The following is a 72,089-nucleotide window of genomic DNA, read 5'->3' as shown; positions in this document are numbered from 1 at the left end:
TTGACGGTGAGACTTGCGTCCTTGTATGTTAACGTCAAATGTTGTCACAGAAAAAAAGAAATATCCGTGGACGGTAGAAATAATAGATTTTAGAAACATATCAATCATGCCAATTAGACCAATCAGTCAAACAGAAACATTGTATCTAAATAAAATCACTAATTCTAGCAATAATAGAAAGCTTATAACACGAAAAAAATATCATTGTATAGACAGCGGTAGCTTATCCCCGCTAACACCCCTGTCTATAACAACATATTTACAAACTCAATAATATTCTGGAAGTCTTTTTTGTATAATGTATTTAATAAATGACATACACGTGTTTACAGTCACGCAATGTATTTCTATGCCGACCCACATAATATGTTACGAAAATGTATATAATAGTGTCCCAATGTTATATTTTATACTGAGTTTGAATTTGATGTTATAATATGTTCATTAAAAATAAATTAATATGATTACATTTTTTATGATGCATAGAATGTTGTAGCACTTGAACAGAAAATTGTATTCCATTGTTTTGTTTGTGTCTATGTAATGCGTTTATTAATGTTAGGAAGATATTTAGAGATATTATAGCATGCACACTTTATAATTTTTTGATATAACAGTTTTAGTTTTTAAATTTCTCTTTTTACACCTAAATATATGATAGAGTTAGCAAAACGATTATGGTATAGCTACTTATAGTTTGTACGAGGCTTAGACATTACGAGTATACATAAACGAGAAAAATGGCCCGTTGAGGAAGGGTACAACGGGCGCTAGGCTGATAGTGCTGTCTCTTTTCTCTAAACTAAAACCAACCCACCCCCCCACACACCACCCCCACCCTACCCCCCACCCCCCCCACACCACCCCCACCCCCACCACACACCACACACCACCCCCACCCCTCACTCCCACACACCACCCCCTCCACACACCGCCCCCCACCCCCCCACCCCCCCAAAAAAAAAACATGGCTACCGTCCAATTCAACGAAATATAATTATATACTTTTTCCAGTGTCCGCCCCCTCCCAGAAAATTCTACCCCCGCCCCCGAAAATTTCAAGTACCCCCACCCCTCTCCGGGGAGGAAAAAGTCTGAAAGAAACACTGAAACCAACCCACCCCCCCACACACCACCCCCCCCCCCCCCCACACACCACCCCCACCCCCCCCCCACACCACCCCCACCCCACCCCACACCACCCCTCCCCACCCCTCCACCACCCCCACCACCCAAAAAAGCATGTCTACCGTCCCATTCAACGAAATATAATTATATACTTTTTCCAGTGTCCGCCCCCTCCCAGAAAATTCTACCCCCGCCCCCGAAAATTTCAAGTACCCCCACCCCTCTCCGGGGAGGAAAAAGTCTGAAAGAAACACTGAAACCAACCCACCCCCCCACACACCACCCCCCCCACCCCCACACACCCCCCCACCCCTCCACACCCCCCCCCCCCCCCCAAAAAAAAAACATGTCTACCGTCCCATTGCAAGAAAACCACTTTTTAGATTAGACACATTAATTAGGCGGTAATTTTATTATAGAGTATCGATGAGGAAATTTCTTTTGAGTTGGGGAGGGGGGGGGGGGGGGCTCAGACGTTCTTACGCGGGGGGTGGGGCTTCGCCCCTACCCGAAGAATTGTATGCAAGAAAATCTTCACGCAAACCATTTAGATTAGACAACATTTCCTTTTTTTCAATGTAGAACCAATGACGTCATTACATTACTGTGTGCACTCTCTGGTTTGAGATTATGTTCTATACTCTACGCTAAATGTGTCGACGTCATATTTCGTTTTTCGAATTACTGTGCATGTTTTTATTTTGCTTGTGTTTTCTCTAGAGCGTTCTTGTCAGACAGAGCGTTCTTGTCAGACAGAGCGTTCTTGACAGACAGCGAAACTATTATATAGAACGAGAAAAATGGCCCGTTGAGGAAGGGTACAACGGGCGCTAGGCTGATAGTGCTGTCTCTTTTCTCTAAACTAAAACCAACCCACCCCCCCACACACCACCCCCACCCTACCCCCACCCCCCCCCACACCACCCCCACCCCCACCACACACCACCCCCACCCCCACCCCCTCACCCCCACACACCACCCCCTCCACACACCGCCCCCACCCCCCACCCCCCCAAAAAAAAAACATGGCTACCGTCCAATTCAACGAAATATAATTATATACTTTTTCCAGTGTCCGCCCCCTCCCAGAAAATTCTACCCCCCGCCCCCGAAAATTTCAAGTACCCCCCACCCCTCTCCGGGGAGGAAAAAGTCTGAAAGAAACACTGAAACCAACCCACCCCCCCCACACACCACCCCCCCCCCCCCACACACCACCCCCACCCCCCCCCCACACCACCCCCACCCCACCCCACACCACCCCTCCCCACCCCTCCACCACCCCCACCCCCCCAAAAAAGCATGTCTACCGTCCCATTCAACGAAATATAATTATATACTTTTTCCAGTGTCCGCCCCCCTCCCAGAAAATTCTACCCCCGCCCCCGAAAATTTCAAGTACCCCCCACCCCTCTCCGGGGAGGAAAAAGTCTGAAAGAAACACTGAAACCAACCCACCCCCCCACACACCACCCCCCCCACCCCCCACACACCCCCCCCCCCCACCCCTCCACCCCCCCCCCCCCCCCCCCAAAAAAAAACATGTCTACCGTCCCATTGCAAGAAAACCACTTTTTAGATTAGACACATTAATTAGGCGGTAATTTTATTATAGAGTATCGATGAGGAAATTTCTTTTGAGTTGGGGAGGGGGGGGGGGGGGGGGCTCAGACGTTCTTACGCGGGGGGTGGGGCTTCGCCCCTACCCGAAGAATTGTATGCAAGAAAATCTTCACGCAAACCATTTAGATTAGACAACATTTCCTTTTTTTCAATGTAGAATCAATGACGTCATATGACTGTGTGCACTCTCTGGTTTGAGATTATGTTCTACTCTACGCTAAATGTGTCGACGTCATATTTCGTTTTTCGAATTACTGTGCATGTTTTTATTTTGCTTGTGTTTTCTCTAGAGCGTTCTTGTCAGACAGAGCGTTCTTGTCAGACAGAGCGTTCTTGACAGACAGCGAAACTATTAGTATTAATAATTGTATGACGTATTTACTTTCACTGATACTGTAAATCTCTAACGTTTGAGGAATAACTATCGATTTTACCACTACATTTTTGAATCATATTAATGTTCATATCAATGATCCGTCTAAATTTTCTCTCAGTAACATGTTGTAATGATTGATTTTTCCATCTTAAGCGAGGCAAAAAAAAAAAATACTTTCCACCAATTACAAAATGTAAGAAGAAACAAAAAATGTATATGGAATTAAGTAGGCCTACTCAACAAGTATTGAACTCAATATTTCACTAAACGTTGGAGCTATCTTAATTTATCATAATTCAGAAAGTCAATATTTTTTAAACAAAAATCGTATCTTTAGATATATATATATATAAAGAAGGGAATACGGTGTATTTTCGGTTGTCTGTTTGATGATTGTGTTAAAACTTTACTGGTACTTGCTAACTGACCGTATCATTTAGTACAGTTAAAAAATGTGTAAGTCCAGAAAATGTATTTCCCATCAAACTAAACGTTCCCCAGATACATGAATCTAAAAAAAAGACTATCTTTAAAGCGATGCGTGAAGACATATTATAATAACAATTCTACCGACCTGATCGGTTGTATTTGATAGATGTATAACGCTTAGCCACGGTTTCAGTAATTATTTTATTCACAATTTTTTAAAGAAAGATATAAGAAAAAGATAAATGATGTTTGCTAGTTTCAATATATTGTCTTGATAATTTAAATGTTGCAATTATTGGTCTTTTTTGTTATAAAAGAAGAAAATTGAATGATTTTAAAATAGCATGAGGTTAATTTTTAAGTTATCGCCCTTGTAATGTTTGGAATTGACTAGACATTTGGAAACATTTTTCTTTATTTTTTTAATATTAATTGTGTTTTTACTTAATATTGGAATATTTTCACTGAATGTAACACTGTATGATATTTATCACGTTAGCAATCCACGTCATTTCTTCTGTTATTTCATAATTGCATTGAAATCATACAAGTACCTTGCTAGAGTCGCGGAAGGTTATAGCAGCTTGCCAAAACATCTAAATATAAATAAAAATAAAAATTAAAAACCAACCTGAAACTGAAAATGAAAATGTGTTATTAAATGGTGATTCAAGGGATGTATTAATGTTAAAAGTAATTCACACACAATAGCCGAATGTCAGACTAACTTTGATTCAGTGGGTTGGATCCTTAGTCCTTAAAAACAGTATACATTCAAATCACAGTTTTCAAGTTTGTATAATCTTAAAGGTTTTACAAACTGTTGATTTTCTTGCTTAATTGTTAAATCTTTGCGAAAAAGTATACAATTTTAATATATTTGTTAATAGTAATGAGCTTTTTCTGTGATCAATATATTTTTAAATGTATTAAAATAGATCGTCTGTTAGATTATGTGTATGGTCTCCCTTTAAATTTTCTTCGAAATAAAAAAAAATGGCAATAGTATTAAATATGTATTTTAAGTTTTAAAAAAAGACATTTAGTTCTAGACATTATCTAAACTGTTTGGGAACTCACATCAATACAGAATAAAAACTTTAATTTCCAGATAAAACAGTATGTGATATGTATAACGTTAAAAGTGTTAATTTTTTGTTTGTTGTTGTTTTACTGTGAAACACACTGCAACACTTAACAGCGAGTTTGTCGTATTCGTGCACATGTCTTACGACACAACAAAAACAGGGTTAGATCAAGTCCATTGAGAAGAAAATTAGCTCAGGTTAAGCTGCAACTTTTTTTTTTTTTTTTGAACTCAAAAAGGGAACAACGATTATGACGGAAGTAAATTAAGAGACAATAAAACCAAAATTGTTGTGGAAAAGTGTATGGTTATATAACAAACGTCAAATATTCACAGTATCTGTTAATGGTATTACGCTATTAATATATTTACGCATAGCTGTATTGGCTAGACCTCGTTAAAACTATATGCTTTACATAATCGTATTGTTAACTTTAACATATACGTTTATGCAGACACATTTAAGAATTAAAACACTTTTATCAAAATAGTATACAAGTAGATATGGCTATCTATTTTTCATATTTCAGCAATAGATTTTATAATTAGATAAGTAGGTCAAGACCAGATGGCAATGCGATGTAACATAATCGGTGACACAATCAGATGTTGAGTTAATACAAAACAAATTAACAGCAAATTGATCGACCTGATGGTGACGATGTAACAGATGTAACAACAACATTTACTAAATGAACCTCTACTAAACGGTTTACCTTCCAGTATATCACACGATCCTGACAACGTCTATGTTAGACCCTTGCCAGACATATGCTAGGCAAGTTAGAGACACAAGTTCTAGTAATCCAGTGAAATAACCATTAAGATTAGAACACACTGGTTCATTATCTGATTTGTAAGGTAAACCATGATGTGACTGAGTAATTATGACTGTCGCAATAGTTTCAGGAACGTGTTATACATAAACCATGCACTAAATACAATTTTACTTTGAAACCATTCACTAATTATTTGCCAACAGTCCCGCAAAGGTTTCTATCATAGCCCTAACATGGTTTAAATATTGGGGTGCCGGCGCCCCACGTACATGTGTGGTTGAGCGCCCAAAGTTTTCTATCATAGCCCTAACATGGTTTAAATATTGGGGTGTCGGCGCCCCACGTGCATGTATGGTTGAGCGCCCAAAATTTTCTATCATAGCCCTAACATGGTTTAAATATTGGGGTGTCGGCGCCCCACGTACATGTGTGGTTGAGCGCCCAAAGTTTCCCAGTGCCTGTCTTAGCACACGGGGTCCGCCTATTGGATGACCTGCACAGCGGGATCAGTCGCGATACAATAGGGTTCTCCTCCGGCGCCCCGGGCTCCCATATGAGCACTATGGCCCCTACATTCGTTTAAAAGGTGTGTTCTTCTTCGCCATTGATGAGGTTGATCAGAGTGAATTAAAGGTTTGTTTACTGCACGTTTTGGTGCGTCTCGGTGGTAGTATGGACAATCTAGCGTTCAAGTAACTAATAATATCAAAGAAATAAAGTGCCGACACGATTAAATAAAGGAGATCTGAAAAACAAGGTCACACATTTAAAAACAAATACACGATTGGTAAAAGTTTGATGACAACATTTTAAAAAGCTGCCACAGTTTTCCTCACGTAGGACTAGATCTAGATCTAGACTTTAAAAGACCGTGTTTCTCACATGGACAACTGTATGTGGTCATCTCACGCGTAGGTAAAATGTAAGAATACTTTTTTTTATTTTAAAAACGGTGGATATTGTGTATTATTATTGTAAACATATATTTCACGGAAAACGAAGTAGGCTATAACTTAAGAGGAGTGTTTTATTTTTATAAAAAGCGACACAAGATCATTAAGCGAGCTAATTATGTGTTGTTAAAATATTATACGGTTACGAATTTTAAAACACTAACATGTGTGCATATATTTTATCTTAGAGATGTGACAAATAATAGTCGATGAATGTTACATTCAGCATTCTCCTAAAATATTATTTTTTTAGCAGAAAATATTTTCCAATACTAAATATATTCTAGCCCTGCCGTGCATGTGAATCACACGTTAATTTTGGAGCCGCTATTTTAAAACTTGGTTAAAAGTTTAACTTAAAACAATGCTTGCCTTTATAGAGGTGGGTGAGTCGATATAAGGCTTAGGTAATTATAAAACTCATTATGACATTAAACATGCATTTCTGGTTATTTTAAACTAAGCTAGTGTATAGAACATCTCCTAGTAGTAAACCAATGTTATATGTTAGACTCATGCGAATGTTTATAGAATTCCCCCATCAGTAAATACATACTATTATATTAGACTCATGCGCATGTTTATAAAATTAACACCTCAGGGTATCAATGTGGAGAATAGCTATTTTTGAGTTGTTTTTTTTTTTGGGGATAAATTTGGAAATTATTGTTCAATATTTAGCACAAACGAGACCATGACAGAGCAGTGGATAATTTAAATATATATATTTATATATATATATATATATATATATATATATATATATATATATATAAATGTTTCTAAAAATATTTAAAGCATTTCATCTTTCTGAATATAACTCAATTTTATATTTACGTTATAAACTATAATATAATTTTTGTGTAATTTACTAACATAATTAATAAATACATTTTCAAATTATAATCAATAGTGGATTATTTTATTATGTTAAATTTACAGTTCTACTAAGTTTATTCTTTGAAATTTATTTCCCCTTAAACAATTTTGTAAAACTTACATGGGAAGTAATAACACAATTAGTTAAAGAGATACACATTACATTTTTGTGAACACTATGATTCAACAATTTAATCAACGTAGTGATACAGTACTTGTGTTTTAAGTAGTTTCGCAGATGCAAATTAGCATGATAATGTGTCGAGTGTAGACAACATATGTGTCGAGTGTAGAAATTTTAATTAATTCATAAAAAAAATTTTAGTCAACCAATTAAGTCAAATTTAATCTCATGTTGCATTGTCTTCATATCTTGACCCACGTACCAACCACGAACTGTATCTCTCACTTAGAGAGATTTCGCTCGGGCGTTTCGATCTAGACTGACTGACGACAGAATGGCAGAGACAGGGAGTTAAATAAAAGCTTGTAAAAAAGTACACATTTAAAATGTATCCCAACTATTCAGTATAAGCAATGATACATTTCAATTTGGCCAGATCATGTTTTATTTTTTTCACAAATCTAGCTTAATCAAATGTAATCTTCAGTCCGACTCAACCATCACCTAACAATACACCTAACTAACTAATCTTCAGTCGACTCAACCATCTCCTAACAATACACCTAAGTAACTAATCTTCAGTCCGACTCAACCATCTCCTAACAAAACACCTAACAATATCTAACTACAACTGCTACCTAAACACGCCTATCCGCTAACACTGGACTGATCAACCCATCTCTAACACCATCTTTCTCCAACTGCCCACAAGCCAATGGTCAGCTGACCGTAGCACGTAACCGGTCAACTTCTGCTACAATTCTATTGGTTCTCCTTGACTGATCAAAGTCTAGCTTACCTCAGGGGTGGAACTACAGTGCCGCCAGACCCCGCAATGCGGGGGGGGGGACCCCCATTTAGGGGCCCATAGCTGACCATAATACATTTTTTATGGTTAAAAAAATAATTTTCTTGCATTTTTGAGTTGACGGTAAAAGCTTTTGTAAATAACAAACAGATCTACTACAGTAGTGATGTTATACAGTAGATAACACATGCTGTTGCGTAAAAAAGTATATATATGCATGAGCTGTTGTGTGAAAGATAGACACACGTTCAAAACACTTCCATTATTTATTTCCCTTTTTATATTGTTAAATAGGGGTGCACATAGGCTCATATGATTCAAGATCGGATTTTCTCATTCAATAAAACTACTACCTCACCTAAGATGAAACCAGTTGATCATCACGATCGAAATTAATAAATTCGACGGACATGTTCTCCAGTTATTAAATAATTCTAAGACCTACTTTATGTCACACTAAATATTTCTCCCTCTAAGCTGGCAATAAACTAAATGTCTTATCAGAGAAGTGAAGACAGCAATCTTTGGTACCCGGTGTTCAGGGTAAAGTTGTGAACGTGAAAAATGAATAAAAATAAAATAAAATGATGGAACAGTGTCTTGGTGGGGAGGCGGGGATTAAGTTATGCCTACTTGTGTATAAATATATTTAATTGTTATTATACAAAAGTTATTTGGTTATGGACAGTGTTATATATATATATATATATATATATATATATATATATATATATATATATATATATATATATATATATATATATATATATATATATATATATATATATATATATATATAACATATGTATACATATATATATATATATATAAATATATATATATATATATATATATATATATATATATATATATATATATATATATATATATATATATATATATATATATATATATATATATATATATATATATATATATATATAATATGTATATATATATATATATATATATATATATATATATATATATATATATGTATATATATATATATATATATATATATATATATATATATATATATGTATATATATATATATATATATATATATATATATATATATATATATATATATATATATATATATATATATATATATATATATATATATATATATATATATATATATATATAGATGTATATATTTATTTATTCATTTATTTATTTATTTATTTATTTATTTATTTATTTATTTATTTATATATATATATATATATATATATATATATATATATATATATAAATGAGAACCGGATGGGGTTAGATAGTGATTGTTATGTTAATGTATATGCCATAACCCTAACCCAGGATATCGCGACGTGCGATTCTAGAAGCTTTGCAAATTGACTTTTTAAATGTAGACTTTAGCCTGATGTAGTTCTTAGGAGACGAGGATTGTACATTTCATGCGAGTTTTGTTTGACTGACGGAATTCTTGCAACACTTTATTATTTCAGCGAATATAAATACTCATGAACAAATTTCTGTTTTAAATGCAACCTCTCCATTATGTGCATCCGTTCAATGTTCTATCAAAATTGTTATTTTATTCGTGTACTGCTTTATAATAGTTTGAAAGTACTTGCTTTATAATTATCAGCGTGTACTAACTTTATAATTATCAGGGTGTACTAACTTTATAATTATCAGAGTGTACTAACTTTATAATTATCAGCGTTTACTAAATTTATAATTGTCTAGGTGTACTAAATCTAAAATGGTCTACGTATACTAAATCTGAAATTGTATAGGTGTAGTAAATCTATAATAATTGTATACGTGTACTAAATTTATAATTGTTTACTTGTACCTGCTTTCTAAATGCATCCTGAGCACACCTGACCTAACAAGTGAAAGTCAAGGAATGGGAATGCAGTAGCGTAGCGAGGGGGGGGGGGGGACATATGTCCCCGGGCGCCGAGCTTAGGGGGCGCCAAAATGGGTTGGAAAAATAAATTGAAAGGCTGAGGGGGGTGCAAATTGAAAGTTTGAGGGGGGGGGGGAGAGGGTGCAAATCAAAATCTCGAGGGGGGGGGGGGTGCAAATCGAAAGTTTGAGGGGGGGTGCAAATCAAAATCTCGAGGGGGGTGCAAATCGAAAAGTCTGTCCCCGGGCGCCGGGAAGGGTCGCTACGCCTCTGTGTGAATGGAACGATTGTCGTAAAGTGGTATGCTGTGGTTTAGATATTCTAAACAAAATCTCATAACTGTGAAAAAAACAACGAGATTTGTAATACACGATATAAGACGGAGAACCCGAGCTGTGTGATCGTACAAGCTGTGAAAAACAGAATGTGACAGACATCTATTTTGTTTTCGCTGTATTAGTAATATAAGAATTAGAAATTTTAATTAAAAAATGTTGCATCTTTTTTTATTGTTATTCGTCCAAAAAAAGGTGGAAAATGTAATTTAAAAACTATAGCATCAGCTATCATAACTTAAAATTATAATTAAAAAACAAAAACATTCGACTATGTCATTTAAAACATACATTTTTCGCAGTTGCCAAAATGAAAATATTGCCGATCTAAATTAATTTGTTAACAATCTATATATATAATTCTCTTCTGGGAGACGCTAGAAAACAAGCTGTAAACGCGCTCCCTACCATCCCCACCCCTACATGGTCTTAGTGAGCTGTGGTTCACGCTATGTTTACCTTCGTGGAGTCGGGTTTAGTGACGGCTATTAGGGGCAGATAATTTAGTTTGAAACGATTTTAAACGTTGGGGAGGGGGGGGGGGGTTATGGTCCTTAACGATCTACTTATAGTGTTTTAAAGAAATATTTTCAGTGACAGCGTTGGTACTGTCGAATTCACAAATTATGAATTACTGAAAAGTAGAAAAAAACAACAACTAAATAACGGGGTATGTTATGCCGCGGGCCGGCTCGTAAGGTTTTAGTAGCTTAACGTAGACGAATCATATTGGCTGTTTTTTTTGTGTTTTGTATCTGGATAGTTCACCCACGATAATAAAGCAAACATAATGAGCACCAGGTTGTAATTAAAAATACGTTGATAAATCGATGGGGAATTTACAGCTCAACATATGGAGAATAAAAGAAAATTATAAACGTATTTTAAAAAGTGCAGGTGTTACCTACAAAGCGATGCACATATTGACGAAGTGAATTTTATTATATGATACATATTGGTTGCGAACAAGATATACACACTTAGTGTAGATGGTGCAGATAGGGTGTGAAGGTGACACTTTGACCATAGCGGGTCTTTGACCATAGGGGCTTTGACCATAGCGGGTCTTTGACCATAGGGGCTTTGACCATAGCGGGTCTTTGACCATAGGGTCTTTGACCATAGCGGGTCTTTGACCATAGGGGCTTTGACCATAGGGGCTTTGACCATAGCGGGTCTTTGACCATAGGGGCTTTGACCATAGGGTCTTTGACCATAGGGGCTTTGACCATAGCGGGTCTTTGACCATAGGGGCTTTGACCGTAGCGGGTCTTTGACCATAGGGGCTTTGACCATAGCGGGACTTTGACCATAGGGGCTTTGACCATAGGGGCTTTGACCATAGCGGGTCTTTGACCATAGGGGCTTTGACCATAGGGTCTTTGACCATAGGGGCTTTGACTATAGCGGGTCTTTGACCCTAGGGGGCTTTGACCATAGCGGGTCTTTGACCATAGGGGCTTTGACCATAGGGGCTTTGACCATAGCGGGTCTTTGACCATAGGGGCTTTGACCATAGGGGCTTTGACCATAGGGGCTTTGACCATAGGGGCTTTGACCATAGCGGGTCTTTGACCATAGGGGCTTTGACCATAGGGTCTTTGACCATAGGGGCTTTGACCGTAGCGGGTCTTTGACCATAGGGGCTTTGACCATAGGGGCTTTGACCATAGGGTCTTTGACCATAGGGGCTTTGACCATAGCGGATCTTTGACCATAGGGGCTTTGACCATAGGGTCTTTGACCATAGCGGGTCTTTGACCATAGGGGCTTTGACCATAGGGGCTTTGACCATAGCGGGTCTTTGACCATAGGGGCTTTGACCAAAGGGTCTTTGACCATAGCGGGTCTTTGACCATAGGGGCTTTGACCATAGGGGCTTTGACCATAGCGGGTCTTTGACCATAGGGGCTTTGACCATAGGGTCTTTGACCATAGGGGCTTTGACCATAGCGGGTCTTTGACCATAGGGGCTTTGACCGTAGCGGGTCTTTGACCATAGGGGCTTTGACCATAGCGGGTCTTTGACCATAGGGGCTTTGACCATAGGGGCTTTGACCATAGCGGGTCTTTGACCATAGGGGCTTTGACCATAGGGTCTTTGACCATAGGGGCTTTGACCATAGCGGGTCTTTGACCATAGGGGCTTTGACCATAGCGGGTCTTTGACCATAGGGGCTTTGACCATAGGGGCTTTGACCATAGGGGCTTTGACCATAGCGGGTCTTTGACCATAGGGGCTTTGACCATAGGGGCTTTGACCATAGGGGCTTTGACCATAGCGGGTCTTTGACCATAGGGGCTTTGACCATAGGGTCTTTGACCATAGGGGCTTTGACCGTAGCGGGTGTTTGACCATAGGGGCTTTGACCATAGGGGCTATGACCATAGGGTCTTTGACCATAGGGGCTTTGACCATAGCGGATCTTTGACCATAGGGGCTTTGACCATAGGGGTTTTGACCACAGAGGGGCTTTGACCATAGCGGTTTTGACCACAGCGGGGCTTTGACCATAGCGGTTTTGACCACAGCGGGGCTTTGACCATAACGGGGTTTAATATCATTACGAGTAGCACCAGTAATAGCTCTTTGGAACTTTTGAGTGCGACGTGACCTCCTCTTCAACTTGACCCTTCTTGTGTTTCCTACGGTACAGCACAGTCCAGTTGATACAGGGTTACGTTTCATTGCATGTGAGCGCTCACATTTGTGGCTCAAAAAGTGAAAAGTCATGCCATCTGCCATGGCCTGGGTAGATTTTGAGGCCACTGTATGAAAAGTTCGATCTTCATTGTAGACGACAGGAAACCAGATTTTTTTTTAATATGTCATGTGTGCAAGTGCCTTAGTGTGCTTTGTAAAAATCAGTTTTATTGTATCTCTGCTATAATAAAGGAAACCAGAAAACTTGAAAAATATTTTCACCAATGCCTCGAGAGTCAGAACATTTAATAAAAGCAGTTAATTACTTGTCTTAGAAAAATGTATACAATTAAGTCACTGTTTTCAATTTTTTTTAAAATTTAGATGACTTTTAATGTAGAGTAACTTTTTAAATTATTTTTTTAAAACGTTCTCCAAACATAAATGTTGATTTTGTTTTTATTACTAATATGCATATTCTTTTGAACTGTAATTTTAAATTAAGTAAACTCTTAAAGTTGTAAGTTTTTTCTATGCTTTGTCTCCCTTTCATTTATTTATTTATTTTAAAATAATAAAGTGCAATAGTTTTTAAAAAATATTTATTTTAATTCAAACAAAAAAAAAAAATTCTAATTTTCTGGGGAGAAAATAAAAAAAAAAATAAAAAAATAAATGGGTTATGTTGATGGGTATGGCTTTTTAACTAGAGCGACTATTAACAAAGGTAGAAGGATTGTTTTAAAGATTTACTGATATTGATATTTACTGATGTTGGATCACACGAAAAGAATATTAAATAACTGTTTAACTGGAGCGTTAAATAGGTTTTAAACAATCAAACAAACCAAACAATCAAACAAACCAAACAATGAAAGAAACCAAACAATAAAATAAACCAAACAACCAAACAAACCAAACAATCAAACAAAACAAGCAAACAAACAAACCAAACAACCAAACAATCAAACAATCAAACAAACCAAGTAATCAAACAAACCAAACAACCAAACAAACCAAACAACATAACAAACCAAACAATTAAACAAACCAAACAATCAAACAAACCAAGCAATCAAACAAACCAAACAAACCTTACAAACCAAACAAACCAAACCAAACAATCAAACAAACCAAACAATCAAACAAACCAAACAATCAAACAAACCAAGCAATCAAACAAACCAAACAATCAAACAAACCAAACAATGAAAAAACCAAACAATCAAACAAACCAAACAATCAAACAAACCAAACAATCAAACAAACCAAACAATCAAACAAACCAAACAATCAAACAAACCAAACAATCAAACAAACCAAACAATCAAACAAACTAAACAATCAAACGTTCAATGTGTGAAGTTGATATCATTTAAGTCTCACCTTCTGAGTACACGTTCAATGTGTGAAGTTGATATCATTTAAGTCTCACCTTCTAAGTACACATTTCAATGTGCGAAGTTGATATCATTTAAGTCTCACCTTCTGAGTACACATTTCAATGTGTGAAGTTGATATCATTTAAGTCTCACCTTCTGAGTACACGTTCAATGTGTGAAGTTGATATCATTTAAGTCTCACCTTCTGAGTACACGTTCAATGTGTGAAGTTGATATCATTTAAGTCTCACCTTCTGAGTACACATTTCAATGTGTGAAGTTGATATCATTTAAGCCTCACCTCCTGAGTACACATTTCAATGTGTGAAGTTGATATCATTTAAGTCTCACCTTCTGAGTACACGTTCAATGTGTGAAGTTGATATCATTTAAGTCTCACCTTCTGAGTACACGTTCAATGTGTGAAGTTGATATCATTTAAGTCTCACCTTCTGAGTACACATTTCAATGTGTGAAGTTGATATCATTTAAGTCTCACCTCCTGAGTACACATTTCAATGTGTGAAGTTGATATCATTTAAGTCTCACCTTCTGAGTACACATTTCAATGTGTGAAGTTGATATCATTTACGTCTCACCTTCTGAGTACACGTTCAATGTGTGAAGTTGATATCATTTAAGTCTCACCTTCTGAGTACACATTTCAATGTGTGAAGTTGATATCATTTAAGTCTCACCATCTGAGTACACGTTCAATGTGTGAAGTTGATATCATTTAAGTCTCAACTTCTGAGTACACATTTCAATGTATGAAGTTGATATCATTTAAGTCTCACCTCCCCCAGCAAACATACCGACATGTAAAATATGTAACAATGACTTTAAATGTAGGTGTCAATGTGAATTGTTTGTGTTCTTAAAATGACAGAATTTACTGTAGGTTTGAGCATAGATAGATGCGCTAGTGACGTGACTACATGGTTTTACAATGTCGCTAATCTCTAAAACAAGAATGTTTGTACTGTGAGCTCAAACACATTGACAAGAAAACGATCAATAAAAAGTGTATTAATTCATACACGCCAAATACTTGATGCCATAATGAATTAGTTTGTTATTTACAGAACTAGCTTTTTAGCGCGATTTCCATACGGGCAATTGCGATTATTAACTCGTCATTTCTGGATGGATGAATGGATGTATGAATGAATGGATGGATGTGTGCCCGCAGCTTTAAGTGGTATCTCCTCCTCAACGAAGCAATATCGAGGACTAGTTCCAAAAGCAAATATGTTAAGCAAGTTCCAAGGATAATTGTGGGCCAAACAATGTCCCGGTATTCCTTCCTGGATTTCCCGGAAAAGCCAAAAAACCTAAAAAAAATGCAGTTTTTGCTCCATATTTCGGCAACAAGACCACGTAGCGACTTGAAACATGTATCAATCGATTCCTGTCATAATTTAGAACAATATTGCCGAAGAAAGTTTTCAAAAATATCCTTTTGTTCGGTCACAAAAAATTAATTACTACTTTTTTAAACTAAGCATCGTGTAGGCCTAGGATGATATTTACTACTTGTTTAAACTGAGCATCGTGTAGGCTTTTTTTCCCCTTTCATGCGTAGCTGGACGCGTTCTGCGGTACACGCTGCCATTGACCAGACTCGCGCAGATCTCGCGAGGGGGCGGGGACTAGCCCTGCTCGTGTGGAGAGAAACGAAAAGGGGTGCAAACATCTACGGGTGATTCGTTCGGTCACAAAAAATTAATTAAGGAAATTGCGCTTAAATTGTCACTAGACTTTTTATTAACGTGGTTAGTGTTTCGAAGATCGAAGTAGACAGGAAATGAATTCAAAATGCGTGCCCAAATACTAACACCATTTCTTGGATCGTAGTATTTATATCACGGGTTTATCCACAGTATAACCCAGATCCAAACCTTGATCATTGATCTCCCTCTACACGGGTGAAGTAAAACACTCAGACGTTATTTCGAGAGGGTCACTAACATAAACTTGATACACCGTGTTTTTTAAACATATCTCTCACGGTAAAAATATGTGCTTATTTTAAAACTCATCCAAACTGCAGAAAATAAAACAACAAAAACAAGCACAATACAATAAAATAAATTATATTCTCAAAGAAGATATGTGAATATTCTGCTTGTTTCTGTGTAATGAACGACTAAGCTAATACCCATATACGTAGGCCAACTAGGCCTATATTATTAATTTGATTTACCATGTGTTACAATAACATGTAAAGGTTATTTAATTAAGTCTCAGATTCATAATCCATGTTTTTCCTGTATGCACATACACAGCGTGAAGGCATTCATTAATTAGAAAATATAACAGGTCTGAAAACCATAGCGCACATTCCTGTAACTGAACTATGTCTAACAAAATATTGTCCTGTAGACTTTACAGAGTTTCTTCTATGCATCTTTTCGGGGGGATGGGAGACGAAAGTTACCCCCCCCCCCACGACAAATTAAAAGTCTCGAAGCATTAACTGGCAAGTCTTCCTCTTTTATTTCTGGCACATCTGGCACTAACCGATGTGTCACACGGCAACTATAGTACACAGTTTATAATCTCCACGACATTAACAAACATCATATGTCCATCACGTGACCTCTAACCTCTCGTGTTAGCTATTGCCCGTGCTCCTACACGACCGTGGTGTCTTCCAAAGACTAAATAATTATAAAGTTATATTGTGGTTGTGTTGTATTTATAATCTTATGACATTTAAAAAAAATTAACTGTAACTCTGATAAAAATAATAATTGTATTGAGATAGTTGTTAATAAAACTACATTTAAAAACAAGGTTCAACCTAAGCACCATAAACATAAACCTGAGCACCATAAACCTAAACATTAGCATCATAAACATAAACCCTAGTACCATAAACCTAAACCATAAACTATAAACCTAAACATAAACGCCATAAACCTAAGCCTTATCACCATAAACCTAAACCTGAGCACCATAAACATAAACCTGAGCACCATAAACCTAAACCTGAGCACCATAAACATAAACCTTAGCACCATAAACCTAAACATTAGCGTCATAAACATAACCCTTTGCACCATAAACCTTAACCTGAGCACCATAAACCTCAACCGTATAATTATAATCCAAAAAACTGAGCATGTTTTGCTTTATAGTCCCATTCAAAAGTATACATGAATATGTTTACATCTTATCATTTTATTTCTTGTATAAGCACATTGATACAACAATAGAGAAACGATGCATTGGTGTATTTAATTCTGTTGTCATCTTACATTTTAGCAACCAGATACAAAGAAATATTTAGGCCGAGATGTGAAGCGTCCTGGTAATTTTAGTCGTCGTATACATCCTTCAAACTCGCTGACGTTAGTCTAAAAGAGAATACAAAAGCCGGTCGATAAAACTTGGATCCTTTACTGTGCTAAATGTAGGCACGGCAGTTCAAAATAAAGATATAACCTACTGAATATAGACAATCGATTGTTACCTTTAACATCCAGGGATGGGAATAGTCTCTGTTGGCGATGGGGTACATTCCAAATTCTATCTTTGTTAAAGGCTCACAATCGGCACTTTTCGCAAGATTTTGTCTATAAGCATCAATCGTCATAATAGTGGTGAATAACTTGTTCCGATAATACCCCTTTAAACACAATATAAAACAATTTATTATTATGTTAGCAATAATATCCTGGTTTTAGTATGAAAACAATACGTTTTTATGATAGTGTTAAGAAATGTTATAAATGGAAACAAAATAGTGATCCATTATGTATTTATCTACTGCTGGTGTTCTTGTTATCATAAGGCAGCCATCTTGGTTTTGTCTGTTTAAGACATCACCTGTTTGTGCCGGGTTAAAAAAAAACGTGGCTGTATCTTGTTGATTCTGGTGGTTTTCAAGAACTGGAGATGTAGTGGCTTCAGAAGTGTAGGATTATGGAAGATTTAGTGGCTTTAGAAGTGTAGGATTATGGAAGATTTAGTGGCTTTAGAAGTGTAGGATTATGGAAGTTTTGTGGCTTCATAAGTGTAGGATTATGGAAGATTTAGTGGCTTCATAAGTGTAGGATTATGGAAGATTTAGTGGCTTCATAAGTGTAGGATTATGGAAGATTTAGTGGCTTTAGAAGTGTAGGATTATGGAAGATTTGTGGCTTCATAAGTGTAGGATTATGGAAGATTTAGTGGCTTCAGAAGTGTAGGATTATGGAAGATGTAGTGGCTTCAGAAGTGTGGGATTATGGAAGATTTAGTGGCTTCAGAAGTGTAGGATTATGGAAGATTTAGTGGCTTCAGAAGTGTAGGATTATGGAAGATTTAGTGGCTTCATAAGTGTAGGATTATGGAAGATTTAATGGCTTCATAAGTGTAGGATTATAAAAGATTTAGTGGCTTCATAAGTGTAGGATTATAAAAGATTTAGTGGCTTCATAAGTGTAGGATTATGGAAGATTTAGTGGCTTCAGAAGTGTAGGATTATGGAAGATTTAGTGGCTTCAGAAGTGTAGGATTATGGAAGATTTAGTGGCTTCAGAAGTGTAGGATTATGGAAGATTTAGTGGCTTCAGAAGTGTAGGATTATGGAAGATTTAATGGCTTCATAAGTGTAGGATTATGGAAGATTTAGTGGCTTTATAAGTGTAGGATTATGGAAGATTTAGTGGCTTCATAAGTGTAGGATTATGGAAGATTTAGTGGCTTTATATGTGTAGGATTATGGAAGATTTAGTGGCTTTATAAGTGTAGGATTATGGAATATTAAGTGACTTTATTAGTGTAGGATTATGGAAGATTTAGTGGCTTGAGAAGTGTAGGATTATGGAATATTAAGTGGCTTTATAAGTGTAGGATTATGGAAGATTTAGTGGTTTCAGAAGTGTATGATTATGGAAGATTTAGTGGCTTTATAAATGTATGATCATGGAAGCTGTAAGAAGCCAGAAGCCAGTGTTTCTTTCAGATTTTTTCTCCGAGAGGGCACTTGATAGTTTTTTTTTTGGGGGGGGGGGGGGGGGGGGGTAGAAGGGAGAGCGGACCAAATTTTCCAGGGGAAAAGAGAATGGAAGCTGGGAGAGAATGAGAGCAAGGAGAGTCTGAGAGCTAGGAGAGTCTGAGCTAGGAGAGTCTGAGCTAGGAGAGTCTGAGAGCTAGGAGAGTCTGGGAGCTAGGAGAGTCTGAGCTAGGAGAGTCTGGGAGCTAGGAGAGTCTGAGAGCTAGGAGAGTCTGAGAGCTAGGAGAGTCTGAGAGCTAGGAGAGTCTGAGAGCTAGGAGAGTGAGAGCTAGGAGAGTCTGAGAGCTAGGAGAGTCTGAGAGCTAGGAGAGTCTGAGAGCTAGGAGAGTCTGAGCTAGGAGAGTCTGAGAGTTAGGAGAGTCTGAGAGCTAGGAGAGTATGAGCTAGGAGAGTCTGAGCTAGGAGAGTTTGAGAGCTAGGAGAGTCTGAGAGCTAGGAGAGTCTGAGCTAGGAGAGTCTGAGCTAGGAGAGTCTGAGAGCTAGGAGAGTCTGAGAGCTTGGAGAGTCTGAGAGCTAGGAGAGTCTGAGCTAGGAGAGTCTGAGCTAGGAGAGACTGGGAGCTAGGAGAGTCTGAGAGCTAGGAGAGTCTGAGAGCTAGGAGAGTCTGAGAGCTAGGAGAGTCTGAGAGCTAGGAGAGTCTGAGAGCTAGGAGAGTCTGAGAGCTAGGAGAGTCTGAGCTAGGAGAGTCTGAGAGCTAGTAGAGTCTGAGAGCTTGGAGAGTCTGAGAGCTAGGAGAGTCTGAGAGCTAGGAGAGTCTGAGAGCTAGGAGAGTCTGAGCTAGGATAGTCTGAGAGCTTGGAGAGTCTGAGAGCTAGGAGAGTCTGAGAGCTAGGAGAGTCTGAGCTAGGAGAGTCTGAGCTAGGAGAGTCTGAGAGCTAGGAGAGTCTGAGAGCTTGGAGAGTCTGAGAGCTAGGAGAGTCTGAGCTAGGAGAGTCTGAGCTAGGAGAGACTGGGAGCTAGGAGAGTCTGAGAGCTAGGAGAGTCTGAGAGCTAGGAGAGTCTGAGAGCTTGGAGAGTCTGAGAGCTAGGAGAGTCTGAGCTAGGAGAGTCTGAGCTAGGAGAGACTGGGAGCTAGGAGAGTCTGAGAGCTAGGAGAGTCTGAGAGCTAGGAGAGTCTGAGAGCTAGGAGAGTCTGAGAGCTAGGAGAGTCTGAGAGCTAGGAGAGTCTGAGAGCTAGGAGAGTCTGAGCTAGGAGAGTCTGAGAGCTAGGAGAGTCTGAGAGCTAGGAGAGTCTGAGAGCTAGGAGAGTCTGAGAGCTAGGAGAGTCTGAGAGCTAGGAGAGTCTGAGCTAGGAGAGTCTGAGAGCTTGGAGAGTCTGAGAGCTAGGAGAGTCTGAGAGCTAGGAGAGTCTGAGAGCTTGGAGAGTCTGAGCTAGGAGAGTCTGAGAGCTTGGAGAGTCTGAGAGCTAGGAGAGTCTGAGAGCTAGGAGAGTCTGAGAGCTAGGAGAGTCTGAGCTAGGATAGTCTGAGAGCTTGGAGAGTCTGAGAGCTAGGAGAGTCTGAGAGCTAGGAGAGTCAGAGAGCTAGGAGAGTCTGAGAGCTAGGAGAGTCTGAGAGCTATGAGAGTCTGAGCTAGGAGAGTCTGAGAGCTAGGAGAGTCTGAGAGCTAGGAGAGTCTGAGAGCTAGGAGAGTGAGAGCTAGGAGAGTCTGAGAGCTAGGAGAGTCTGAGAGATAGGAGAGTCTGAGAGCTAGGAGAGTCTGAGCTATGAGAGTCTGAGCTAGGAGAGTCTGGGCTAGGAGAGTCTGAGCTAGGAGAGTCTGAGAGCTAGGAGAGTCTGAGCTAGGAGAGTCTGAGAGCTAGGAGAGTCTGAGAGCTAGGAGAGTCTGAGCTAGGAGAGTCTGAGAGCTAGGAGAGTCTGAGAGCTAGGAGAGTCTGAGAGCTAGGAGAGTCTGAGAGCTAGGAGAGTCTGAGAGCTAGGAGAGTCTGAGAGCTAGGAGAGTCTGAGAGCTAGGAGAGTCTAAGAGCTAGGAGAGTCTGAGAGCTAGGAGAGTCTGAGAGCTAGGAGAGTCTGAGAGCTGGGAGTGTCTGAGCTAGGAGAGTCTGAGAGCTAGGAGAGTCTGAGCTAGGAGAGTCTGAGCTATGAGAGTCTGAGCTAGGAGAGTCTGGGCTAGGAGAGTCTGAGCTAGGAGAGTCTGAGAGCTAGGAGAGTCTGAGCTAGGAGAGTCTGAGAGCTAGGAGAGTCTGAGAGCTAGGAGAGTCTGAGAGCTAGGAGAGTCTGAGGATATTGTATAAGGTATGTGAGTCTGGAACTAGTTTGATGGTTTTTGAAAATGTTAGTCTCTCTCTTCCACTACACCAACACCAATCTCTCTCTATCTCTCTCTCTCTCTCTGTGATCTCTCTCAGATACACACTACTGACCGTGAAGGTAAGTTTATGCCATCTGTCGTCATTACATTTCAAGAGTGACATTTCAGAATTCATCGATGTGCAGAAGTGCCTGTAGTTCATTTTCCCATTAGTAAGAAAAAACGCGATCATGTTCTTCTTATCTTGCATCTTCCCATATAAAATTACACCGTTTGATGAATTAGTCTTGAATTCAAACTCAATGTTGATCCTGTATTAACAGTTTATTTCATTTAAAAAAAATTAAAACAATCAACTTACCGCATATTATACATCATAATAGGTTATTTAAAAAAAAAAACCTAATTTTCAGAAATTAAACATAATAATCTCAATTGTGGGATATTAAAGACGTTGGTCTTAACAAACGGGTTGTCAAGATGCGTCGTGTCCCGTCGTGTGGTACGTACGTCCGTCGGTTTACTCGGGTTGTATTCAGGATGTCAATCTCCACGCGGCTGTTGGTTTGAGCTTCAATACGTACACCCTGACAACCAAACACATTGATCCCATTTTCCTGGAATCATACACAAACAGTAAGACAACAACATACACAAATCTTCAATATTTTATTAACTTTAAATGTAAGAGTGAACAATTCTAATGCACTCAAACTTTAGATGTAAAACCAGAACTTGAAGCTCGAAGACAATGTGTTTGTGTAAACATTAATAATATATCATTCAAATTGTGTGTTATATATGCTAGTATAGAGAGTAGTCTACAAAATATATAAACATTAATTAACACAACTTTAAAAGACAAGTCTAGGGCGACGCCTAGTCGGCACCGCTAATTATTCTAAGAACATCTCTAACAGTAAACTTTACATAAAACTTAGAGAATAAACTACGCTGTTTATGATTTAAGTAAATGTTAAATACCCTATAACCTTTGAGACATACCGTGCAAGTATTGGCAACATGATCACCTGTAGTCACATGCAAGCCAAGGTAAGCAAACCAGAGCAGACGACACAATCTATCCATGACGTAGGATGACGGTAGTGATGAGGCTCTGGATATGTAATCTGGACAAGGTAAATAATGTGTCTGGGGAAGTATGAATAATCTGAACGTTCTACACCATTCTGAGTCAGGAAAACGATGTTTTGCAGTGTGTCTGTATGTCTTCCTGTCTGCTAGTATGTCTCTCTATCCGTTTGTCCGTCTGTTCATCTATATGTATGTTTTATTGTTCTCTCCGTCCGTCCGTCGGTTAGTCCGTTTGACCGTTCGTACACATGTCCCACTGTCCGTCTGTCAGTCAGTCAGTCTAAGAGTCAAGCAGCCAGCCAGCCTGCCTGCCTATCTTTCTGTCTGACTGTCTGTTTATCTTTCTGTCTGTCTGTCTGTCTGTCTGTCCAATTGCTGCCTTGATACTCTCCAAAGGAGCAACTAACATGCATGTCTTTTCTTTTTTCTTTTTAAACTTTTAGAAATCAGAATCTTTTCTTTAAAAAAAAATATTTTGTTTCTTTTAAAAGCAACACCTACCTGAAAGATTGAACCAATGTTGTAACTAGTACATATGTGCAATAACTTGTTAAGCTCAAGATATATAACAGATGCGGGCTAGTCTATTTATAGAATGTATCTAGCGCTGCAACCTAGCTAGGACACTGACTTTTAAATCCATCTCAGCATCTGATTGGATAATTATGTCACGTGGCTCGCCCAATATGTCAAACAGATATCAGGGCCAGGGTAATAAAAAAGTGTTTACGTCTGTAAATGAAATACAACGTGCAATACTCCGGTCAAAATGAATCTTGTATGGTATACCTACTTTTGAGATATGTTGATATTACTGACTTAATAATTGTAATTCTATATATTCTCCCAGTTACATAACACATACATACTATAGTATGGTCAATATATTAAACATATAGCATCTACCAGTGCTGGTAATTTGATAAAAAAAAATGAAACACAGAAGACAGAAACACATCTGGCAAAAGTTTCTTATCTTTTCACATTAAGTCGACAGCTCCACTTTTTCTTCGACTTGTGCTAATCCGCTAAATTCACATAATTCTGTACAGGCTGAACATTCCACAGCTCTACCATATGTTGTGGTGCGAGAATGTTTATATTTACTGTTTGTATTTGTGTATGAGGTTGACTTTCGTATGTGAGGCCTGACAGTTTCTTCATTGTGAAATATAGCAACACTGACACTGTTCCAAGTTCAATAATATAACGTTTCTGTTGTTTTTTTAATAATTCAAAATAACATAGCCTTAGTTCTACTGGTATCTAATATTATACATTACTAATTCGTAAAAACTATTTCATTATTTCTTGACAACATATTCACACTTCTATCAACTGAATCATCTCAACTGTAACTTAATTGACTTATCTCTGCTCAACTGCTTCTAACACTCGACTGACTTTCTACACGCTTGACTGCCAACTGACGGTATCTCTGACCAACTGACCGTGACTGCTAATCTCTCTTTTGATTGGTCGGCTATGTGATTAGTACTTACTCCTACCCACTGAGACTGCTTATAAAAGACAATCTATTCTACGTTATTCTACCTCACTCCTTTGTTTGAGATAAGTATGTTAATATATGTCTCAGTTATATACATATGTCTAATATCGTATACATTATTACGTTGATATCAAAAAATCAGTTGAGATGTCCGAATAAATATTATGTCGTTAAAATACATACTTACAGATTAATATACATTTTTTTGTTTAGAGGCACTACAAGGGAGACAAAACAAGAAAACTCTCAAATATGTCTTCTTAAATGGATCTAACAATTAAAATATTACACAAATAATAGTTGATACATCTGTTAAATTAAAACAAAATTTTTGTAGGAAAAATTGAATATATTTGACATGACATCAACAATAATATTTTATTAAAAACTTTATGTAGTTACATATTTAAAAACCTTTATCTTTTTTGTATGCTCTTCTCTAAGACGCGTGAGCATTTCCATTTAAACCATAATTGGAATCTAATCCCTCTTTTAATGACTTTTCCAAAAGATCTACTCCCAAATTCGTCAAATATTTGTCTGTTACATAAAAATGGCAGTTCGCGCTCAATTTAAAGGAAATAATGAAGTTGGAGTTTTTGCCAAACTGACAAATAGTTATTGCTTAGTTGGGATGGGAGGTTCTGAACATTTCTACAGTGTTTTTGAAGGTGAAATAGGGGACACAATTCCTGGTGTCCATGCGAGCATTGCTGGTTGTCGTGTTATAGGCAGAATGTGTGTTGGAAATCGTCATGGTTTGCTGGTCCCCAACACAACTGTTGTCACAATAACTAACTTGGCCCTGACTGTTGTCAGGAAATCGTCATGGTTTGCTGGTCCCAAACACAACAACAGACCAGAGCTGCAGCACATAAGGAATGCCCTGCCAAACACCGTCAAGATTTACAGAGCTGAAGAGAAGTTGTCTGCCCTGGGGAATGTGATTGCCTGCAATGATTATGTGGCACTGGTACACCCAGATTTAGACAGGGAAACAGAAGATTTACTGGTTGACACACTCAATGTTGAAGTCTTTCGTCACACAGTCGACAACATCGTCTTGGTTGGCAGTTACACAGTAGTTAGTAATCAAGGAGGCATGGTCCCCCCTAAAACATCCGTGGAGGATTTAGATGAGCTCTTGTCCCTGCTTCAAGTACCTCTTGAGGCAGGTACAGTAAACAGAGGCAGTGAGGTTCTGGCTGGGGGCCTTGTGGTCAATGACTGGATGGCCATCTGCGGCCATGATACCACCTCCACAGAAGTCTCTGTCATAGAGAATGTCTTCAAGCTGAGTGATCATGAGCCCTCACAGATACAGATGAGCGATTCTTTAATTGACACGCTGTCATAAGGTTTACTATGAAAGGGAAGCAAGATGTGAAAAACCTCCAGGAATTGTGAAACAGGACTACATTTGTATACATAACCAGTGGCATTTTTTTCTGTACAAAACATTTGTATATTATCCTGTATCTGGTTCATGTTATGATGACTACCATTGATAATACTGCCAATAAATTATGGTACATCATTCAAAGATTCATCATGCCATAAGTTAAAAAAAAAAAAAAAAAAAAAAAAAAAAAAACTAAAGCCATACCAATATTCCATACAGATCTAGAATCTAGTTGTTCAGTATAAATATGACCAAATCGTCAATGAATAATTGAGTCTATCACATTAAATTGCTATCTCATAAATATTGATTAATATTAATATTGATTAATAAACGACTTAAGCTGTTGAGGCATACACTATCAATGGGCGGTTAATTTATAACATTTCTTCATGACAGGTATTTTTGTCTAACCCGACTCAGTGAATATTGCTTGAAAAAAAATGTAATTACATTTAAAAAAAATTAATAAACCTTTACAATTCCGTGCTTTTCGTTCATCTTTCAAGGGAAACAACTTCTTTAATAATGACAATATATAAGAACAAACGCAATCAAATTAATAAAGCAAAATAAAATTACTAGTTATAGTTAAGAATATCAGTTATAATAAATAGTTTAAACGTATGCTAAATTGTATTTTTAGATTTGTGCCATTTTCGTTAAAATTGGAAATGTAAATATAAAAATCAAACCTTTGAGACAAAGAACATTATCTTTGAATAATAATAATAATTTCAAGTTAAACAATGTCCATAAGGTAAACTTCATTTTTAGAATTCAATTAAATGAAAAATAGTAACACTATTTAAAAAAAAAAAAAAAAAAAAAAAAAGACAATCTGACTGACTGTAGAGCCGGAATAATTCGGGAATGCAAAGCGAAAGATAGCTACCACAATGAAGAAAGCTACAAGAACAGCACTATTGGATACACTTCATTTATGGACAGTTCGTTCTTTAATGGGACTAACAGTTGCAGGATGCAATCTACTTTCTTTCCAAATATATAGATCTACCTATTTTTCATATGTGAGACCAGCCAAGCAGGAAGAGCGCAGAAAAATTCGGGAGAAAGAAATTGCTTTAGAGCAGCAAGAGAAGGAAGAGGAACTCTTGCGTCGACAGAAAGAGGCTGAAAAAGTTTTAAAATATTAATATTACTTTTTTCTAAAGCTTAGTGTTGTTTAGTGATGAGAGAACAACAGATGGTATATACATTTGGTGAAAAACTTTTTCCAATCACTTAACCTAGGAATACCTTTAACTTAAACTGCTCTGTCAAGTATAAGTATACTTAGTAAAATTGATCTTCAAGTATTAGGTTAAATGTTAAATTTTTGTACCTACTAATATCCTGTCAAATTTCACAGGAAAGACCATTCTAGAAATTATTGTGAAAATTTTTTTTGTTTAAAATATTTAATTTAACAGGGCTTGTAAATGTATACTTTTTTTCCCCATACTTTTTCATGACTAATTATTCATGTATCATAAAGTCAGTGTGAGACTTTTGGTGAATTTTCTATGTTACTGTACAATAAAATATACAAATATCTAAAAAATAAAAAAAAATAAAAATAAAAAAAAAATAAATAAATAAAAAAATAAAAAATAACAAAAAAAAAATAAAACAAAACAGTAATACACTCATATAAGCCAGGGGTCGTCAATCTGCGGCTCGCGAGTCGCATGCAGATCTTTTGATTTCAAGTGGCGGCCCTCGAGTTCCATGCACAAATATTAGAAATTATTGTATTATTTTATTTTTCAAAACCCATAACAAATATTATACTGTAAAGAAACAGAACTTTAAATATAAAAAATAATCAGCGAATGAGAATAGGTGGGAGTAGAGAGTATTCGGACAGCTGACAGCCGCTTGGGCACCAAGCCCAGCTCCACAGCCGTGCAATGCTTGCCACTTCCCAAGTGCCAACTTTTTCCAATATTGTTAAACGGAGGTTGTTATTTTATTCAGAATGCATATCCAATATCTGTCAGTAATCATTAATTTGACCTGAGTGACGTAGTTTTTTAGTTATTAGCTTCATACTGTTGAGTCGGGTACATGACGATGGGGTACGAGTTTACCCTTAGTTCAGTGGGTTGGAGGATATGCCTTGTGAGAATCGAAGAACAGAAGTGACCGATACACAGTTTTGTAAATTGTTTTTTTGGCTCTTCCGTCTCAAAAGGTTGCCGACACCTGATATAAGCTGTAATTCTAATTCTCAGTCAATAACCCACCACCCCCCCCCTAGGGCAGGGGTCGGCAACCATCGCCTCGCGGGCCCCATGAGGTTCTTTTGATGTCAAGATGCGGCTCTCCAGCTCCTTGCACAAATATTAATAGTTATATTATTTCATTATCAAAGCTCACAAAAAATATATATATTATAAAAAAACAACAATTTTAAACAGAATAAAACACTCATCAGAGAACAGTGAGAGTAGGTGAGGTAGAAAGTAAATGGACAGCTGACAGCCGCTTGGGCACCAGGCCTAGCCCCACAGCCGCGCTATAGCCAGCCCTTAGCAACAATTCAAGGCTTGCCACTGCCCAAGTGCCGACGTTTTTAATATCGTTAAATGTGGAATGTTATGTTATACATAATGCCTTTCTCTATCTGACAATTATCCTTAATTTGACCTGAGTGCAGAGACGTAGCGAGCGGGGGGGAGGGGGGGAATTGGGGGGGGGGCACATGTCCCCGGGCGCCGACCTTAGGGGGCGCCAAAATGGGTTGGAAAAATAAATTGAAAGCTTGAGGAGGGGTGTACATCGAAAGTTAAAGGGGGTGAGGGTGCAAATTGAAAGTCTCTTCTTAGTGACGTAGTTTTTTTTTTTTTTTTTGTGAACCGTGGGGTACGAGTTTACCCTGCGTTCAGTGGGGTGGAAGATAAGCCCGGTGAAAACCGAAGGACAGAAGCGACCGATACACCGTACTCAAACCAATACTTAAGCCAGTTAGTCGGAGTTTGCCGTGTTGAGGCCTGCTTCGATAATGACAGACACATCCTGAACAGCTGATGACGATAAAGAAAGAGAAAGAAAATTTAACAGCTTCTAAAGTGGATTGGGATAGTCCTATAGTTATATTATTCGATTACTAAGTTTATTATTCTTGCAAAACATGTGTACGTTTTCATATAAATAATTATTATTTCATATTTAAAGCTATTTTTTTTTGAAATAACAAATCAAATGTATTTACCTAATCCTAATTAAATACCATAATATAGAAATAAAAATGTTAGTGGCTTTTTAAAAAAATTGGATATTTGGTAAATTATAACTTTTTGGGTCTTCCGTATCAGACTTTGGGATGCGACTTATTTCTCTTTGGTTTTTAATGTATTAAAACACAAGCATTATTCTATGATAATTGTATTGTGTGGTTATTGTTTTTTTGAAGACTTCTGTAGAAGTGTTTCTGTTCTTGTTTTTTTTTTTGTTGATACGTGTATGTTGATGACCGTATATTCTGATGTGTTTCCTTAAATTGTGACACTTGCAGTTTCGGCCCAGAGTGTCTTTTTTGTCATGTTTTCTAGTTTGTATTTATTGTTTGTGCAAAGTATGCTGGTTCCCCTACTCTCTGTCCTGTAGTATGTATTGATTGTTTTATTCCCAGTTTGTTGCAACATGTATGTGTTTATTCTAATGTGTTAAAATGTGTCTCTTGTAAGATGTCGATATTATGTTTATAAATGAAATTAATGAGAGCCGGGGTTTTACCGCAGGTTCCCCTAATGTTTAAATTTACTAATGTGTGTAAACCCATGGTTGATTATGTTCATTTTACTTGGTCTGTTGTTGTTGATCTTGCTGTATATCGAGTTCTTCAAATTGTTCATTGTCACTTTCCATCTCATTTTCATTTTCTGACATATCCGTTGAATTGTTTGCTGTGTTGAAAATATCCGGTTCCTCTGTTGGGAGAATGTAGGCTATCCTTGCTGTCAGCGTCGTACTCTAGCCTTACTAGCTCTTCCCTGTCGCTGTCTGGGAGTTCTCTATCCTCTGGTGATTTAACTTTTTCTATTGTGGCCTTCAATTGCCTAGCTTGATATGTTCCTCTTTTGACTTAGTCGCTGTAAGATGGTTGGGATAGTGGTGTATTATTAAATATTGAAGGTGATTCTTCAATATCCACCATTTGTATGGACCCCATTTGTTTACTTCCTGTGTCTCTTGATGTACTCCTCTCTTCCTTGTCACCAACACCATCTTCTCTTTTCCTCTTCAGACGCTGATCTCTTAGCGCCTCGCTAGCGCTGATCTCCTTGCCCTTTCTTTCTCTCAGTTCAGTGACGTCGTCTTCGTCCCAACTTTCCAAACTTCTCTTGTGTCGTTTTGTAGTCGATGTCTTTGAGCTGCCTTTTCTTGTTCTCCGCAAGGCTGTATTACTTTATACCTCCCCGTTGGGGCACAACATCCTCCTTTCAGAGAGGTGGATTACTGCCACCTGTGCCGCTCCTTCAGCGTCTTTAAATCTTATAAAGTGAGGTATTTTTTCTTTGTCCATTTTGGGCTTAATTATGAATTTATAGTTGTTCCCTCGGTCTTCAGTCTAATTAACCTCTGCGTTCTTTCATGTGTTAGTGTCTTTGGCTCGTAGAATTCAGTGAGCATAAGACTCTCATAAATTTTCCATGAACCCAGTGTGGTATACAAACATTCACTTCTCCATAGTTGTAGACCCTTTTGAACTCAGTCTCCTGGAAATAAAAACACGCAGACTAAATCAAGATAACAAGATGTCAAATATAAAGATCAAGTTTGTATTTTACTACTACCACCAAGATCTGCACCCAGGGCGGCTCCACCCAGACTCGCGTCCCAGGCTTCCACGCTCACCCCTTTATAAAGGTTTGATGAACAGCGTAACAGATTAATTAAACGGGTTGGATCCTAAGTCCTTAAAAACGATATACATTCAAGCCACAGTTTTTAAAATGTATAACCTAATATATTTTTAAATAAAAGTTAGCTTTCTTGCTTACATTTGTAATATTTTCTAAAATGATTGAATTTTTAAATATTTATTTTATTAGTAATATGCCTATATATATATATATATATATATATATATATATATATATATATATATATATATATATATATATATATATATACATACATATATATATATATATATATATATATATATATATATATATATATATATATATATATATATATAAATTCGTGTTCAATTTTTGTCAATATAGTACAGTATTTGCACCTTTTTTATTAATTAAAATATTTAATCAGAATAGATACACTATTAAGTCATTATTATTTTCATTATAATATTTAACGAAAAATGTATAATTATCAATTACTTAGCATTTCTTATTCAGAAACAATAGTAGAAAGGTAACTGATGATTTGCATAACCAACTGTATTAATACTTAAAAACAATAGTAGGTTGTAAAGTACGTATTACAATTAAGATACAATCGGACATATTTTTAGACAGGAATTTTTTTTTCTATTTTAGTATTTCAAAAGTATTACTATTTGATAGAATGACTTTACTTAAATCGCTAATGAAGACATTGCGATAATTGTATAATAGTTTCATATAAATAAGAAAAATTCTGTTTAAGCTATGCTTGTAGTCTTCTCGCATTTATCGAGTAATATTTTGAAAATGTTTGTTTAGATCTAAGAGTTCCAGCCCTTAGCTCTACCGATTTCTTGTTGTGAAATGTGTCCTTTATTTTTCGACGATTAAAACAATAATACTTCAATCGCATATTGTTATTTCCCCCTTAAGGTACAACATCATCATCACATCGAAACGTTTACGATTGGAAAATAACACAATAGACAACATGTTAACTTTATTCTGTGGGCCTCATAGATCTCACATCGAACCTAATCATGACCCGCTTAATATTAGACGTCTACAGCAATTAGTATTCTAGCTCAGAAGTTCTTAAACTAGTTTCGATCTAACCCCAGGGGTTTTATGAGTGTTCGGCGGTGGTCAAGACAGACACCCGCCCTATGTGATTCACGTTAGAAAGTCAATTCTCTGATGTATACGTATAAATAAGATGGGAATACGGTGTATGTTTGGTTGTCTGTTTGTCCGTCAGTATGTTTGATGTAGATTAAATAGTGTCACTCAGTTTAAATTCAGTGTAATGTGATGAATGTGTTCAAACTTAAATGGTACTTGATAACTGACAGTATCATTCAATACAGTTGAAAAAAAAAACCCTCAAATGTGTCCGTCCAAACAGTTAATTTCCTTACACTAAAGGGTGACCCACCAATTGAAACGGAACATTTCATTTGACAGAAAGAAGAACATTCTTAAAGGCAGTAATTATTATTGATCTTTGCAATGCTTTTTTTACTTACCAAATCGGTTGTCTTTGAAAAATGTATAACGTTTGGCCACTGTTTTGTAATTAATTTATGTACCTCATATTAAAAAAAAAAACATTAAAGAACAATGAAAACCCTGTTTGAGTATATCAACAAATTATTTATATAATTTAAATATTGGCAACTATTAGTCCGTTTTTGTATATAAAAAGAAAATGTAATGATATACATTTTTATTAAAGTTATTTGTTAGGTTATTTCCCTTTATCTGATTTTTTAATAAGATATGTAGTATTTTGGAACCATTCATTTTTTATTGCAATTTTAAAATTACAAAACTCTAACCTAATTTCGTTAATAATTAATATATATATATATATATATATATATATATATATATATATATATATATATATATATGAATATCTTCACTGAATGCAACACTGTATCAGATATATCACGTTAGTAATCCACCTCATTTCTATTGTTATTTCATAATTAAATTAAAATCCTTCAGGTATCTGGACTGAGACGCGAACAGTTATAGCAGCTTGCTATTTTCTGACATAATCTCTTAGGAAACTTGATAAAATATTACGTTAATACAACTGTGTGTATGTGTTTAATATATCTTACAATCGAAATGTGGAAGCGCGTCTTCAAAGTCCCTTAAATGTGCCTGAAATGTGTTTTAAATGTGTTTTACATACCGATTTCAGTCGACAGTGGGACTACCATATATCTGATACAAGAGTTTAAAAGTGTTAGTTCCATAAAGCGAGTTTGTGTTGTATGCAGCCGTAATTGGCCACACATGTGATCATGTTGTCTCTTGTGTTCTTTTGCAATCGGAAATGGTTCGAGGTGAGGATGATGTTGTAACTTACGGGGAATATACAAGTATGTATTTGAAGTACTCATGTTTTAATCAACTTAAAAAGAAAGGACAAACATTTCGCTACCAGCAATCAGTAGGTTGACAACTAAGGGTATGGACTCTGAGGTCTACACGAAGAGCTTTTTTTTTTTTTCTTTTTTTTTTCTTAACTCAGGTTATCTTTATAACACATTTTTATGCAAAAAGAAAATTGTAATTATTCAATTTGCTTAAAAGAATTGAAATCTGTATAACAACATAATCACAGCAATGGTTTCAAGATCAGCAAACAATGACATATAAACAATATCAAAATAATACCAGTTCAATAAACATACAGTAAAAAGAAATTAAAATTCCTATTTTTTTTACAAAATCACCAAAAATTATTAATAATTTATGTGTAGGTCTTTTGATTATTTTCTCCTAAATGTATTTCAATAAAAATTATATAATACTAAATTCAAAGGTGATATCTAAGGTATTAAACGAATCAAAGTAATCATTAATCTAAACTAAAACAAAATTACAAACTATTTAAGTAGATTAGATGCTACATGGATAGTGATGTTACTTAAAACTCCATGTCAAGTTTAAAATGTAATTGAATACTTAATGAAATAAAGTAATTGATGTGTAATGTTTCGAACCATATAATTAAGCATTCATGATTTATATTTAGTACACAATTATAAAGCATTTGGTTTACATACTGTTCAGCACTATAAAGCAAATGTACCCTCTGTACGACATGTTAAAGCACTTATAATGTACACTATACAACATATAATCAAGGATTAATGATTCGATAACAGACAGCACACTGGGATTTCCATAGATGACAAGAAATGTATAAATTTAAAAAAAAAGCAAAGACTCTATTTCTGGCATTTGTGATCCAATAATTACCAGAACAAATAGACGCAAGTTTTTATTGCAAACAAAAATAATACTACTCAAACAGATCAGTATTTTATGCAGGTTAGGATTCATGTTAACGATATAGACAAAAAAGAGAATTATAACAAACAATGTGCTGCAGCCAGTGTTGATATAATACTCTATAAACATATGACTTAGAGTTTACACGTAGATATCTGGATTGCCATAGATTCAAATGCGCTCGTAAAACAGCATGTAAGCCTCAGAAGATAGAACCTGTTGCTGGGACACCCTGGACACTGTGCTGTCTGACGTGTACCACCACTTGGACCCTAGGTCACCCGCACCTTTCAGAGACTGACCACCACTGGACACTGTGCTGTCTGACGTGTAGCACCACTTGGACCCTAGGTCACCCGCACCTTTCAGAGACTAACCACCACTGGACACTGTGCTGTCTGACGTGTAGCACCACTTGGAGCCTAGGTCACCCGCACCTTTCAGAGACTGACCACCACTGGACACTGTGCTGTCTGACGTGTAGCACCACTTGGAGCCTAGGTCACCCGCACCTTTCAGAGACTGACCACCACTGGACACTGTGCTGTCTGACGTGTAGCACCACTTGGACCCTAGGTCACCCGCACCTTTCAGAGACTGACCACCACTGGACACTGTGCTATCTGACGTGTACCACCACTTGGAGCCTAGGTCACCCGCACCTTTCAGAGACTGACCACCACTGTGGATGCCGCGGCGGTAAGCCACAAAATGTCCGAGCTGGCTGTCCCCGATGTGGCAGACCACAGCGGTCAGCTTGGTATGTGGGTGGTGCGGGCGGGGGATTTGATTTTGCATGGGCGCCCCCCCCCCCCCTGGCAGGATTCGATTTGGCGCCCTGGTCTTTCCCGTGAGCGCTATGGTGAATACTTTCAGTCTTAACAGTGTGATAGACAATGGATAGGATGGGGCGTTACAAACGCTGACTAAATTGGAACAGGCGTGTCCTCTGGCGCCCTGGTAGGGTGCGGTTACGCTGCAAATAAAAATGTCTGTTTTGGCCCCCAAAGACCCACATGGGCCGCTGAGGGCCATGTAATACGCTTTATTTTAATACTCAGAAAAATTAACCAAGGTTAGATTATTAACTGGGATGTTTCTTTTTGTCCGTAAAAAATCCAAACAGTTTCGTGACTTTGCAAATGATGCAATTAGCATCTATTTTTAGATAATCCAAACAGAAATTGAGATCGAGCATCTAAGAATAGGCCATTACTAACGCTAACATATTGCATCAGTCACACTATTGTTTAAAACGCGTCAAATTTTTTTTACGTGTTAAATAACAAATCCTGTTCATTTGTGTCACTTTAGTGAATGACGCAATCTGCATCATTGTTAACAGCTGCTATTTTAATGAGCCAGGGGTCGTACGCCGCGCCTATGCGGTAGTGTTATCGGGGGGTGGGGGCCCTGAAATCGCCGCTGTGTGTTCTACCATATTATTTCGGTGAGTGATTAATGTACACTCAATGTTTTCATGCGGTAGTGTAGGTAAACCCGTGTCCTGATATTTATGATCCAAACGCAGGCATTGTTTACATTTAAATAACTGGTTTTTAGAAAAGAAGGTCACGCGTCTAAGAACATATGATTAGTAACGCGTTGGTGAAATCCTTCTAATATATTTCGTCAAACTTTCTTCTATCCCCGTGGCAACGCACGGGGTTCGGGTATATATATATATATATATATATATATATATATATATATATATATATATATATTTTTTTTTTTTTTTTTTTTTTTTTTTTTTTTGCGGGGTGGCTATTTTTTTCTAGCTCTGTCACTTGCTGACCTACCTATTCTACCTGACCCACGCTATTCTATTGTTATGTATTGTTATGAACTACAAGCAGTAATTAAAAACATTCAGCACACAGAGATAATGACTGGACTTTTCGTTTTGAATTAATGAGTGTAAAGTTAATCGTTCGTATGTCAAATAACAGTTCAGTATAGTAATTTATTAAACTTATTGATCGATTCAGGTGATAGATATTGAAACTATGCACATCAATTAACTATTAAATAAAAAAAAAACAACATACACCTTGGTTAGTCTAGCTTTCTTAAGATACCGAACCCCAGCAGTTTCATATATGCAATCATTGAACCTTTCTTAATAAAAATATTGTCTACACTGAGAAAATTCAGTCGGAATCATATGAGGCGGGTGTGTGTTTTGAGCTACGCCGAACGCCTTAGTTAGACGGACTCACCGAACCCCTGGGATTTGATCGAACCAGGTTTATAAGCCACTGAGCTAGAATACTTTCTGTGTACGTCTATGGTAAACGGTCATGATTTGGTTTTTATCTATGTGCGACTCACACAATAAAGATAACATGCTGTCTATTGTGTTTTTTTGCAAGCGGAAACTATTCCCAATTGCACCAATCCTTTGTTAGTGATTGACAAAACATACATTCTCGATAGAAAGCAGCGCTTCATTATACACCATTGGTTGTAAATTACATTTCCGGATTTGTACTTTGCATACGACGTAAGCTGTCTTTACTCATGCAATCTTTGTGTTTTCCAAAGATATTTCGTGTTTGAAGAGAAACATGTTGTCAATATTATCGCAAAAAACTGTGGTTGAGCAGTTTTGGTGCATTAGCGAGTGCTGTGTCCCCATGGGCATCGTTTTCAAGAAGATGTAATTTTTGGCAAGCTTCTCGATAGTTCTCACATTCTGCATCATTTACTGTTTTCAATTCTTTGAATGATTTAGGCCCACGTACGATAACTAACAATAATCGCAAGTAAAAACATTCTTGATTATTTGGATGGACAGTATATAGACGGCCTAACGTGTTAGACGAATATAAATTGTGATGTCCTGCAACGGGTTTGCTCAGTGTTCGTCGTTGATTATTATTCGTCTGGTAATTATTGGATCACAAATGCCAGAAATTATGTCAGAGATTATGTCAGAAAATAACAAGCTGCTATAACTGTCCGCGTCTCTGGCCAGGTACCTAAAGGATTTTAATTTAATTATGAAATAACAATAGAAATGACGTGGATTACTAACGTGATATATCTGATACAGTGTTGCATTCAGTGAAAATATTCCTATATATATATATATATATATATATATTAAGTAGATACGAAATTAGGTTAGAGTTTTGTAATTTTAAAACTGCAATAAAAAATGAATGTTTCCAAAATACTACATGTCTTATTCCAAAATCAAATAAAGGGAAATAACTTAAAAAATAACTTTAATAAATATTTATATCATTACATTTTGTTTTTATATACTAAAAAGGGCTAATAGTTGCCATATTAAAATTTTATAAATAATCTGTTGATATACTCAAAAAGGGTTTTCTTTGTACTTTAATGTTTTTTTTTTAATATGAGGTAAATAAATTAGTTACAAAACAGTGGCCAAGCGTTATACATTTTTCAAAGACAACCGATTTGGTAAATTGTATAGTGTTCCACAAATCCGGAAGTAGTTATTGCCTATAAGAATTTTCTTTCTGTCAATTGAAATGTTCAGTTTCAATTGGTGGGTCACCCTTTAGTGTAAGGCAGGGGTCGGCAACCTGCGGCTCGCGAGCCACATGCGGCTCCCTTGATATCAAGATGCGGCCCTCCAGCTCCTTGCACAAATACTAATAATCGTAATAAAAAAAAAAATATTTGAAATAGAAAAATGTTAGTGGCTCTTTAAAACCAAGGACATTTTGAAAATTGTAACTTTTGGCTCTTCCGCTTCAAACAGGACAAGGGGTTAATTCGTCTGAATGGACGTTCGTATATGTTACGGGTCAGTTTGAGGTCAGGTTAGAATAGGGTAGAATAGTCTCAAACTTAGCGGGGAGTGCGTGTGTGAGTTGAGTTCACCCTACTGTGTAGTAGCCCCGGTATGTTTATGTATTGTAATCCCAAGGTCGAATGCGGGTATAAAAGGGCGAGTGAGTGATTGGGGGGGGGGGGGGTCAGGCAGCGGTTAGTTGGTAGCGGTTAGGACGAGGGCTGTTCAGTTATGTGTAAAGAATTGAGACCGAATAAAAGTATTGAGGTCAACACGAATCGTCTCTTGAGTTGAAACTAACCCGGAACGTAACAGTGAACTTATGTCATTCTCCGGATATAAATAATTGTAACCAATTCTCAGACAATAAGCCCCAATGGACAAAAACAAATACAACATGATAACATTAAAACGTAATGACTGGTCCCGTGGAACAGTCAGCTGACCATTGGTCAAGGTTAGCACATTTGTGTCGGTTAGTCTATTGAACGTGTAGGACCAGTGGCGTAGCGAGGTCGGGTGTCACACGGTGCGGCACTTAATGGTGTCACCCCCCAGAGGCATACAGACCCTTTCAAGGGACAAACTTTCTAATTTTCGATTTCCACCCCCCCCCCCCCAAGTTTTCGATTTGCACCCCCCCCCTCGAGTTTTTCTCTATATATTTTGCTATTTTTGCCTTGGTGTCACCCCCCTAAATGGTGTCATCCGGTGCGGTCCGCATCCCGCCCCCCCCTCGCTACGCCCCAGTGTAGGACACATCATGATGTCAGAAAACTGTTTGAGATTACAGTTAGGTATCATTTGATGTGTGCCTATATTTTATAAAAATAAATATTATTTGATTTTGTCATTGTGTTGGTGTGTTTGTAAACTGGAGCAATATTACAGGCCTTCACAATGCTAAGTAAACCGTATAAGCCACTGCATATATTTGTTTTTATCATGTTGGCTACTAACAATTGTAAATAGGTTATTTTATTTCCACACAAAATACAATACCGTATCTATAAACTGTGACATGCTATATTTAAATGCGTGTATTTTTTTTTATTAAGTTACAATGCAGTTACAGTAATTTGATGTTTATTAAAAATAAAATGGTATTACTATCGATTCAGTTAATATAATATATTGAAACCGTGCACAAAAATCTCTAGTAGATTAACACACATACATCGTGGTTCTTAACATTTGTAAAGGTACCGACCCCCACTAATGTCATGTGCGCAATCATCGAAACCTTCTTAATTTTAATATCGTACCAACTAAGTACAATCCTAATGTGAAACATATGAGATTGGTGTGTGTCTAGACAGCAGCCGAGCCCTTTAGACGGACTCATAAAACCCATGGGTTTCGATCGACCCTAGTTTAAGAACCACTGAGATAGAATAACTCACAAAACCCATGGGTTTCGATCGACCCTAGTTTAAGAACCACTGAGATAGAATAACTCACAAAACCCATGGGTTTCGATCGACCCTAGTTTAAGAACCACTGAGATAGAATAATTGCTGTGGACATCTTTTAGTAAGCGGAGCATGATTTGGTTCCAAAAAATCTAATAGACCAATCCAAAAAAATAATAATCCTAATTAAATAATTCAATAACAAGTATGGTTAACCTTGTAGCGCCATTAATTGCAGCAGGACCAACATTTATGTTCTCAATGTATAGACATCAAGCTGACCATATGGATTTTGCCAATGTCTGGAAATCAAGCTGACCATCGGGATGGTGCCAAAGTCTAGACATCAAGTTGACCATCTGTGTGGGGCCAATGTTACAGAGCTAACACCAAAATGTACACACCCTTACGTCATAACTGTTTGGTGTCGACATTTTGCTTCAGCTAAACAGTATTTTAATTGCCGATGTAGAAAAGTAATGTTACTCTAAACCGACATGCATTTGGTTCACATAAAACCTGCTAGTTGGCGTTAGGAAAACGAATATGGGTGGTACCACAACACACACCTTTTGGCGTCCTTGGTTACGGAGGTTAGTTGTAAGTGTTTTGGGTCGCTAGAGAGTCCATTGCGCAGTGGCGTGGGCAGGGGGGGGGGGTTAGGGGGGGGAGTCATAACCCCCCCCCCCCATAGACCCAAATCCCCAATATGTTGATGCTTCTCTCATTCTTATGCTGGATTATGAGCAACATCATGGTGACTTTTATTTAGCATCACATTAAAATGTACTTACCTGTTTCTATCTGTATAGGGGTTGGCAACCTTTTGAGACGGAAGAGCCAGAAGTAAAAATTAACAAAATGTCCCAGTTTTTAAAGAGCCACTAACTATTCTTTTTCAATATTATGGTATTTGAGTAGGATTAGGTAAATAGATTTAAAATAAATGTATTTGAGTATAAAAAAATATTTATTCATACAAAAGCATACACGTGTTTTGCACATAATAAAATAAAGTATTTTAGCTAGCTTTGTTATGATAATAAAATAAAATTTATAACTATAAAACACCCCCAACCCAATTTAGAAACTAATAACTAAAGAAATATGTCACTCAAATTAATGCACACTGACGCATATAAACAAATGTCTTCTGAATAAAATAACACTTATTATTGAAAATATTCGAAAAAAAAATGTGCAAGTTGCTGGCCACATCACAGTTGTGGGGATGTGCCTAAGTAGCTGTCTGTTTACGCTCTACTCCACCAGTCCTTAGTGAGAGCCCAAGTTGATGTCTGTATACGCTCTACTCCACCAGTCCTTAGTGAGAGCCCAAGTAGATGTATGTATATGCTCTACTCCACCAGTCCTTAGTGAGAGCCCAAGTAGCTGTCTGTATATGCTCTACTCCACCAGTCCTTAGTGAGAGCCCAAGTAGATGTCTGTATATGCTCTACTCCACCAGTTCTTAGTGATTTAATATTGTTTCAAGTTGTTTTTTACAGTATAATATTTTATGAGTGTATTGATTTTAGAACGTCTAATACTCGATACTTTGACTTTATAACGTCTAATAGTAACATGTGTGATATTTTGACTTTAGAACATCTAATATATCAATGTGTGATATTTTTACTGTGAGTGGAATTGATTAGTAACTGAGCAATAATTATTTTGTGGTTGGTATATGTGTCTGTGTAAGATGTTTTACTTTGATTAACGTTATACTTTCATGAGTGAATATTCTGTCTAGCCTTTCTGAGCTATCGTAAGTTCTGCTGTAGTGTGGTGTTTAAGTGAAAAACAACATTTAGTTAATTTTTTTTTAACTGTCTCAAAAATGTATTTATTTCAAATAAAAAAATAATATACATGTGTTTTTTTTTAATTAAAGAGTTACCAGTATCTGTGATATCCTTCTGTGTTAAAAAATGTATATCAACTAAGTTTATCAACAAATGCCAGTATTAAAACTTGACCTTTATATATGTTTTTCTTTGCTTTATCATCAATTTTATTAAAACAGTGAATAAAAATAAAAACTCTGTATCAAGCTTGTTGTTTGTTATTTAAAAACAAAAGTTTGGATAACATATTTCAAGTGTTTGTGTTTTGATTCATAGCTAATTAGATTCAAGTTAAAAAATGAATATTGATAGTTTAAAATTACTTCATAGATAAAAATGAACAAATGAAACACATTATTTACAAATACTAACATCTATTGCCATTACTCAGATCATCTAGTTGTATTCTCTCCCATTTCAAGCACTTCTGTTTTAGAGTTAATATCAATACTATTGTCTTTTAAACATTCACAAGAATCCACCTCCTTTTTTCAATGTCTGTTACATCCCTTGAATGACCAGATATTTCTTCATTCCCTTTATTTTCAATTCGGTCTTCTTGTATTATGTCGGCAGGTTTCTCTTCAGTAGATGAAGATGCATGGCATTCCTGCTCTGGTTAACTTCCGTCCTTTAGATACGCTTGTTTTCTTTGAGGCATTTCAGCAAGAAAAGCTTCCTTCCAGTCTTTACTCTCTGTGTACCGCAATAAGATAGAAAAAACATGGTTTATAGCAAGAACCTTGCGTGTCTTCATATTAAGATAGTCAGAAATGGGAAGCTGTGCATGTGCTATGCCTTTCTCTTCAGCAATCTTAAGACATAAACCCTTGTTGTGATCTACCAAGCCACCAATGATGTAGACTTTGTCATCGGATAGTGATGTCAAAACAGTAGGTGACTCACTTGACAAGTAAACCAGACTAGATTTGGGAAAAACTTCTTCATAATGCTGGATTTCTTTGTGGACATCCCATCCTTTATAGTCTCCTATGCTGTCCAGGCGCTCTTTAGTTTTTTCCACTTAATCCACACAAATATAACTGCAATGGATTTTGAGCTCTTCGATTGGTAGAATAACTGTGTTGTAGTTGACACGTCAAGGAATTCACATCATTTTCTGTCATATGATCATCAAAAGAAAGGTCAATCACAACCCGAATTTTACATGATGAATTTTTCATTGTATTTGACTTCAATCTTTTTCTATTTGGTCCTATGTCTTCTCCCTTTTCTCTCAACTCTGCTAGACGACGTTTTCTTTTCTGCTATGCCTCATGTCTTTTTTCTTTTTTAATTGCAAGCCACTTTTCTCGTTTTCGTTGTTTTTTCAGCTGGTTTTTACTTGGTTTTATGATCGTATCATTACTATCATCGTTTAGGTCTATTGGATTAGTGATAGGCGACTGTGGTGTCACATCTTCATGTTCCATTTTAAACTGTTTATAAAGTAAATACTGTGATCTTTATCAATGATTATCCAAAACCAATTGTTAACTTGTATTTTAAAACCGCCTGTAAGCAATGCCTTTTTAGGTACAGATAGAGACATTTAGTTAATACAATATCACTTAATACGCAAAAGAATGTGATAAAGTAGCGATAAAATCCCTAAGAATTACGCTAAATACAAAATGTATGTAAATGAATAATACCGCTACGAATTGTATAATACGGAGCAATATTATATTTACTTAAAAGTCAAGCGAAAATACAAACGATTTGTTTTCTAAAGACGCAGTTTTTCAAACATAAGACATCTAGATACTGTAGCGTATTTAGTTATTTTTGCCTATCAGTGTTGTATTTTTGTTTTGTTTTGACTAAGGGAATTCCTTGCCAGTTACTTCCCTTAATATGGTGCGTATAACAATATGGGAAGTGATAACAACACTTGCTTTAATTGATATACATTTTACATTATTAATAACTAAATGATTCAGCGATGAAACAACGGCGTTTACATCCTGTGTTTTATGTGATTTTACAGCTGCAAAAGATTGAAATGATTCACACTATAGACGACGATTTAAGGCGTATCATTTTACTCTGCCCATGTTACTTTTTAAACATCCTGTTAAAATTGTTAAAAAGTATTTTCTTTAAAAATGTGTAACATTTTATAAACGTTTACATTTTTGAGATGTATAGATAAAACGTGCTGACCACACACTACATAGTTATGTTAGGGTCACGGAGTTCTGATCATACAAAACAAACCCAGGTAAAATTAATGTGTTCAAATGTTTATATACTACAACCTCAGCTCAGATGATGCTAGTGTTGATAAAGGATAACTGCTATGGTACTTTTGACGACACTATTCAATAGTTATTTAAAAAAAAAATACTAATAAACTAAAGGTTTTGTCAAGGTAGTTGGGACAACAATCTATGGTCGACTTTGTTCAGGCTAAAAATAAAAAAAAATAGAAATCATAAGTTCACGAAGAAACGGTAACAGTGATCGTACGTTAAATTGTAATTTTAGAATAGCTGACACACTTGGGTTGTCATCTGGTTTTGTTATATATGTAGCTTTTTATTTCAAGCTGAAAATTACTATGTGCGTTGTATACGATGTACATATAGAAGTAGATCACACATTGTTTCCCATTTTTTAAATATAAAGAATAAAAGAGAGGCAATCGAACATTGACACCCATAGAGAACTTTTTTTTTAAATGATCGCACTTTATTTACTAACAAAATACAGACTATCGAGAAAAACAATCTTGTTGATTATTTTGTTTAAACCTACATTCTATTTTAGTTGTATACGTTTCAATTAGAAAAAAAAATTGTTAAATTGTTAAAAACGGTGATGTTGCTTTATATATTTTAAAGACCAGCAAAACATTCGGTTAAATGTATTGCCGTTCCCGTTATCAAATGATGTCATTATGTTTTCTTGCAACAAAACTTAAACGTACTTTAAAAGCAGAACTTATATTTGACGTAGTATCCGTTGATGGTGTATGTGGAATTTTTACATTTAAATGATAGCCAAACATCATGTGGAATCATCACATTAGTTACATCATCACCATCAGGTCTGTCAACTTGCTGTTAATTTGTTTTGTGTTAATTCAACATCTGATAGTGTCACAGATCATGTTACATCACATTACCATCTGGTCTTGACCTACTAATCTAATTATAAAGTCAATTGCTGAAATACGAAACATAGTTAGCCTATAATTATTATTTTATTATTTTGATAAAAAGTGTTTTAATATTTAAATGTGTCTGTATAAACTTATAATGTTAAAGTTAACAATACGATTATGTTATGGTTATTTATAGTTTGAGAGAGGTATAGCCAATACGGCTATGTATAAATATATCACTGGCGTTATAGCAATCACAGATACTGTAAATATGTGACGTTTGATGTATAACTATAGACTTTACTACAACAACTTTGGTTTAATCGTCTCTTAATTTACTTCTGTCGTGATCATTGTTCCCTTTTTCAGTTCAGCAAAAAAAAAAAAAGATGGCAGCTTAACCTGAGCTAATTTTCGTCTCAATGGACTTGATCGAATCCCGTGTTCGTTGTGTCGTAAGACATGTGCACGAATACGACAAACTCCTTCTTTAGCGTGGTAGTGTGTTTCACAGTAAAACAAAAACAAACAAAAAATTAAAACTTTTAACATTATACATATCACAAACTGTTTTATCTGGAAAATAAACGTTTTATACTGTATTGATGAAAGTTCTCAAACAGTTTAGATACTGTCTAGAACTAAATGTCTTTTTTTAAAACTTAAAATACATATTACTATAGCCATTTCTTATTACATTGAAAAGGTAAAGTGAGACCAATCGATCAAACTAATAGAGCTATCTATATATATAATTCTCTTCTGGGAGCCGTTAGAAAACAAGCTGCAAGCGCGCCTTTGCAGTCCCCTCTCTTCCTCTCTATCGCTACCCCCCACCCCCCACCACCACCCCTACATGGCCTGGTGAGTTGTAGTTCACTCTAAATGTTTACATTTTACAATCATAGAGCCGGGTTTGGTGACGGCTATTAGGGGAAGATAATTTAGTTTGAAACGATTTTAAAATTAGAGGAGGTAACTAAGAGGAGGCTGCTTTCACGGGAGGGGGGGGGGGGGTTAGTGTTTTAAAGCACATATTTTCAGTGGCAGCATTGGTACTGTCGAATTCACAAATTCTGAATTACTGAAAAGTAGAAAAAAAAAACAACTAAATAGCGGCGTATGATATGCCGCGGGTTGGCTCGTATATTATAAAAACTTTAAATACATATTCTTTAGAAATAGGTATATTGCTAATACAATACATATGTATAATTAATACGTTTTAGAAAATATTAAAAAATTAAGCAAGAAAGCAAAATTGTATATAAAAACCTATTAGGTTATACAATTAAAAAAACTGTGACTTGAATGTATATAGTTTTTAATAAATAAGGATCCAATCCTTACATTCAATGATGGACTGGTTTATAGTTCTCATCTGTGAATAATGTTTAACTTTCATACATTAAACTTTAGTAAACTCTCATTGATCAAGCAGAAACAATATAATGACAATACAACGAACTGACCTGTCACGTGGGATGGTCAGCTGACCAAGAGTTGGTCAGTCTGATCTGAAGGTAAACTATGATTTTAATTATAAAATAAAAGAGTGAGATATTTTAAATGTAAATGTCCATATTAGACAATGTAACTATATTTTATACATGTAAATGGTCATATAATACAATGTAACCATATTTGCAATAAATAATAAACCGGGAGTGATCTCCCCTAAACTTTCTCGAATATTATAATATAACACTACAGGGGATGGCAACTCGGGATATAGACTTCTAGACATGATTTTTAATCCATTTTAAATACTTACAGTTTTAAAAATAGAATATAATCTCGTAGAAAAAAGAAATGCACACCAAGTGAACGCTATATAAAGATGTGCATAATAGTGCGCAATATTATTAGTACTTTATACATTTACATGCGTTTTTTGAGAAATCGGAAATAGCGTAAATTAGTACTTCCGTTCAACGGAAATTACTCAAAATTTGACAAAAGGTAGAGAATTAGATCTTTTACTTACATATTAAATTGCATTTATCTATCTGAAATAGTACTCAAGTTATAGGCTTTTGAAAAATTCAAAGTAGAAAAAGTACCACTTCCGGTTATCGGAAATCGCTCAAAAATTGATACGGATCTACGATTTTGATAAAATACTTATATTTGAAATTTCATCAACCTAGCTGTAACGGACACACACACACACACACAGACACTCAGACATACGGACAAGATTGCAAAATTATGTTTGTCCGTATCATTGAGATGCAAAACGTCGAGATTTGAAAAAATCTCGATTTTTTTTTTGCACGATTACAAGACTTTCTCTATACTTCGTATATACGAGAAAGTAAAAATGATACATAATAAAATATAGCACTAGCTATGATATGGTATACGGCATATATACAGTATAACCATACCTAATTATGCAGGGACTTTAAAATGTATACATTGGAGGGCTAGGAATTATTGCAACATGTGTCCAGTAGGTATGTCCCGCATGTCTCTAACGGGCCCAGCATATGTCTGACAAGGGTCTAACATAGACGTTGTCAGGATCGTGTGATATGATGGAAGGTAAACCGTCTAGTAGAGGTTCATTTAGTAGATGTTGATGTTACATCTGTTACATCGTCACCATCAGGTCGGACAACTTGTTGTTTAATTGATTTTTGTTTTTTAAATTAAGTAATTAACTAATAATGCCAAATATTATCTTACACCGTATTTTCAAAATTTTGTAATTACGCAATTAGGCTAGAATGAATGGTTCTAATATACTACCGTCTTATTCGAAAACATTTCAAGGGCGATAACCGAAAATATAACTTCCATATTACTTGATATCATTGAATTTTCTTTTTAAATACCAAAAATGGCCAATAGTTCGATACAATCAATTGGCACGATACTGTTTGCTACTCGGAAAAACTTTTAGCTTTATTGTTCTATGTGTCTTTAAAAAATGGATAACTAAATTAATTACAAAAACAGTGGCCAAGCATTATACTAATATCGAAGACCATCGATTGGGTAACTAATTGACGGATTGCTTCGAATCTCAAAAATTTGCTAAATACTTTTCTTCTTAGTGTCAAATGTAATTTTTAGTCACATTTTGTGGGCGCAGATTTAAGTGTTATTGAAATAATTTATTTTGGACGGATAATTTTTTTTTCCAACTGTATTACAATATACTGTCAGTTATCAAGAACGAGTGAAGTTTGAAGAAATTCATCAAAAAGAAATGAATTTCAACAGAGTGACAATATTTAATCCATAGCAGACACACTGACAGATAAACAGACAACCAAACATACACCGTTTTCCCCATCTTTTATCTATAGATACGATATTTTTTTTAAAAAAAATATTGACTTTCTGAATTATGATACATGAAAGATAGCTCCAACGTTTAGTGAAATATGGAGTGCAATATTTGTGGAATACACAATTTCATATACATTGTTTTGTTTGTTCTTACATGTTGTAGTTGATCGAAAGTAGAAAATTAATCACACATTAAGTACATAAAAAAAACATTTTAAAAATAAATTGTTTAATTTCTTTACTTCAAGACTTTGACTTTCAAACAAACAAAACTTAAATAAAATCACATAATTAAGTTGTGTTTACTCATTTATTTTACTGAACGAAACCGATACACCGAAATAATTCATTAAATAGTTTGAACCAACAATTGTTGGTTAATTCGCTGTTTTAATCGTCAAAATGTGATCTTTGAGTGTAGGACTTTTAGATTATATTAATTTTAACAAAGGGAATTGTATTAAAATCATTAGCCATCACGTAGAGAATAGTGGCACAGGCAGCAATATCATCCAACACTTACTAAAACATATTTTCTCCACATTATAAAGGTAGTTGTACACAACCTCAGCCATACATTCCCCCGTGTAGCTACCCATGTCTAGGGAAGTTAAAAAAACCGTGTAACGGGTAGCTCATCATCTGGTGAAACATACCTCACAATCACAGTCAGCTGATCATTTTTAGGCCGTCAATTATTGAGTCATGTTTGGGCCCCAAAGAAAGTTGGGAAACTAACCTAATGCCTGTTTAGCTGATACGTAAATCCTACAGTGTATATAGTGCTTATTTAAACTAAACATTTAAATACGTTTAATTAAAATTATCAATCAGTTTAGAATTGCCTTAGATATGTAGTTTCTTATATCAATTTTTAAAACAAAACAAAACTTGCTTAACAGTTGCCTTTGCTTGAATTTAAACTATTCAAGGGAGACAACATTAACAAAGGAGCATAACCATCGCTATCAAGTTCATTGAAACAAATCTAAGTTTAACGTAATAAGAACAAAACGCAGTTTCACAGTTTAAAAAAAAATTAAAAATAATTAATATCGCAATTTAAACGTTATACACATATTTTACAGTTATACCATTACAATTAATATTTCATACTGTATTGGTTAGAGTTCTAAATCAGTAAAGCTTATGTCTGGAACAAAATGTGTGTTTTTTTTTTTTAAATTTAAATAAATCTCTGTCAAAGACCTTTGCCATTTTTATATGGAAAAAAAATTCAAGGGAGACAAAGCAAAGCAATCTTCTAGCCGGTTGGTTATTGTAAATTTTTGAAAGATATATTAAACAAAAGACAATTACAATATGAATTATCTAACAAACCTAACTAGAGGTTTTAGAAAATATAAAAACAAATTAGTAGTCATGCTAAATTGTATTAAAAATTTATCATGCTATAAAAATTGAAAACAGTGACTTTAATGCATACGTTTTTCTAAGACTAGCAATTTATTCAGCTCAATTAATACTCATCTTACGGCGTGCGTTCGCAAACAATTATTGTAATAATAAAAAAAATGTAATAAAAAAAAAAAAAAATGTGATGTTTATGTACTTGTTCTAAATTGCAAATAAAAGTATTAAAAAAAAAAAAAAAAAAAAAAAAAAAATTAACAATAATACATTCATACCAGTAGTATAAGCCAGGTGACGGCAACCTGCGTCTCGCGAGCCGTATGCGGCTCTTTTGATGTCAAAATGTGCTCTCCAGCTGCTTTCACAAATACTAATAATTAAATTAATTCATTTAATTTGTTTTAGTTATTAGCTTCCTACGGTCGAGTTGGGTACTGGACGGTAGGGTACGAGTTTACCCTGGGCTCCGTTGGGTGGAAGATAAGCCTGGTGAGAACCAAAGGACAGAAGTGACAAATACACGGTAATAGAGCCGATACCCAAGCCAGTTAGTCTGAGTTTGTCGTGTCGATGGATGCCTGGCTAATGGGAGACACATCCAGAGCCGGTGATATCCGTAAAAAAAAAATTAACATCTTCTAAAGTGGATTGGGAGAGTCCTTTAGTTACATTATTTGATTTCTAATTTTATTACGCTGGCAATTATTTGCAAATCTCTTCTTCTTCTTCGTTCTTAAAATTTTAGTGTTGGAATGTATCCCCCTCCATCACAACTAAGCACACGTGTCAACTGGTAATAGCCTTAGTCCAAACAAGAACAAACTACAAGGCAGCAGTTGTTTAATGTTGGAGTCGTTTCTCCTAGAAGAGTGACTGTCCCCAGACTCATCTGCCCTAGGGATCGAACTCGAGACATTTCGGTTTAGCAACCATGAGCTTTTACCGACTCGACCACGCCGACCCTATCAAAACAAGCATATCAACATCAACATGTTAACATAATTTCAATCATGTAATGGAACCGATGTATTTTACAAATGTGCGTATTGAAAAAATATGTATTCAAAATGGGTTTTCAAAATGTATAAAAATATATAGAAATATCGTTTTAACCATATTTTACTAAATATTTTTACAATTGGTGTACAGGGAGGTAATAGATATAAGTATGTGCTAGTGAAAATGGGTTATGGGGGCAAACGCATTCAAATGGGGGTGGAGATATGTGAAGGTTCTGGTTCAATGATTTGAGTCTTAACAATGTTTATAGGTTGTGTGATTGCTGAGTATGGGGTAGGGGTGGGCAGGCGTGAAGCGTCAGTGGCGTAGCCAGGATCGTCTCAAGAGGGGGGGTCCAATGTTTACCCGGGGACAAACTTTCAATTTGCACCCCCCCCCCTCAAACTTTCGATTTGCACCCCCCCCTCATACTTGTTATATATATACCGAGGGGTCTATTGGGGGGGGGGGTTATGACCTCCCTCTAACCCCCCTGCCTACGCCACTGTGAAGCAAGCGTAGTGCCTGTGGAGTACAACGTCCGGACGTCGTAAGTTCATCTCAAGTTTACAAAAGCCGTCTTGAGTTGGAGTAAACAATTTAAGATACACATTGATAACAGGGAATAGATGGCAACATTTGAGGGGAAAAATAATTTATCGCTAGATATTAATAAGCTTTATATTATTTCTAAAAACAGTCATTTTATTTAGTGCCCAACTTTCTGTTTTACTGATTGGTCAGATTAAAGGCATTTTAATTACTGATTGGTTAATTTATATAGCTTTATAATTAAAAACAACAGACTACGTTTACATATATAATTCATTTTTACGTTTTAGATAGATTGATTTAGATTAAGATGATATGATGACACCTTAATCTGGTTTATGTCAGGTCATCTGATAATTTGTGATCTCAAGAAACAGTTGATCTCTACTTTATCTGCCACATCTCATGCAGGTTTGTTACTTCGGATGGAAGACGTTATTTGCAATTTTTATTATAAAAACATCACCAACTGGTAGATAGTGACATTTTAAAATAAGATTTCTTTCAAGTACTAAATTTTAAAACATATTAATACCGCTAATCATTTTAAATTATGAGTCAATTTTATATGTTTTTATATCTTGCAAAAAATCAGTATTTGTTTTTTACAATACACTTTTTAAATATTTAATATTATGAAAGAATAACAAATGTTTTAATTAGCTCTCACTGTTGTACTGTTTTTTTTTTTTTTTGGTTTTTTTTTTTGACTAAAGGAATTCTTACAAATTATTTCACTTAACATATGTTTAAAGCAAAATGGGAAGTAATAAAAAAATCGTTTGTTTAAATACATGCACATTTTTAATACATTATTAACACAATAAAAGGATTCAACAATGAAATCCCTGCATTTACATCGTAGCTGCGTTTTAGGTAAATTTGCAGCTACAAAATCTTAATTAGTTACTTATATTATTCTTTTTTATTTTTATTTTCAAATGTATTTCAGTAATAGTTATTAGTCCACACCACTTAACCCAAATCAAAACAAAAAAAGTTATTCGCCAGGTGTTAATTTTACATGCATTTATAAGCCAGGTTCGATTTGTACATACATATTGTATAAGCCAGGTTCCATGTGTACATACATGTATAAGTCATGTTCAATTTGTACAACTATATTAGCGTATACCCTGTCTCCACAGAATAACCAATTATTAATTAATACATTCTTTAAAATAATCGGGCTTAAAATGGTGCAATACGAGTTATGTTTTATTATAATGTTTAAATAAACCATTGGCCAAATCAAATAATATTCTTTGACACATACACCACACATGGTAGACACGTAATATTTAAAACACAAGTTATGCATGACAAGACGTATGCATTTAAAACATAATATTTTTTAAAATCGGGTGCGCTAGATATAAGACGCTTCAAAATTAATTGTATTATATCGAATAAAAGGTTATCTAACCGTGTATGGCGACCGAAAATATTTAAAATATTACACCCCTCCTCCCACCCCCCTCAGTCCTCACCCAGTCCACACGTGTCACATGTCAACAACCAAATCAACATCCCACCTCTGATGTTAACGTCAACAAAAACTTAATAGACCACTTAAACATTACACCTAAATAACTCGTTCAATAACATGTATTGTGTACTTTAAAGCACCAGTAATTGATAATTTAATACAGTGACTAATTTTAGGCCATGTTTATTTTTAGCACTACAAACTTAAAGTAAAACATAGACTTGAAAAAAAAACCAGAATGAATACACTATTTTAAACTTCAAAGTATAAATATAAAAACTCTTGATTTATTTATATTTTTTGTCTTCCTTTTAAAAGTATCATTCACTGTACTCGTTCGATGTGTTATTAACGATCATAACATTCAAAGGTCGTAAGGCCACATCGGGTTCATGGCCACACATTTTGTTTAATGTCTCACATACTTTAACACTGGTCAAAATACAAAGAGATGTGTGCCAAAGGTGAACGTGTTGGACGGTTAGATAGGGTGGAACTGCCCGATCTACACACGTATGTATATTAACGGTGAATTTACTTGTGTGTTAGGTTTAGACAAAGACAATGTAAACGATCTAAACTGGACATTGCAAAAGTAGATTCAGCTATCTGTTTTGATAATCATCCAAATTAGTATCATCCTCACCAACACCACCATTATTTTTACCACAAATAGGCTGCTGCTCTGATGAGGGTGATCCACTACTATGTAAAGCCTGCCACTATCATAATCAGTCTTTTTACAATACAACAATAAGGGATAAACATTTTCGAGAACATGACATATTTTATTCTTCTCTTTCTTGAAAAAGATTAACACCAAAACTTCTGATGATCAAATCGTCCTGCTATTGTCACTGTAAGGGTTGGATGTGTTTCTTGTATCTCAGCTCACAACCTAAGTGGTCTAAGTGTTGGATGTGTTTCTTGTATCTCAGCTCACACCCTGAATGGTCTAAGTGTTGGATGTGACTCTTGTATCTCAGCTCACACCCTGAGTTGTCTAAGTGTTGGATGTGTTTCTTGTATCTCAGCTCACACTCTGAGTGGTCTAAGTGTTGGATGTGTTTCTTGTATCTCAGCTCACACCCTGAGTGGTCTAAGTGATGGCTAGTGCGCATGTCATTGTAGAATGTTTGCAAATAAAACTAGAGACCTAGAGATTGTGTACGTCTTTTATTAAACAATATTTCCGTTCATAATGTAACATCAGTGTAATCTCATCAGGACTGTGTTGACATCAGATGGTATATGAGTGGTAGGTGTGGGGTGATGGGTGGATGGGTGATAGATACATGAGTGGTAGGTGTGGGGTGATGGGTGGATGGGTGATAGATACATGAGTGGTAGGTGTGGGGTGATGGGTGGATGGGTAATAGATACATGAGTGGTGAATGATAGATGGATACAATAATGGCCCTCACACAGACAAACTTGATAAAACTAACACGGGCGACTGAAATCAATTAAGACACATGCAAGACACATGTAAAACACGTTTAACACACATTTAAGGCACATTGAAGACGCGCTTCTACATTTCGAGTGTAAGATATATTAAACACATACATGACTTAAACGTGTGTGTTTAAAAAAAACAGGTGTATTAATGTAATAACTATCAACTTCCTAAGAGATTGTGTCGGGAAAATGGCAAGCTGCTATAACTTTCCACGCGTCAAGCTAAGTACTGGTCGGATTTTAATTTAATTATGAAATAACAGTAGAAATGACGTGGCTTACTGATGGGATAAATATCATACAGTGTTACATTCATTGAAAATATCCTAATATATATTAAGTAATTACGCAATTAGGCTAGAATGAATGGTTCCAATATACTAATTGAAAAAAACATTTCAAGGGTGATAACCGAAAATATAACTTCCACAGTACTTGATATCATTGAATATTCTTTATATGTACTAAAAAGGTCAATAATTTCCTACAATCAATTATAGAGATACTATATTAATGCACGGAAACAGTTTTATCTTTATTCTTATATGTGTCTTTAAAAAAATGGATGATTAAATTAATTACAAAAACAGTGGCCAAGCATTATCCATATATCGAAGACCATCGATTGGGTAACTTTAATTGGTGCCATGATTTTTACAATAATAACGATTTCCTAGGTAAAAAAAAAAAAAAAAAAAAAAAAAAAAAAAAAAAATATATACTTTTCTTCTCTGTGTCAAATGTAATTTTTAGATTCATTTAGTGGAAGCATGTTTTACTGTGATTGAAAGAATTTATTTTGGACGGACATTTTTTTCCAACTGTATTACAATACTGTCAGTTATCAAGTACGAGTGAAGTTTGAAGACATTCATCAAATAGAAATAAATTTAAACTGAGCTCAGCAGACACACTGACAGACAAACAGACAACCAAACATACGCCGTTTTCTCATCTTTATCTTTTTTTAATATTGACTTTCTAAATTATGATACATGAAAGATAGCTCCAACGTTAATTGAAATATTGAGTGCAATATTTGTGGAATACACAATTTGAAATACATTGTTTTGTTTGTTCTTACAAGTTGTAGTTGATCGAAAGTAGAAAATTAACGACACGTTAAGTACATAAAAAAACACATTTAAAAAATTACTTTATTTCTTTACTTCAGGGCTTTGACTTTCAAACAAACAAAACACAAATACAATCACATAATTAAGTTGTGTTTATTCATTTATTTTACTGAACGAAACCGATACAACGAAATAATTCATTAAATAGTTTGAACCAACAGTTGTTGGTTAATTCGCTGTTTTAATCGACAAAATGTGATCTTTGAGTGTAGGACTTTTAGATTATATTAATTTTAACAAAGTGAATTGTATTAAAATCATTAGCCATCATGTAGACAATAGTGGTACAGGCAGCAATATCATCCAACACTTACTAAAACATATATTCTCCACATTATAAAGATAGTTGTACACAACCTCAGCCATACATTCCCCCGTGTAGCTACCCATGTCTAGGGAAGTTCAAAAAAATCGTGTAACGGGTAGCTCATCATCTGGTGAAACATACCTCACAATCACAGTCAGCTGATCAATGTTTGGCAGTCATTTATTGAGTCATCTTTGGGCCCCAAAACAGTTGGGAAATTAACCTAATGCCTATTTAGCTGAAACGTAAATCCTGCAGTATATATAGTGTTGTATTTAAATTAAACGATTAAAAAAATTTAAATTAAAATTGTCAATCAGTTTAGAATTGCCGTAGATATGTATTTTTTTATATTTTTTATATCAATTTTTAAAACAAAACTAAACGTGCTTATTAGGTGCCTTTGCTTGAATGTAAACTATTCAAGGGAGACAACATTAACACACATGCATAATCATCGCTATTAAGTTCATGGGGAAAAATAATCTACGTTTAACGTAATAGGAACAAAACGCAGTTAAGCGTAGAAAGAGTGTTTATATTTTAAAAACTGACGATATAATCAAGCGAAATACTAAAAATAGATATATATAATTGTCAGTAGCTATATAATATGAAACATTAACCTACGTGCACACATCAGCCAACCACCCCCCCCCCCCCACCCCCTCAAAATTGCCGTTGAATGTTCCTTAAAACAGTTATATTTTCCCATTTCTTGTCTGAACTCTGTCAACATAGAGTGTTTTACTTAATTTTTATTGCAATTTATCAAAAAATGTAACGAGAAATAACAACTAAAATTCGCTTTCTAACATTGCTTTTTACAATGCAAAACAACCCCCTCCCCCTCATCACACACCGTTACAAAATTACGGACCCCTCCCACAATTTTCCTCCGAAAAGTGCGACGTTATTTATGAACACCCCCTGACGCGAGATAATTTTCTTATCAACCGGGTTATGACGAATTCAGAATTTTTTTTTTTTAATAAGGCTACATATCTGCAAAAACACCTTTGCCGTTTTTTATATGGAAAAAAAAATTACAAGGGAGACAATGCAAAGGAGATTACTGAGCTGTCGGTTTTAGTAAATTTTAGAATGAGATGTTTTTTTTTTTAATGGTCACAATATTATTTATTACACACATTTTTATAAATTTTAGAAAATATTAAACGTTAGTAGTCACGCTAATATGCATTACAAATTTTTCATGTTATAAAATTTGAAAAACAGCGACTTTAATGTATACATTCTTTTAAGACAAGCAATTTATTCGAAATAAACAATTCATTCTTATCATTGTAAAATCCAAAAACAATTATTTTAACAGTAATAATGGAAAATTAAAAAAAAAATTAAAAAAAAAAAATTAATAAAAATAATGGAAAGATTTAGGGGCAGTTAAGTATTGTCTGAATGTATGTTGTCTTACCTCAGGGGTCGGCAACCTTTTGAGACGGAAGAGCCAAAAGTTACAATGTACCAAATTACCCAGTTTTAAAAGAGCCACTAACATTTTATATCAATACGAGCCGGCCCGCGGCATAACATACGCCGCTATTTAGTTGTTTTTCTACTAAGTAATTCAAAATTTGTGAATTCGACAGTACCAACGCTGCCACTGAAAATATTTCTTTAAAACACCATAAGTAGCTCGTTAAGGACCATAACCCCCCCCCCCCCCTCCCCCCCCCCCCCACGTTTAAAATCGTTGGCTCTGCTTGTAAACATTTAGAGTGAACACAGCTCACTAAAACCATGTAGGGGTGGGGAGGTAGGGAGCGCGTTTACAGCTTGTTTTCTAGGCGCGTTTGCAGCTTGTTTTCTAGCGGCTCCCAGAAGAGAATTATATATATAGATTTTGACATTCGATTAGAATTATATGTATATATATATATACATGCATATATATATATATATATATATATATATATATATATATATACATATATATACATATATATATATATATATATATATATATATATATATATATATATAATCCCCTCAGTATTATCTTATTCTAACTACAAATTTTGATTTTTTCGAAAAACTCGACCCTATGATGTAGAAAAGAACTATGTTCAACCTTCACTTATCCACGTGACTCTAAGTCATCTGCTTCCTACCAAACTTTTCAATTTGACATTGTTCTAACTACAAGTTGATGCATTTGGCCAGTATAATCTTGTTCTATGTCAATGTTATATATGATTCTGTTCTAACAGTATATAATTAATGTATAAATTTTCCTTGGATACACTAGAATTATAATGTTCTATGTCCGATTATGCCAATGAAATTAGCTGTTTAAGTCATGTGACTTTTGTGTCGTTGATCAAAATGGCGGCGTGTGAACATCTTTTAGTCGATTTTGGTTGTCATGCAAATAAACTGACTGAATTACCAGATACTGAATCGTAAGTATATTTATCTTTTATATGTTGTCTTAACTGTGTTATTTTACACATATTTAGTTCAAAGTCTGTTTGTTAAAATATCTTAATTGATAATAGGCGTTATATTGTTAATGTATAGCGTGGTATTATACGACTATACTAATTGTATTGTTTAGTAGTATAGTATATGTAGGGTTTACTTTGTATTTATATTATCAATATCATAATGAGGAGGTGTTCCAATATATGGATGATGAAAACAATATCTTTGTTACAGATTAAAATGTGAAGTAATTCATTGTTAGTAACTTATTAGTCTAAAAACCATGAATATAAGTTTATTCCTGGTTTTCAGTTTAGTATTAGTGTAGCAGAGAGGGGTGGGGAAATAAGTCCTTCTGTTTTTACACTTTGTACTGATGTAGTCTAGTTTTACAGAGAAGTGCGAAAGAGAACAATAAAAACAACAGAGACCTGGTAATGCAGTGTCAATGATATGGGTATAGGCGCTGCCTGTAGTCAAGTTGCGCAGCATCATTATGAGAAAAGAAACAGTGTTTATGTATATTCTCAATATTCAATTACAAGATTGGTTGTTTTTGCACTAGGAACTGTGTATATTGTGTAAAATTAATACATTATTTTTAAGCTAATTCCTGAGTTTTGCATTTATTGTATTAATACTTTAATTCCAGTTGTATGACAAGGCTGGGGGCGTGGTGTGATCCGCACGTGACGCCATTTAGAGGGCGACACCAATGTGAAAAACAGTAACATTTACAGTCAATATAATTCTTTATCCAGTTAATCTTAAAATAAAATTATAGGGTAGAGGGGTGACACAATTCAAAAATGTAAAATTGTAAGAGGGTGGAGGGTTGACACCCTCAGTTACCACACCGAGTATCACCCTAACTAGACTCACCACTGAATAAATCAAAATATGTTAATGTATGCAGATAACCCAAAGTTACAGAATAAACTTTACATTTTAATGCACACACCCACTTATAAAGAACTGTAAAAACATTACATGTCATGCAATGTACACTAATATATACATTGTGCAATGGAAGTGATAAAAAGTGAAAATTAATGACCAAGGGCACTCAGGTTTACAAAAAGAAGATATATCTCATATCAAAAAACAATAGTTATGTTACATGTTTGTCTATTATAGTAAAATAAATATTTATTTTATGTTTATAATTAAAATATCAAATCAAGATAGAAACATTAATATTTATTTATCTTGTACCATTTCTTGTTCACTTACAATAACAGGGAGGTAACAAACTGATTTGTATAAAACATTTTTTTTTAAATTAATGCTTAAAAAATGTAAAATGTAAGCTAAGTACTAAAAGATTTATAGAGTATATATTTAATTTTTTTAATGAATTTTATTTTTATTTTACAAGATATATGTAATTGGTATAACAAGATTATTAATAATGCTAAGAAAAACAGTGCATTTATTTTATACGTGTTTTTAAGAGATAAGAGAAATTCAAATTATCCAACGCTTAGTAGGGTTTTCAAATTTATGTCTTGTTAAGTACTTTAAAAAAAGCACACCTTCCCCGCCCTCAAACCTCAGGACCCCATACCCCATAGCCACCTTATCTGCACCTTATTTGTTCCAAGACCCCACCCATGCGTTGCAATACTATATTAAAAATATAAGAAAATAAAATAAAATAACAATTCCAGACCCTCATCCCCTATACCCCATGACCTCTCCCTGCTCCTATGATATCATTACGACTCCACCCATCCCACATCTAGCGTGAAATTGTTTTTTCCCTCAAATGTTGTCATATATTCTCTGTTGTCAATGTAATATCTTAAATTGTTTACTCCAACTCAACACGGCTTTTGTAAACTTGAGATGAACTTACGACGTCCGGACATTGTACTCCACAGGCACTTCGCTTGCTTCATGCCTGCCCACCCCTACCCCATACACAGAAATCACACAATCTATAAACATTGTTAAGACACAAATCATTGAACCAGAACCCTCACATACCCCACCCCCTATTTTAATGTTTTTTTCACCCATAACCCCCCTCTCACCCAACTCTGAATATTTCACTAGCACACATTTATAATTATTACCTCCCTGCTGATTGTAAATATATATTTTTTAAAGATGGTCTAACCAATATTTCTATTTATTTATACATTCGAAAACCCATTTTGAATTTTTTTTAATACGTACATTTGTAAAATACTTCAGTTCCATTACATGATTGAAATTATGTATAATATGTTGATGTTGGTATAGGTATACTTGTTTTTAATTGCAAATAAAAGTATTCACAAAATTTTATGAAAAGAAAAAAAAAATAAACTAAACATAAACACATTAATATGTATTGAATATTTTTACTAATTTTAGGAACTGAACCACGCTTTTCTTTATTGTTATTTAAATATCAGTGCCATATTATATTTATTTTTTAGTATACATATTTTTAGTACATAATTATATAGAATCTTGTTATTGAAACGATTTTCTGCACCTAATGAACATGTTAACACGCGTTTAACAGTGCGCAATAGTTGGATAAGGCTACCTACTAATTTGATAAAAACAAAATTCATAAAATATTAATTAGGCAGCCAATTAAGTAAAATCTGCATGTCTTGACCCAAATACGAACTTTGATACTTAATGACAGAATGAAGACAGACAGACAGAAGACAGACAGACGACAGACAGACGACAGACAGACGACAGACAGACGACAGAGAGACGACAGACTGACGATAGACTGACTGGACGAGGAAGCATATTAAATAAAAGCTTGTAAAAAGGCTGCTTCTTAACCTGATCTAATTTTCTTCTCAAATGACTTGATCGAAACCCGTTTACAGGAATAAAATACAATAAAAATAACATAATTTTAAAGTTATACATAACATTCACTTCCGATAGCCAGGTATTCAACTATCCCACACGTTTCACTCCAAATATAACTACCAAATACAGTCTGTTATGAATTAGTTAATTATGAGTCATTTTATAGTGGTCTAACAAGTTTGTGTTTTTTTTTTCTGTGGAGGTTATCATCAGATGTGCGGGGTGGTGTTGGTTGATGACACGTGACACGTGTGGACTGGGTGAGGACTGAGCGGGGGGGGGGGGGGTTGTAACATTTAAATTGTTTGAGATCGCCATTACTGGTTGGATTACCTCTTAATAGATTTAATACAATTAATTGAGAAGCGTCTTATAATTTGGAAATAGTGTTCTCGAATATATCAATAGTAAGTTTTAATTATATATACCGTGTCATGAATTACTAGTACTTATCATTTACTTCTTGTGTTTTGTAATGTATTACTTGTCTGTCGTATTTCATTCATGTGTGTTGTATATGACAAGGCCTGCCCTGGGGGGGGGGGGGTGGGGGGGGGTTATTGGCTGAGAATTAGAATTATAGCTTATATGAATGTATTATTGTTATTTTTTTTGTCATAGTAAACATTTTAATTTTTCAACATAATCACATTTTTCACACAAACACCTTGAATTATTTTTTTTTTAAATGAGCATAATAAATTGTAGATATTTAAATATACAAACTTAAAAATTGTTTCCATTAAAAATGTAAACATGTCCAAAACAAATTTTTAAGGGTAACTTTAGTTTTCTTCAAATTCAATAAATGTACAATGTATTATTGTTATTTTTTTTTTTTTTTTTTTTTTTTTTGAATTTTCCCTCCACACAGTTTACTCCACTCGAGCAAGGAGCTCACTGTGCGAATAGGTCGCATTTTTATTACATGAAAATTACATGAAATAACATACAATGTACAATCAGTTTCACGTCTTGATTCTTGCCTCTTCCTGTCTTTACTTTCTTGCCTTTAGACTTCAGTTTCCTTTCTTGAATCTGCTTTTCCGTCTTGATTCTTGTTACTTCCTGTTTCAATTTGTCTTTACTTTCCTTCTTTTTGTCTTTTCTTGCCTTTCAGTATCTTCAATGATTTTGCTTCTTTATTTTCTCTTGTAATTTTGCTTCTTTATTTTCTTTTTTAATTTTGCTTCTTTATTTTATCTTTTGATTTATTATTTCTTTATTGATTCCTATAGAGCTTTGAGTATAGGTTCAATGGTGTCGTGACGGAACATCCTACCTAAGATTGCTCCTAGGTAGGCGTCGTCTAGCTGAAAAGAATTGATTATTAGCCACTCGTACATTGAAGCCACCATAGTACAAGTACTAGGTGGCTCTTCTCGAGAGCTATGTGCAATCGAGGGATGTGTGGGCGCAACACCACACGATCTTTTGCATTCGATGCCTCGATGACCAACTTCTCAGCCCGGCAGCCAGCCCTAAAAAGGGCTAGCCGACCAAATGACTAAGATTTATGTAGATCCATAACAGATACTACACTTTGATCTTAGCCAAAAGGCCGAGAAGCATTATTGTTATAATAATTGTTTTCCGACCGTGTATAATATAAATCCAACATTGATTAAGGTGAATAAATTACTTGTCGTTGAAAAATGTATATATTAAAGTCACTGCTTTTTTAATTTTATAACCCGAGAGATTTTTAATGCATATTAGCGTGACTACTAAATTTTAATATTTTTTGAAACCTATAAATAGTTTTGTCTCCTAAGTTACATTTTGACTTTTTTTAAAAATATATCATTCTAAAATTTACTAAAACCGACAGCTCAGTAATTTGTTTTGCCTTGTCTCCCTTGTAATTTTTTCCCATATAAAAAATGGCTCAGGTCTTTGGCAGATATGTATTTAAATTAAAAAAAAACACACACACATTTTGTTCCAGACAGAATCTATACTGATTTAGAACTCTAACCAATACAGTATGAAATATTAATTATAATTGTATAACTGTAAAATATGTGTATAACGTTTAAATTGCGTTATTAATTTTTTTTTTTTTAATTTTTTTTTAAACTGTCAAACACTGCACCTTTGTCGCAAACATGTTTTGGTAAAACGGCCTTCCGGAAAATGACGTTCGGGCAAACGAGATTCGTGTGTGATGAGGGGGATGGGGTTGTTTTGCATTATAAAAAGCGATGCTAGAAAACGAATTTTAGCCGTTATTTCGCGTTAAGAAACCTTTTTAATACATTGTAATAAAAATTAATTAAAACGCTCTATGTTGACAGAGTTCAGACAATAAATGGGAAAATATAACTGTTTTAAGGAACATTCAACTGCAATTTTGAGGGGGAGGGGGGGGGGGGGTTGTAGGCTGAGTTGTGACGTCATTTTTTTTTGGGGGGTCTGGCTTTTTGAGACTATATATGACTAAGGGGAGTGGCGGGCGGGGGTCTAGGGGGAAGGTAAAAATCTAAAAAAAAGCGTTTGGTTATTTATGGATGTCCACACAAAGAAGCATTTGTGCCTTGTTTTAAGATGGAAAAAAATAAATCATTACCAAATGTGACTGAGAGAAAATTTAGACTGAACAATGATATGCACAGTGATATGATTCACAAATTTAGTGGTAAAATATATAATTGTTTTACAAACGTTATAGATGTATAGTATCAGTGAAAGGTAAATACGCCATAGATATATGTATGCATACTCGTAATGTCTTGGCCTCATTCAAACTACGAGTAACCATAATATAATCATTTTTGCTATCAGACATTTAGGTGTAAAAATAAAATAAAAAAAAAACTAAAACTGTTGTATAAAAAAATATAAAGTATGCATTCTATAATATCTCTAAATATCTTCCTAACAATAATACAACGCACTACATAGAAACAAACCAAACAATAGAATCAACTTTTCTATTCAAGTGCTACAACATTCTATGCAGAATTAAAAATGAAATCTTATTAATTTATTTTTTGATGAACATATTTAAAATCAAATTCAAATTCAGTATAAAATATAATATTCGGGCACTACTGCATACATTTACGCACATTATGTTAATCGGACTTCAAATACATTGTGTGACTGTAGACCTGTGTAGGTCCTTTAATTAAATACATTATACAAGAGTGACTTATAGAATTTTATTGATATGGCAAATATGTAGTTATAGCAGAACAACAAAGGAAAAGTACGGGTGATGTTTCCACTGAATGGGGAATTAAGAGTTATACAACGAAAAATATGGCATCAATTCTAAGGCTACTGCAGTTTGTAAGAAACTCTATCTTTTGAAAAAGAGATGGGATACTACGGTTGTATGTAAATACCATGTCCGACTTTGAGCACAGAATCACCCCCCCCCCCATCTCTGGTGGAGCTTTGTGTTTATGTTGTCCAGCAAATCCCAGATCCAAAACAAGCCATATAATTTCTTGAGAAAATGAAAGAGAAAGTTAAAGCCAGTGAAGAAGTCAAATGTTGTGTGTATGACTACAATGGGTAAAATCTATCTCCGGAATAAAGAATTCCCTCCAGTGAAGACCCTAATGTAAGAGTGAGAGAAGATTTTAAATGATAGAGATGGAGTGACCACAGTACATGGACGCTTCTATGAACTAACGAGCAACAATCATAAACTAATGAGCAACCATGCTCACTACTATCAAGAGGTCTTAGGTTCTTAGGCTGTATACATCTGATACACATAGTCTTTACTTTGACTATTTTCTGTACGTTTGTCTACCCTTGGCGTTGAAATATCACTTTCTGTTTATATTAGGTTAGGTATTGTGGCTTATGATGTTCTTGAGTCCACCCGTATATAATGGGTACCTGAATTAAGTTAGAGAAACAAAGGTGGCTGAGCATAATGTTGATCACATTATCCCCTTGTTGGCCGAAGCTATAAAAACAGAGGGACTCTACTGCATCTATTACAAGTGTCTTAGGCACGAATGGTATTATTGGATGCTGAATAATAATAAATTAATAGCTTAAGTAATAATATAAGAAAGTATTTAATCAACAATCGTTTAGCCATATATAACTCAGAGCCTTACACGAAGAACAATAGATGTATGTAAGAGATGGTGTATGTAGGAGAGGTTTTAATGTAGGAGATGGGCTTATGTAGGAGAGGTTTAATGTAGGAGATGGGCTTATGAAGGAGAGGTTTAATATAGGAGAGGGTTTATGTAGGAGAGGTTTATGCAGGTGAGAACTGTATGTAGGGATAGGTTGATGTTGGAGAGGGGTGTATGTAAAAGAAATGATTATGTAGGAGAGGAGTTTATTTATGAGAGGGTTTATATAAGATAGGGTTTATATAGGAGATGGGTTTATGTAGGAGACAGTTGCGTAGCGAGGGGTGGGGCGGGGGGGACCGTAGGGGGCGCCAAAATGGGTTTGAAAAATAAATTGAAAGGTTGAGGGGGGTGCATATCGAAAGTTTGAGGGGGGGGGGGGGGAGTGCAAATCGAAATCTTGAGAGGGAAGGGGGGTGCAAATCGAAATCTTGAGGGGGGGGGGGGTGTGCAAATCGAAAAGTTTGTTCCGGGCGCCGGGAAGGAGTCGCTACGCCTTTGGTATGAGAGAGTTTATGTAAGAGAGGAGTTTATGTAGGAGATAGGAGATGAGTTTATATTGGAGATAAGTTTATGTAGGAGAGGAGTTTACGTACTTATCTCTGACAGAATATCTTGTTATAACAAGAATTGTCCTTGTTACATACAGCTATCTTATCATCAACTACACTATTGTAAAATCTTCTTTCAGATTTCGATAACTCAGACGCCAAGTTATGTGCACATATCACTTTAGTGTGTCAGAATATAGCGTTTTTTTAATAACTGATAGTAGTAATGGGCTAGAAGTAGTTTGTCTTTTCTTAAGATTTTAACAGCAACTGTAACGGTAATGCAAATTAGTATTTGTCATATTTCGATGTATACCTAATTTTAAAAAATCAACAGCAAGGTGACCGACCTGATGGCGAAGATGTAACATCAACATTTACTTAATGAACATCTACTACACGGTTTACCTTCCAGTATATCACACGACCCTTGTCAACAGTAATATATATATTTGTACCGTAAATAATATTAATAGCATGTAAAATATGTGATTTCAACCGGTAGTAGGGTATGTAGCCTACCACTTCTCTACTGGAAATATAGGCTTTAGTATAGTATGACTAGACGTATAATCATTAAGGTCTGGCGACTAATTGTCAATACAATGCACAAAGTTTACAACCTTAGTAGAATAATAATAGTTGACCACGTCCGATGACCACTTGATTCTAGCAAGGGTTTATGGCGTTTAGTAAAATATAATGATGCAGTGAATAATGTTATCGTATCTACTGCTCAGTGGCTGATACACGTGTAGGATTAAAGTAGTACAGTAGGTAACTGAAATGTCTACTTAACTGCCACGTGGAATTACGCCACTGGCAGGAATAGTTTAAGTCAAATAAGTATTCACATGTCATATGTGCTAAAACACGGGCAGTGTAAAGTAAATCAAGTAAGTTATCGACTGTCATATGGACTAAACCACGAACAGGGTAACAGTGTAAAATATTTTAAGTAATAATGCAAGATAATACATATAATATTTATTAAATTACGTGTTACAATGATAATCGAATACATTAGTAGACGGTTTACCTTCGAGCATATCACACGATCCTGACAACGTCTATGTTAGACCCTTGTCAGACATATGCTGGGTACGTAAATCCCTACTAGACACATGTTGCAATAATAAATAGCACTCCAATGTATATATTTTAAAGTCCCGGCGTAATTAGATATAGTTATGTTATATAGAGTACATACAATATATCATAATTAGTGCTATATTGCATCGTGTAGCCATTTAAATGCCACAAATATGGTTACATGGTATTACATGACCAATTAAATGTATCAAATATAGTTACATTTTCTAATATGGACATTTAAATATCTCACTGTTTTTTTATATAATTAAAAGCATAGGTTACCTTTCAGATCAGACTGACCATTTCTTTGGTCAGCTGACCGTATCACTTGATTGGCCAGTTTGTTCCACTGTTATTATATTGTTTCTGCCTGACCAATAAGAGCTTCATGGCTTTTAACGAGAGTTTAATACATGTATTAAAGTTAAAAATAATTCATAATTGAACAATGGCTCCGTAGTATTAATTAAACGCTTTGATTCTTAGTGCTTAAAAATGTTATACATTCAATTCACGTTTTTTTTAAATGTATATACTAATATGTTTTTATAATCTTTTCTAAAAGGTATACATGTTTTATATTTTTTTTTTAAATTAGTACTATAATTATTTTTGAAGAACATGTTTTTAAATGTATTAAAATAGATTGCTCTGTTAGATTACTTGTATGGTCTCCTATTACCTTTTCTTCGAAATAAAAAAATTGCTATAGTATTAAATATGTATTTTAAGTTTGTGTTTTTTAAAGACATTTAGATATTACCTGAACGGTCGAGAACTCTAAACAATTCAGTATGAAACTTTTAATTTACAGATAAAATAGTATGTGATATTCATAACGTGTAAAAGCTACATATATAATAAAAACTATATAATTAATGACAACCCAAGTGTGTCAGTTATTCTAAAATTACGAGTTAACGTACGATCACTGTTACCGTTTCTTCATGAACTTATGATTTATATATATTTTTTTTAGCCTGAACAACGGCGACCATGTATTGTTGTCCCAACTTCCTTGACAAAACCTTTAGTTTATTAGTATTTTTTAAAATAACTATTGAATGGTGTCGTCTAAAGTACTATAGCAGTTATCCTTTATCAACACTAACATCATCTGAGCCTAGGTAGTAGTATATAAACATTTGAACACATTAATTTTACCTGGGTATGTTTTGTATGATCAAAACTCCGTGACCCTATGTAGTGTGTGGTCAGCACGTTTTATCTGTACAACTTAAGCAAATTTAAGCTTTTATAAAATGTTAAACAGATTATAAAATATAATTCTTTTTTTTTACAATTGTAATACAGAAAAGTCGAGCTTATGTTTCACTTATTTTTCGTTCAGGATTTTTTAGCGTCAATTTTAAACATAATGTACAAATAAAAAAGTTTAAGCTAATACTAGTTTACTATTTCAAAATTGTGGTATGTTTAAAACAATATTATTTGATGTGGGCAATAGTTTTGTTATTTTAATTATACAAATACAAATCCCTTGTTTCAACATTTTAAACTTAATTATTTTTAATAATACGTTAATTAGTAACTTGCTGTTCTGTTGACATGGGTCACAAAAGTTGTAAAAATAGAACCTGACTTATACATGTATTGTGTGGCTTTGAGTTAAGTGGTATGGAATAAAAACTCTTGCTGAAATAAATTTGGAAATACAATTTTTAAAAAGTAACATGGGTGTTATGCAGAGTAAAATCACACACCTTAAATCGTCGTCTATAGTGTGAATCATATAAATCTTTTGTAACTGAAAAATCACCCAAAACACCTAAAACTACGATTACATCGTTGAATCATTCAGTTGTTAATAATGTAAAATTTATATCTATTAAAACAAGTATTTTTATTGCTTTCCATTTTATTATAAGAAGCATGCTAAGGGAAGTAACCAAAAAGATATTCCCTGAGTCAAAAACAAAATTGAATACAACAATAATAGGCAAAGTAACTAAAAAACGATATTGTTTCTATATAAACTATGTTTGAAACAATGAGTCCTTAGAAAATAAATCGTATGCATTTTAGCGCGCATTTTAAATAAATATAATTTTTTCCATGTTTTAAAATTTATAACAGTATTAATATTTTATAGTAATTTTGTTCTTAGAATAAATCTTCGATTTTCTGTATTTCACATTGCTCACTGATCTTTTTGAGAAAAAAAGTGATATTTTTTTATAAAGTAAAAAAAAAAAAAATTTTGAGGACTGTATAGATAATATGTTTGAAAGGGAAGAATGTTTGCTTTGATGTGTCTCATTGTATTAACATAACTTTTCCGATTGCTTAAAATTTGTATAATTTTAATTCTCGGTAATCCTAATTTTTTTTCCAGCTCTACTTAAAAACCCTAATCCCCCCCACCCCCCGTCCCCTCAGCCCACCACGCACGCCGAGAAAAAAAAATCCCTTGAATCATCATTTAATTACACATTTGCATTTTCAGTTTCAGGTTGGTTTTTAATTTTTATATTTTCTTTTTATTTAGACGTTTTGTATTAGATCTATGTATAAGTAAACCATCTTAAATGAATGAAAGCAGGCTACAAATAAGAAAGAAATATTACTATTGTAAATCTGTATCAGTCCTCACAAACCGATGATGAAAACTGTAATACTAAAGCGAACACACAACTGACGCTATAAATTACGTGTCTGAGGCGAAAAAAAAAAGAAAAAAAAAAGAGAAGAAAAAAAAATTATAAACTAAATGTTGTTTCAATCAAACAGCACACAACACAGAATACTCGATAGTACGGCTAGGTTAAACAGAATATTCGCTCATGGAAGAATACAGGTAAACATAGTAAACCATCTTGCTTAGACATTTACAAAGTTATTACTCAACTACTAATCAACCCCACTGACAGTAACTATATCACACATTGTTCTATAAAGATATATCACCCATGTTTCCATTATATGTTCTAAATGTCAAAATATCACACATGTTTGTATTAGATGATCTAAAGTCAAAGTATCACCTATTAGATGTTCTAAAATCAATACATCACACTTACGTTTCCACAAGAGCAGTGGTTCTTTAGCTAGGTTAGATATCTAATTCATGAAAATGGTGACAATTGTTTTACAGAGTCATTATAGTTGCACTCTCCTACTTCATTCAAAACCAAAACCTTAGAGAAATTTTACAGTCTAGAGTTGAGATATTTGACGTTTGTAACATCAGACATAGAGAGAGCAGTGTAAATAGATGGGGAGTAGTGGCCAACCAATGACCCAACTACCCATACATTGAGTGGTCAGCACTATGTCCAGGCGTCATTGCTTAAGTCCCGCCTTGTGTTTGGTACTGATTGAACTCAACCATCAGAATTGACCATGAAAATCAAACGCTAGAAATATATGTCCCTCTATTTGTCTGCAATAAATATAAGTAGAAATGGCACAAAATTTAATATTTCAACATACCTTTAAGTAAGATCACTTGCATGCAGATTTTCCATTGTGAAACGATTTGATTTTTGCAGAATATTTTTTTAGTGTCAGTATTGTTACACATACAATTGTATATGTTAACATGTGGTTTAGAAAGCCCAAAAGCCAATTTTAAATTTATGTTAAAACATGTGTTGATGATTTTAGAAATACCAACTACCTAAACACAGCTGAGGTCAATACAACCAATCATATCTACAGTGGTAAACTTGGCCGTCAGTTGTTCAACAAAAGACATTAATCATATCTACAGTGGTAAACTTGGCCGTCAGTTGTTCAAGACACAAATCATATCTACAGAGGTAAACTTGGCCGTCAGTAGTTTAACAAAAGACACCAATCATATCTACAGTCGTAAACTTAGCCTTCAGTTGTTCAAGACACCAATCATATCTACAGTGGTAAACTTGGCCGTCAGTTGTTCAACAAAAGACATTAATCATATCTACAGTGGTAAACTTGGCCGTCAGTTGTTCAACAAAAGACACCAATCATATCTACAGTGGTAAACTTGGCCGTCAGTTGTTCAACAAAAGACACCAATCATATCTACAGTGGTAAACTTGGCCGTCAGTTGTTCAACAAAAGACACCAATCATATCTACAGTGGTAAACTTGGCCGTCAGTTGTTCAACAAAAGACACCAATCATATCTACAGTGGTAAACTTGGCCGTCAGTTGTTCAACAAAAGACACCAATCATATCTACAGTGGTAAACTTGGCCGTCAGTTGTTCAACAAAAGACATTAATCATATCTACAGTGGAAAACTTGGCCGTCAGTTGTTCAAGACACCAATCATATCTGCAGTGGTAAACTTGGCCGTCAGTTGTTCAACAAAAGACACCAATCATATCTACAGTGGTAAACTTGGCCGTCAGTTGTTCAACAAAAGACACCAATCATATCTACAGTGGTAAACTTGGCCGTCAGTTGTTCAACAAAAGACAGACACAGAACACTTGACGTTTTCAAGAGTCACCGAAAAGTAAAACACAGCTGATTGGCCATACAATCCTTAACTGTCTTTGTTTGATTATAACACGGACTAATGGGGAAAACATACTGGTGCCGATAGCTAGTGCTATTAGTGCTAATAACAAGTCATGTTTATTTTGTTTACATTGTTCGATATAATGTAACACTCTCCATTAACCAGCTTTATTCTATTCTAGATTAGACAACACGTGTGTTAAACGTATATAGAATGTACCAGTCACTCAACACTCAATTATATAGCATTAGTTGTTTAATAAGTTACAATTAACAATGTGATTATGTTATGGTTACATATATTTTGAATGAGTTTTATCCAATACAGCTATGTATAAAAAAGACTAGGGGCGTATTTACCATTTACAGCGTCACATTCAGCTGACCATTGGTCAAGGTTATCGCATTTTTTAAAGAAAAAAAAACGGTGTTGGTTAGTCTGGCGTTACTAAGCCATCATATAGTACTACTGAAGTAACCACTTCCCTAATACTTTTATGAACATTTGTCCTGACACCCGTAAGACTATTACGGTAAATTTAGAGTCAGAAGTCAAGTGGAGAATGGGTAAGTGTGACAGTCAACACTTTTATTTAGCTAATGGCTTTAAAAATTCACAAATTAAAAATTTTCGGGGGTCGATTCACGTTGTTACACTGTCGATTTCAGTTGGGGAAATATTTATGAGATAGCAGTTTATTAATGTACGAGATTCAATTATTCAATGACGATGTAGTCATAATTACATTGAGCTAACTAGATATGTATAGATGTAGTTTGGGAAAAGGTATTTGAGAAAAGAAATGTCACCCTAGTACCCACAAAGCTAACATACATATAACCGAAATGTTCACACGTCTTATAAACAAGTATACAAACAAGTAAAAATGTTCTAAATATGCAACCATATACAAATGTTAATACAATGTTAATTTTCCTATTCAATATATTCAATTTTTCCTACAACAAATATGTTTTAATTTTAATAATCAAATTAGTTATTATGTGTATAATATTTTAATGTTTAGATGTATTAAAGTTTACATTTTAGAAAGTTTATTTGTTTTGTCTCCCTTATAGTGTCTCTATACAAAAAATACAAATTTATATATACGTATCTATTTCAAGTATACACTATTTATTTGGACATCTAAATTGATTGAAACATTGAATGTATTGAACTTCCGGTCAACGGAAATTACTCAAATTTTGACAGAAGGTAGAGAATTAGATCTTTTACTTACATGTGACATTGCATTTATCTATCTGAAATAGTACTCAAGTTATAGGCTTTTGAAAAATTCAAAGTATGAAAAGCACCACTTTCGGTTATCGGAAATCGCTCAAAAGTTGATACGGATCTACGATTTTGATAAAATACTTATATATGAAATTTCATCAACCTAGCTGTAACGGTACTCAAGTTATCGTATTTACACACGGACGCACACACACACACAGACAGACAGACACACAGACATACGGACAAGATTGCAAAATTATGTTTTTCCGTATCAGTGAGGTGTAAAACGTCGAGATTTGAGGCGTGTATCTCTTCTAAAATAGATTGTATTAAGTTTACAGTCCTCGTATTGGCTGGAATCACTTTATTTCTTTATTTTTTTAATTTGGGAATTTCGTATTTGTAGCTTTTGGCTCTTCCGTCGTAAAAGGTTGCTGACCCCTGCCCAGTGGGGGGGGGGGGCTTATTGGCTGAGAATTAGACTTACAGCTTTTATGAATGTATTATTGTTAAAATAATTGTGTTTGAAAATGGAAAGAGTAGAGTAATATGGATTACGTTAAATAAATTGCTTGTCTTAGAAAAATGTATCCGTTAAAGCCACTGTTTTTCAAATTGTATAACCTGAGATATTTTTTTATGTGTATTAGGTTGACGTCAATTTTTTTATATTTTCTAAAGCCTTAAAATAGTTTTGTCTAATAAATTGTACTTAGACCA

The 72,089-nt window shown here is 35.0% G+C and overlaps 3 protein-coding genes and 1 pseudogene across 3 annotated transcripts; 1 reads left to right on the top strand and 3 right to left on the bottom strand.

Moving 5' to 3' along the window:
* Positions 1–17,680: 17,680 nt before the first annotated feature.
* On the bottom strand, positions 17,681–23,308 carry LOC131939025 (uncharacterized). The gene is made up of 6 exons (XM_059297276.1): positions 23,285–23,308; positions 22,694–22,840; positions 22,199–22,305; positions 21,801–21,999; positions 17,912–18,067; positions 17,681–17,795 (listed from the first exon to the last, which is right to left on the bottom strand). The coding sequence occupies exons 2-6, from the start codon at positions 22,775–22,777 to the stop codon at positions 17,700–17,702; spliced, it is 642 nt and encodes a 213-aa protein (XP_059153259.1). The 5' UTR covers positions 22,778–22,840; positions 23,285–23,308; the 3' UTR covers positions 17,681–17,699.
* Positions 23,309–24,846: 1,538 nt separating this feature from the next.
* Positions 24,847–25,843, top strand: LOC131939098 (eukaryotic translation initiation factor 6-like). Its single transcript, XM_059297330.1, has one exon. It carries the CDS (start codon positions 24,847–24,849, stop codon positions 25,648–25,650), a length of 804 nt encoding a protein of 267 aa, XP_059153313.1. The 3' UTR covers positions 25,651–25,843.
* Positions 25,844–40,885: 15,042 nt separating this feature from the next.
* Positions 40,886–42,442, bottom strand: LOC131939103 (tRNA methyltransferase 10 homolog A-like). The gene is given in 2 exon segments (XM_059297333.1): positions 40,886–41,918; positions 41,920–42,442. Coding segments are annotated over 2 exon segments (813 nt in total). The 5' UTR covers positions 42,334–42,442; the 3' UTR covers positions 40,886–41,519.
* An 18,897-nt stretch (positions 42,443–61,339) lies between these two features.
* Positions 61,340–61,474, bottom strand: LOC131939130 (uncharacterized; annotated as a pseudogene).
* Positions 61,475–72,089: the final 10,615 nt, after the last annotated feature.

This window comes from Physella acuta, unplaced genomic scaffold (genome assembly GCF_028476545.2).
Source record: "Physella acuta isolate Inbredline_101_S28 unplaced genomic scaffold, ASM2847654v3 ptg000264l, whole genome shotgun sequence".
In the NCBI taxonomy this organism is placed as follows: domain Eukaryota; kingdom Metazoa; phylum Mollusca; class Gastropoda; family Physidae; genus Physella; species Physella acuta.
Note: the sequence above shows the minus strand (reverse complement) of the source record. Positions and strands in the feature narration are given on the sequence as shown.

Bases quoted from the DNA above. Each gene is read 5' to 3' on its own strand.
- LOC131939098 (XM_059297330.1), top strand. From the start codon at position 24,847: ATGGCAGTTCGCGCTCAATTTAAAGGAAATAATGAAGTTGGAGTTTTT.
- LOC131939025 (XM_059297276.1), bottom strand. From the start codon at position 22,777: ATGGATAGATTGTGTCGTCTGCTCTGGTTTGCTTACCTTGGCTTGCAT. The intron at 22,306-22,693 runs GTATGTCTCAAA...GTATGATTCCAG, and splicing joins ATGTTGCCAATACTTGCACG to GAAAATGGGATCAATGTGTT. The intron at 22,000-22,198 runs GTACGTACCACA...CTGTTAATACAG, and splicing joins ACCCGAGTAAACCGACGGAC to GATCAACATTGAGTTTGAAT.